Source organism: Kogia breviceps, chromosome 14, assembly GCF_026419965.1.
Source record: "Kogia breviceps isolate mKogBre1 chromosome 14, mKogBre1 haplotype 1, whole genome shotgun sequence".
NCBI lineage: Eukaryota > Metazoa > Chordata > Mammalia > Artiodactyla > Physeteridae > Kogia > Kogia breviceps.
This window is the reverse complement of record NC_081323.1, coordinates 4,351,282-4,420,407: the sequence shown is the minus strand read 5'-3', so window position 1 is coordinate 4,420,407 and position 69,126 is coordinate 4,351,282. Positions and strand designations below refer to the sequence as shown.

General features: G+C 52.3%; 2 protein-coding genes across 7 annotated transcripts; both read left to right on the top strand.

The window, feature by feature from the left end:
• The first annotated feature begins 11,814 nt into the window (after positions 1-11,814).
• STX16 (syntaxin 16) lies at positions 11,815-45,163 on the top strand. Of its 5 annotated transcripts, XR_010836535.1 has the most exons (9): positions 11,815-12,034; positions 26,447-26,554; positions 26,973-27,113; positions 28,084-28,249; positions 29,309-29,400; positions 29,589-29,670; positions 29,957-30,100; positions 31,319-31,399; positions 44,652-45,163. XR_010836535.1 is itself a non-coding variant. In XM_059037162.2 (8 exons), exons 1-8 carry the CDS (start codon positions 11,903-11,905, stop codon positions 44,691-44,693), a joined length of 906 nt encoding a protein of 301 aa, XP_058893145.1. In that variant the 5' UTR covers positions 11,815-11,902; the 3' UTR covers positions 44,694-45,163. The 5 variants fall into 5 exon arrangements, 4 of the variants coding, with proteins under 4 accessions (XP_058893145.1, XP_058893144.1, XP_058893143.1 ...); XM_059037162.2 differs by lacking the exon at positions 29,589-29,670; XM_059037161.2 differs by lacking the exons at positions 29,589-29,670; positions 44,652-45,163 and adding an exon at positions 33,749-34,729 and having other exon boundaries at positions 11,815-11,983.
• Positions 45,164-47,169: 2,006 nt separating this feature from the next.
• On the top strand, positions 47,170-65,416 carry NPEPL1 (aminopeptidase like 1). Of its 2 annotated transcripts, none has more exons than XM_059037731.2 (12): positions 47,170-47,396; positions 48,120-48,305; positions 48,847-49,017; positions 52,988-53,077; positions 53,533-53,614; positions 55,137-55,279; positions 59,976-60,053; positions 62,214-62,314; positions 63,018-63,141; positions 63,460-63,636; positions 64,033-64,143; positions 64,689-65,416. In XM_059037731.2, exons 1-12 carry the CDS (start codon positions 47,247-47,249, stop codon positions 64,845-64,847), a joined length of 1,572 nt encoding a protein of 523 aa, XP_058893714.1. In that variant the 5' UTR covers positions 47,170-47,246; the 3' UTR covers positions 64,848-65,416. The 2 variants fall into 2 exon arrangements, with proteins under 2 accessions (XP_058893714.1, XP_058893715.1); XM_059037732.2 differs by having other exon boundaries at positions 47,181-47,396; positions 64,783-65,416.
• Positions 65,417-69,126: the final 3,710 nt, after the last annotated feature.

Genomic DNA, 69,126 nt, shown 5'->3' with positions numbered 1-69,126 from the left:
GGTGCTGGTCTTTGTCGGGGACCCGGGGAAGGTACCAATGCTTCTCAGAGGGACTCTAGTGTGCTGAAGGCCACGCTGGGAGTCGAGCTGGGTTCAAGGCCGAATCCTGCCTACTGGGCAGCATGTGACCTTGGCCAGATGGCTTCCCTCCTCCGGCCTCCGTGGTCTCTAAGTACCTCTCGAATAAATTCGTTATTTCTAAATGAATTAGATAGAAATGCTGAGGCCAGGAGACTTGGACCAGGAGCCACAGTATGTGTGGCTTGGGACGGTGGCTGCCATCTGTTGCGTTCTGAGAGGTCTTCCCTCTGCTGAATGGGGGCCCAACTCCCCGAGACCATTTCTCCCCTTTCATTTTTCTCCTGTTCCAGGAAGAACAGGGTAGGAAATTCTGTGCAAAAAAGGCATAAGGGCTCTGCGTTGCTAATGGCATTCCGGGGAAATGAAACGTAAAACCGTGTGAGTTATTCAGCTTCACATAATGCTTTTATCAAGGGCCTGGAAAGAACTCCTTAGCAGGAGGAAGTCTGATTTCCTTGGAAAGATGGAATTCTGGGGAGACCAGCAGGGAGCCGGGCCCTCCCAGCACAGACGCAGGGTGGAAAGATCTGCAAGTCAGCCCGAGGCAAAGACCAAGACATGAGATTTCTCTCCCTCCCTCTCTGACACACACGCATGCACACACACACAGCAAGACCATGGTTTATCCCCACTTCTCAAAGGAAAAGCTGTGTGTGGCCTCTCACGTGGCCAACTTTGAAAGATACCTTGACTCCAGGATGCTTCTAGAATGAAATCCAAACACCCAACTTCCAAGGCCAATGAGGCCCTCGGCTCCGACCTCAACCCACACTCTCTCCCTTCCTTCACGACCCACCAGCCTGTCGGCTCCTTCCTGTTCCTCAAAGGCTCTGGCTTGGCCCACCTCGGAGCCCTTGACCTCGACCTTCAGTCTGAGCCTCTACGACTGGCCTTCCCCGCTGTCCTTCAGATCAAGGTCGCTTGTTCTGAGAGGTCTTCCCTGAAACATCCCTGGTCTAAAGCAGGCCACATTTTTTTTTTTTTTTTAGTTTTCTGCTGGCAAATCCTTACTTTCTGAGATTGCATTATTTATTTGTTGTTTATTTCCTGATTCTTCCTCCTGGCAAGGGAACTGTCGGAGGACAGGCGGCACGCTGGTTTGTGCATCCTGTGTCCCAAGTCAGGAACGATGCCTCCAGAAACTTGCAAGAATCTCCTTGTGGCCCATCCTGATCACAAACGTGGAAGAAAGGGGATTCTAGGAAATGTCGTTCAGCCTGGCCAAGTGCTATGGTCTGAATGCTTGTTTTCCCCCACTGCCCCCCGAAACCCCTGTGTTGAAATCCTAACCCCCAAGGTGACGGTATTAGGAGGTGGGGCCTTTGGGAGATGACTGGGTCACGAGGGTGGGGCCCTCATGAATGGGATCAGTGCTCTTATAAAGGAGGACCCGCCGAGCTCCCTCACCCCCTTCCACCGGGCGAGAAGGGAAGAGGGCCCTCACCAGTGGCTGACCCTGCTGGCACCTTGATCTTGGATCTTCCCGGCCTCCCGGACTGTGAGAAGTAAATTTCTGTTGTTTATAAGCCACCCAGTCTGTGGCATTTTGTTCTAGCAGCCTGTCTGGACTGAACCGGGCAACCGAGATAGCAAGTTAGCATGTTGGAGAGCCATCCTGAATCAGTATTGACTGATGGAGTGAGTGAGTGCTTTTGAATTAAGGTGTGAACTAAGTGAACTAAGGTGTGAACTAAGTGAACTAAGGTGTGAACTCCTTAGGCTGGAACATCCTTCTCATTATGGTGCATCTTCTACCTGCTCACCCTCCTCCCAACCACCTTAAGGGTCTAGGAACACCCAGGCTCATCTGAGCGCCCCATTCCCCAGAGAACTGCTCTTCACCCATCCGTTGGCTGGCCCGCAGCACCTTTTAAGACTCACACTTCTAGCGATGGCTCCTTTCGGAGTCATTTCACACCAAGGCTGAGTCACAGCCTTCCTCTGTGCTCCCCTGCTGGCCCTCCTCCCTGGAAGCCCCCATTATTCCATGTTTCTTGTGTCTCTTTCTAGAGATGTCTAGTCATTTGCCAGCAAAACGCATATATAATTTTTCCTCATGTGAAATAGAGCACACAGTATTTTTTTTTCTGGATCTTGCTTTTTTTTTTTCCTCTCTCTTAACACCGTATCTTGGAGACCTTTCCAGATCAATATATACTGAACTGCTTTATCCTTTTTAACTGCTCTACAGGATTCCATATGGATGGACTATAACCTACTGCATCAGTGGCTTTTTGCTGGGAATTCAGATTGTCTGCCCGTTTTCACTGTGATAAACAACACTGCAGTGAACATCTTTGTACCTGACCATACCATGCCTCTGCCCCTTCCCCACCTGGACAACTTCTGATGCTCTGTGAGGTTCCCTCTGAGAAGCCTCCATTAATCTTCATTAAGTGAGGCCAGCTGCCCCTCTCTGGCTTCCAGGCAGCTGGTGGGTATGTCCCCTGTAACACTTACTGGAAGATATTTATTGAAGTGTCTGCCTTTCCTTGTGTCTGGTTCATCTCTGAACCTCCAGCATAATCCACAGTGCCTGACACAGAGGAGGCACGAGATAAGTGCTTATGAATCCAATGAATGTCACATTTAAACCCCGGACCTTCAGGGGACTCCAAATCTCGCTCCTTCTGCATCGTCACCTCCCCAGTCTTGACGGGGCTCAGTGGGGCTCTCTCCTGGCCCCTCGCCCACCTTCTTCTGGGCCCTGCTTCTTCAGCTTCGCCCATGCTGCTTCCCCCTCTCCGGAACGCCCTCCCCTTTCTGAAGCCCTTTCCCATCCTTCAAGGAACGGGTCCTCCTCTGCTTCCTTCATGAGGAAGCTTTCGCTGAAATATCAATCTCTCCCTTTTCTGAACCGCTGCTGCCTTTATAGTCACTTTGGCATATTTTTTCGAGCTCCAATGCTCACTAATTGTTTCCTGTCTGTTGCTTTTCTGTCCCCAGCTAGACTGTGAGTTCTTTGAGAGCAGAGCGTCTTACGTGACTCCAGCGGCTCCATGATGCTGTGTTCATGGTAGCTGTTCAATACTTCTGTATTGTTAAAGCAATTGGTGCCTTCATTGATTGAGTGGAATCTTAACGCCGATGGCTGGAAATGGCGCTCAGCGCACCAGGGAGGTGCTAAACATCTCAGTCCTGGTAACCTTTGAGGCAGGAGACAGGACCCGTGTAGAAAAGTCTGTGGGAGCTTGGTTCCCCCCTAGACCTCTACCCCACCCTGCTTAGACCGGGTCTTCGGCGAGAGTGAGTCCCAGTTACGTCCAGTCATGTCACTCTGTGGTCCCCGTGGGCCTGCACACGATTCTCCACTGAATGTTGCAAGTGGCACATGCCCTGCTTCCCCGGCTCCTTGGGGGAAACAGGGCACCTAGAGAGAATTGAATGAGTTTCACCCAGACTCATGCCCAGTCATATTTCCATAGATAATTTGACTCCAGTCTGACTCACTCGGCCTCTATTTCCACCAAAAAGACATGAAGCACACCGTTGATCCCATCAGGGGAGAATAGTTGAGTCACATCTCATAGAGCCAAAGGAAACACTTAACTAGGTTTGTAACTGAACTTTGGAAGCAAACAAGGAGAAAGAGGGTGGGTACCAGAGACATGGGTTTACCCCCGACAATCCAACCTTGAGGCTCAAATTGGTTTAGACCGTGGCTGAGGATGAGCCGGCCTTTCAAAGGAGATCTGCCAGTTGGAGATGCAGAATTCGGCTGGATTTTTCTGCCTCTGCCCTCAGTTTATACAAACTTCTCATTAGCCCCAATACACCTCGAGCCATTTGGGCTTATGAATGCCTCCTGATCACAGGTAGCTGGCCCTAAAGGCATCTACCTGGACTTCGCTCGGTCCGGCCTGGCTTCACAAACCTCACATCCCAAACCCTGGGCTTTGCTTTGGCTGTAAAACAAGGATCCACCTGCCCACTGTGATGTGCCGTCACGTGCCTCACGCCACATCCCCCATCAGCAGCGCCCGGATGTCATCCATCGAGTCACGCTCAACGAGCAAGTGCTTCCCCTGGCAGTGCCTGCCCTCCCCACGGCCCCTGACGAGCGGAGAAGGCAGATGTGGAAACAGACCAACACAAGACAGCGTGGCGTGTCCTCCAGGCCATGAGTGGACGTGGTGCTTTGTGCTCCAAGAAGGGGAAGCGACTGCTGTTGCCTGCGGGGCTGGGGACAGGCTCACTGGTGACATTGGAACACTGATCTTGAAACGTGAATGAGTCTTCCAGGAGGAGGGGGTGGGAGTGGGGGAAAAAATTCAAGGCAGAAGCTATCAGACGTCAAAAGACACAGAAATGGTAAACACGGAGGGTGGGGAGAATGTTCCACAAGGCACAGAATTCCCCATGGGCGTGGCTCGAGAGACATGGGCACTACAGGCACCTAGAGGCAAAGTTAAGGAGTTCCTTTTTTCTCCATATGCAGTAGGATAACAGAGCAGGCATCTCATCAGGAGAGAAGCACGACCAGATTGATCTTTGGGGGAAGGTGATGGTTTAGAGAACCTCCGGCACCAGGGGCCAGCATCAGAGGCGTGGAGACAAGGCTGAGAGGCCGCTGTTGTGATTTTCCAGGCAAAAGGGACAAGACCAGTGGAGTGGCCGTGGGCACGGAGGGGTGGAAGGAGCGCCCATACGTAGGAGGAGGAATCTTTTGCATTCTGGCTGTGGATGGTATGTTGACTCAGGCAAGGAGGATCTAGGATGGCGGATGGTGCCAAAGGCCCTGCTTAGGGGCTCAGCTGACCGGTGGTGCCACTGATGAAGATCAGGAATCCAGGAGGAGGAGTATACCTAGGTGGGAAGCCAGGGGTTCACTGTGGGACGGGGAGGACATCCAGGAGGCTCTGTGCGGTTGGACACGGTGGCGTCTGTGGAGAGAACCTCTCGCTAGGTGGTCCCTGAAACCACGGGTAGGTAAAGGGTACGATAAGAAAAGCAAGAACCAAATATCTGGGGACTGGGCCACTGACAGACTACAAAGGAGTGAGTTTCAAAGAGAGGCCACAGTTTGGTGTTTAGGGTCCAGGGATGAGGAAGGGACTAAGACAGGCCAGTGAGAGTCAGTTCTAGCGTCATCTCTACCGGGGTTACTATGCCATGAGACACCAGGGCTGGGCTTCCAGATATCAATTTGCCACCTCCTGGGGAGAGCTAGCCCGAGCATGAAACCCATGCAGAGGAAGGAAGAGCTGAGAGATAGACTCTTGTGGATAGCATTTCCCCTCTGGGTCCAGCTCTGCCTAGATTTTTCTTTCCTTTCTTTTTTTTTTTTTTTTTTTTTAAGTTATTTGGGCCAATACATTTGCTTTTAAGCTGAAACCAATTTGATTTGGGTTCTGTCCCTTGCAGCCCAAGGAGTCTTGACTCTTACAAGGCCACGTGGCTAATGAGAGGCTGCTGGTCACCAGAGTGGTATCTGGAGAAGACTGGGTCCAGGTCTGTACTTGACAACACTTAGAATACCGTGGACAGGCCAGTGGTTACCACCATGGGAAAAAAAAAAAAAAAAAGAAATCGATGAGCTGGCTGTGTCTCAGTACCTGTTAACGTGAAAACACAATGATTTCCTTTATATTTTTCAAGAGCTGAGTCATCCAGGCCAGCCCCGGCTTGGCACTTTGACTAATTAATCTTGCCAAGGAAGATGGTTAAGATGCGAAGGTTGATTTATTTGAGGACACGTGTGTCAACATCATCCCACGGAAGAAACCAGAGCACAGAAGAAAAGAGAACGTATGCTTTGCCGGCGTGAGCTGCTACTTAAGAGGTTTCTTTGGGGACCTCAAAGATCAAAAGCCATGAGGTTAGATGTTGTTTCAGTCTCGAAGTTGATCAAACACAGCCACATGGGATGATGGCCCAGGGCCCCGGGAGAGGACGTTCCTTTCCCAACGGCACAGACAAGGTCGGGGGACTATTTTACATGGGGTGACCTGAGACCTGAGTCATGAGAAGGAGCCAGTCGTGTGAACAGACTAAGCAGGCGGGAGCAGCGAGTTCTAAGGCGCTCTGAGAACTGGTAAAAGATGGCCAGTGTAGCCGGCGTGCCGTGAGGAGGAAGTGGGGAAAGAGGACCAGAGGTCTTGACCTTCTGGTATATGCTGGTCCTTAATATATTTCCTCTCATCTTTCCATCTGTCCGTCCAACCATTCATCTATTCCATAAACATTTATGACATGTAGACAATGGGTGGCACTAGAATTGAAGGAAGAGTTCACAAAGCAAAAGGGGAAAGACCCACAATCTAGGCAGAGAAAACCACATGAGCCAAGGCCTGGGAAGGGAAGAGCTCACTATTTGGGGTGGAGGGCTGCTGGGAAGGGTCTTGAATGCCTGGCCTCCCTCCCAGCAGACCCCCACCCCCCACCCTACAGAACACCCATGTGCAGGACGCCAGGAAATGTTGATATGTGAAAAAAATTTGTCAGTGAAATTCATGATCCTGGGATAAATCAGATATAATCTTGCACTAGATTCAGCCAAGGGGTAGCAGTGAACAAAGGCTTAAGAAACAGTGAGGGCAGAAACACTTAAAATGGAGACTATTCCATCAATTAGCTTAATTTTTTTTTCTGCCAACCAAGAAAAGACCATCATTAGTTACTATTAGTGATGGCCCGGCTTGGAGAACACCTGTTTTCTGCTGAGCTTTGCCGGCGTGGGCCAGAGGGAGCTGTTTCAGAGCCTCAATCAGGCAGTGACATGAGAGTCACGCTTTGGAAAGGTCACCACGGCTGCAGGGTAGAGGATGGATGGAGGGAGAGAGAGAGTGTGTGTTAGGCTGTTGGAGAAACACACATGATGAGAAACACACCAGCATTTGGGCAGACTAGTGGAGGCTACATTCCTTGAAGGCCAGAGTTTTGCTCTGGTTCAGCCGTTGTAGCAGTGCCTCGCAAGAGCTAGGCAGAGCCACTGCTAGATTTTTTAGAAATGCTTCCTGAATTGAACTGTCTGCTTTAAAAACCTAATGGAGTCTGGACAAAACAAAACTTGCCTCTCTCTGGCATCTCTCTGCTCACGAGAGGCATCGTGGCTGAAGGCAGACAGAGCTAGGAAGTTTCCAGAGGTTGGAAATACTCAGGGTTTTGGGGAGCTATTTGGGGAGACAGAACACAAAGCTCCTGTTTCCTAAATCTGGTCCGAATCTGCCTGTTATGTCAAATTTGTGCAAATGAGACGTTCCTCAGGCTCAGGGGCTTCTGCTGTTCATCCTGATAAAAGAATGACCATCTGTCTTCCAAAAGGCGCTAGGAAGGCCCAAGGTAAAAGGTGTCCATTTGAGACTGTTTAAACCCCTTTTCCACCGGTTTAGACACATCTGGATTCCTAAGCCACAGAATAAGAATTTTGAAATGTATTCCGGGAGTACCCCGTTCCCACCATCATGACCTACTGTTTGGAGTTTGCTGTGAAACCTTCCAGGGAGAGTCCAGCCTACGTGAGCTTTGTGTCAGCGAGACGGCTCCTGAAATAAAACACGTGGCCACGTTCGGAACACTTAGTACGCGCTGGCCCCAAACGAGGGCTCCGTGAGCCCTATCTCATCTAAACTTCTTCCCTGAAGGGTGTGGGTCTGGCGCTGCTGACCCATTTTGTCTAACCACTGACCTATCTGCACTTGAAAACCTTCTCCTGCCCCTGCCATTGTCTGGCTTCAGCCAGGAAAGTCCATGTTTATGGTTCCCTTCCGCACTGATTAAGATGACAAGAAGACAATGAAACACTTGTCTCCCAAAGTGACTTCTTGGATCCACTGGCAAAATGTTAGAAAGTGGGTACAAAGCCCAAGAAACAGGACACCCAGGATCTTTGAGCTTGGGGAGTATTACAGAATCCTATCCCAGGCCAAGAATGAGTCACAATGAAAGCTTTTAAAATATAAAACCATCAACCTAGATTTCAATTCCAAGGAAACACATACTTGGCCATGAGGGAATGCTTGAAAAAAAAAATCAGTCTTAAGCCACTTGACAGGAAAATAAAACAGCCAAGGAACATTCAAATGTAATGATTTACGTCCTCCCTCTCCCCCCAGCCCACCTCCCTTCCAGTATGGGTCAGGGCGTACACGGGCTGGACACCGGTCTCCACCAGTGTGCATGTCCTGGCCAGGGCTTCCATTTCACTTAACACGATTTCACGCACATGATCTTGTGCCTGGACGCAGCCAGGTTATAACTGCACGCTGCCGCCTTTGGGTTGCTATGCCAGTCTCGTGGATTCTTCATGATTTCCCTGCTCTCGGGCTCTTGGGTTGCTCGAGGTGGCTGTTTGGGGAATACAGGGATTTTTCTTCCATTATTTATGTGGGCAAAGCGCCCGTTCATTTCTCTCAAAGAAATGGAAGCTTGATTGATTTCCTAAATGTAAGAACGAGATTGTCCCGCAATAAATATTTAAGACTGACCAGGAAGGGCGACCACCATCTGCTGAAACACAAGCCCAGGAATTACTTTGTTAAGCTTTCCCAGTGAAGGGAATGAATGAATAACCATCCTATATAATATTTGCTCAGCACCTCATAGTTGACAAAGGTTTTCACTTATCTCATTGATCTTCACGGTAGCCTCGAGAGGTAGACAGGGCACGGATGACATGGATTATTAAAACCCCACATTTTCCCCTTCCTAACCGATAAGGGCTCTAAAGGCTTCAAGTCACTTGAGGGAGGTCAGGGAGTTTGTGGAGGGTATCGCGGGTCTCTCATTCATTCATGCACATCAAAACAAAACAAAACAAAACATGTATCTGGAGCCTAGTCCCAAATAGGTGAAATGGCAGAGGGTACAAAGATGAATAAAACACGGTGCCTGCACGGGAAGACTGCGTTCTAGCCTGGGGAGAAAGCCAGAGATAAACATGTCCCCGCTTTGCAAGGTGATCGGTGCTCGAAAGAAAGGAACTGGGTGCGGACCACGTTTCTAATCTGACGTCTTGCCGAACACCGGCTCGGTTGTTATTTACAATATCTGTCCCCCGAAGGGGGAGGCAGGGGGCTTAGCCGTGCGCCTCGGGTCAGGTCTCACTGCGGGGATGGCACGCGGTGTGGGGACAGTTCTCTCTCCCTCTTTCGGCAAACAGGCACACATCTCCCGGGGTGCCGAGCTTGCCGGGGGTCCGCACACAGGCTCCCCGAATTTCCCTCCACGAGATAACCGGGGTCCCTGCCTTGGGAGCAGCGGCTTTCTCCCGCCGCAGCCTCCCGCTCGGCGAGGCAGGCAGCTCGCTGTCCGCGGAGACACGCGGCGGCGAGACGGCAGCGAGGTTTTGTCTCGCCCGAGCATCGTCCACCGCCCGCGAAAGCCCGCGAACGAGCGCCGCTTCCCCGCGCATCTCCCTCTCCCGCCGCCCGGCTCCGGAAACCACAGCCCCTTCCTCGAAACGAACGCGCCAGCCCTGCTCGCTGGCTCTCCCGGTTCTTTTTCTTTTATGCATTTTGATATATCCCTCCCAAAGATATGTTTCACAACAATTTTTAGTTACACAACCGATGCACAGAAACATTCTCCTTTAGGAAAGAAAAATGATATATTTCTATCTAGCGGGTCGCCAGCTGCCCCGCGGATCCCCGGCGGTATCCCGCCGGGCGCCCCGCGGGTGCAGCTGAGAGCCGCGCGCGGCTCTTCGCGCCGCTCGGGCGGCCGCCCTTTGTGAGTGCCGACACCGGCTTTGTTTCCCGTTTTGCTTTCCTTCTTTTTTGCAAACCCGGAGCTTAGCACGCGGGAAACGCTCGGAAAATACACACGTGTGTGTAAAGTTTGTTTAATGCAACACCAATTGCGGGGATGGGGGCCGTTCCCGAGTGCCGGGGCGATTTTCCTTTGTTAAGACCTCAGTCGCTAGCGCGGTACGGCGGCCCCGGCTCACCCGGGGAGGGGAAGCCCGCACAGCCCCGGCCGCGGCCCCGGGAGAGGCGCAGCCGCCTGGCTCCGAGACCCCGACCCGCTCGGGTCCACGCGCCCGGCCCAGGCCGTTTCTGGCTCGGGCTTCGGCCTCGGGGCGCCCGGGGGGGGGGTGACCTCGTGCCGCCGGTGGGGTGGCCTCGTGAGGCCCGTGGTGTGGCCCCGGGCCGGACACCTCGCGGGGCGACCGCCTAGTCCCTGCTCCGCGCTCGGGCTTGGGCGGCTCGATCCCAACGCGCCCCGGCGGAGCCCCTGCCCGAATCCCGGCCACCCGGGTCCCCAACCTCCAGCCGCGGTCGCGAGGGGCTCCCCGACCCGACTCCAGCGCCGGAAAGCGGGCCAGGGGCGCGGGAGGTGTGGGGCCAGGCTTGGCACGCCGGCGCGCGGGCCCACTAGGCAGGGAAAAGTTGCTGGGGGCGGGGGGGGGGGGACTGTCAAAGTTTCGGGGAACTTTTCCACTTGAGATTCTACAACCCTGCAGTGCCCCCTACAGAAAGCGGCAGCCGGGGAGGGCGGGCACCCCCCCCCACGACCCCCGACCGCAAGCAGCGGCGCGGCCCAGGCGGCCTGGAGCTCTAGCTGCAGCTTTTGCCTTTTTTTTTTTTTTTTTTCCCCTCCTGGTTGTTTTTCTGATACATCTTTTTTTTCAGAATTGGAAAAAAAAAAAAAAAAAAAAGAAGAAAGAAAAAGCGAGCGTGAGCCTCCGCCTGCAGTGGAGCGTGCTCGGCCTCCAGAGGCAGTCGTCTCCAACTTTTCCTCTCCCGCCCCAACTCCGCGCGCCTCAAACTACGGCTCTGCAGGAGCCCAAATTTGCCTGCCGCTCGACTCCACTCTAATAAGCGCGCCAAGGCCCCTGGCGGTTGTTTGCAACGTGGGGGCCACGCTCTCGAGGCTCAGGCCCGCCCGGCGGCCCGCTCCCGGTGCCTGGGCCCAGTTGGGAAGGGGAAACCGAGCGTTGCGGGAGCACCCCGGGAGAGGGCGGAGCGCTCCCGTGCCCCGGGGCAGGGGGGTAGGGATCTCCCGCGCCCGGAACGTTGCGAGCAAGGCTTATGAACGTCGCAGGGGGGCACTCGCGAGAGACGGACAGGAAGAGGGCCAGGGGGGACGCCAGAACCCGGGACCGTAGCACGGAAACGGCCCGGGGCTGAGCAGCAGTCAGATCCCGGGATGGAGGGAGCCGGAGAAGAGGAGTGAGGAGGCCGGGCAGGCAGGGCCTGCTGCCCTCCTGGAGGCCGGCAGCCTGCTGTGGCAGTGGAGGACTAGGCCGCCCACAAAGGGAAGGGGTCAGGAGGTCGGGCCTCGGCCTTAGCAGGCTCAGACCAGGCCCCAGAAGGGAGCAGCGGGAGTTCAGGGCCCAGGCCTGGCTCGGGTTGTCCAAAGGGGACGTCAGGCAGGCCTCCCAGGCCTCTGGTGGGGAAAACTGAGCCGGAGACAGGCCTGAGAGCCCGGCCCAGACGCCTGGGAGCCAAGTTAGGCAGAGCCGGCCAAGGCCCTAGGGGGTGTCAGAGACTAATGTGGTAGGGGGCTTCAGGGCCTCCCAGTCCAGAGCCGGATTGGCGAGTTGGACGCTTGTAGATCCAAGGTTGGATTGGGGAGGGGTCGCTGGGAAGTTGGCTAGCAACGCAAGGATTGGGGGGATTTAAGTGCTTAGAGATCGAAGGCAGGTCTTGGGTAGGGGGAGTCAGACAATCGGAAAGCCTAGGTGGTTATTTGGGGAGGGGTCGTCGCGCTTAGACGAAGTGCAAAGCAGCTCCTGCTCCGCTGAAGGCCTGAGGCCTTATCAAGAGAAGCTCCTGTGAAGGGTGGGCTAGACTAAGCCAGGCCAAGAGAAAGAAAGGGAATAAATCTGGCCTCGAAGTGGGCGGGGGGCCCCTGAGCGGGGGGTCACAAAGGGTGAGACATGGCCACCAGGCGTTTAACGGACGCTTTCTTGTTGTTGCGGAATAATTCCATCCAAAACCGGCAGCTGTTAGCCGAGCAAGTGAGTAGTCACACCACCTGCAGCCCTCTGCATTCACGTAGTATTGCTGCGGTGAGTCTCCCGGCGGCCTCTCCGACACACACACCGTGTGCACTGCGGCTCTGCCTGTTTGTCTGTCTCTGTCTGTCTCTCTGTTTAAAAAAGAAGATAAGACTAGTACGGAAATGCAAGGTCTCTTGGTTGGGGTCCGAGAGCATCGATCACCCTGGCTGGGAAAGAACCAGTGCTAGGCCCCTGCTCCCCCTCTGCCTTGCACTCTCCTCACTTCCGCATCCCTCCCAGTCCCGTCCGCCCCCCCCCCCCCCATCCCCGGTCGTCCCTGCGCGACCCGCAGCCTCCAATTTACATATGTTTTAGCACTAAGGTTTGGAAGCTTTGGGCCTTTCTGAAGCCTTTTCGTTCCGTTTTGTTTTAAGCTCCCCTCCCCCACTCCGCCCCCGCAGACTGAGCCTCACTTCGGTTCTGCTGGTCGGGTTGCAGGCTCGCAGACCCAAATCCTTGCAAATGCACGATGCCCTTCCCCCAAAGAGGAAGGAGTTGTTGTTTTGGGGTTTTTTTGTCCGTTTTCTTTTAATGGCCTCGCAGCCCTGTGTTCCGTGTTCCCTGTGAATAATTGCTTCGCTGTTTGTCCTGGGGGCTCTCGTTTGTGAGGCTGTAAGGTGCTAGCTTCTTCGTTTTCCATTTCCCAGACAGGAAATTAAGCTTTTCCCTCCATTCGAACTTTTTAAAAAGAACATGGTGTGTATGTGAAAATCAACCCCCCAGATAGCCCACGGTTTTTGATTTAATTAAACTGAAACTTTCTTTATCCCAGCAGTAGACTCTTTTACTGGGAGGGCCTGGAAAGATTGCTGTTGCTTTTCTGTTTGTTTAAGGGGCTCCTTTCTCTTCCTGAGCCTCAGTTTCTTGCTCAGTTGAATAAGGGTGTGTGTGTGCCTGATCTAAACAGGAGGATGAAGATGAGCTCTGTGGTAGCCTAAATGGAAAAGTGAAGTTATGAAACTAGTTTGTATTGGTGGTGGTGGTGGGGGGTCCTTGGTGTAGACGGGCTGGGTTTGAATAGAAGCAGCATTGGAGGAGGAGAGAATAAAGTCACCCCAGACCAAGTTCTTGGGGGTTATACTTGACATGTACCGCTTGGGTAAATATCACATTTATTTCACCTGTTAGGGACTGCATTCCCTTTACATTGTTTCTTTATGACTTGATTTAAATGCTTCACAAAAATTAGGCCATCTGTCTTGATTATTGACAGAGAGTCTACAAAGACAGTTTTTCCTTTTTGTGAATCACAGGAGGAAAATGTATTTGGCCAGCTTGCTTATATAGAAAAGATATTGTAAACTGTGTGAGCAGTTTTAGGAATAAAATCACGGTAAACTTAAAAAGCATAGAAAACAGGGACAGAGTGTGTTTAACTTTTCATTTACTTAAGAATTTGAAGGTATTTTACGTTTGTAAACTGAAAGAAGTCGTATTATACTGAAGTAAGTGCAAAATGGGAACGGGCTAATTCCAGCGCTAATTTTGAAAAGAATGTTCTGAAATAAGCCAAGAAATAGAGAGTAGAAGTGAGAGAAAAAAAAAATCCTCCATGGAACTTTAGTTCTGCTAAATAAGATGTAAAAATTGCATGTTCCTTAAATGACTTGATTGGGGAGAAAAAAACAGGACTAAAACTCCCGTTAATGTTTCTAAGGTATCAGTCTTTAACTGATTTTAAAACATAATGTTTGCTTTAAAATTTTTAATCATGTAAGGTTCAGAATACACTGAACCATAGGATAACATGAGACTTTTTTTTTTTAATCATTTGGTTAGACGGTTTAAAAACCTGGTGTCTGAGATAGGCAGCTTTCTAAAAGTGCATCTAAGTCAAATCTATTTTAAAAATGGTTTTCGAAGTTAGGCAATTTTAAATATATATAAACTAAGTCAAATATTTAAAAATATATAGCTAAACTGTACAATTTGGAAAAATAGATATGTCAGAAAATGTACACGTATATTTAGCTAACTCAGACATTTTCTTGAAAATAAATTTCTAAGTCAGACTAAAAATACATGCCTAAGTCAGAGCACTAAAAAGTATTTTTTACTTATTATACTATTTAAAATGTTACATATATATTGGTTTGACTATTTAAAATATTTCTCAGATTATTATGAGCAATCAGATCATTTAAAATATCCTTGTAGTCAATTAAGCCTATCTAAAATATAGATTTTGCAATTAAACAAAGATGGTTTGCCTAAGTTAGAATTAAATAGAAGTCACACGTTTATATATTTTAATTATGTGCATTTAAAAACATATGTCATAAATTTCTGAAGTGTTTAGGGGTGAATTATATTTTCAGCTTGCTTACAGTTGATTCTACAGAAACCATTTCTACACACACACAGACACACAAAATTAAATATGTCAAGATGTTAGCATGACTACATAGAGGGTACAATATTTTCAGTTTTTCTGGAAGTTGGAAAAATGTTATAAACATTTTGGGGAAAACTAACACAATTTTTTAAACTTGATTAAATAACTGATGTAATATTTTTCACTGCATATCTAGCTCATAAAAATTTTTAAACCTCATTTCTGAGTTGTAAATTTCAAAATCATGTAGCAAATCAAACAAAATTAATGCTATAAAATTTGAATATGGACTGGATTTTAGGTGGTATTAAGAAATTATTAGTTAAGTAAACTAATTAAATAAATTTGTTTGCTTTATTGGAGGGGTCTACTGAAATGTTTAGTATTGAAATGTCAAAACATCACCTAGTTTATATACTTAACCCCCCCATAAAAGAAACAAATAAGGCAGTGTTACTAATTGTGGAAACAAATAAGGCAGAGTGTTACTAATTGTTAAGTCTACTGATGAATATGTGGGGGGAGGCTATGCCAGTTTACATCGTTTTCTGTATGTTTGAAAAATCATAAATAAAAACAAATACCTGGCATGTTCAAAACACAAGTAAAACAATTAAAAGGCAATTTGTATATATTTATCTAAAACTCAGGTAATTAAAAAAGAAAGTAACTAAATTCTAGAGTGTAACTTAATTAAAAAATCATAAACTGAAATTTCTACTTCCTAGTTAGAAGAAAAAGCTGTAGACCTTGATTTTTGGGTGTGCAAATTATCTCACAATTAGAAATAAATCACATCTGAATTTTTTTTTTTTTTTTTTTTTTTTTAGTTTTAAATCTGAATTTGCACATCCTTATTTTAGGTGAAAGCTGTGGAAATTGATTGTAAAGTGGTGTTTGTGCGTGCGTGTGTCTATTACACACCTAAAAACAAAGGGCACATAAAGCCATATCATTCAAAAAATTTAAACAGGCATTTTTTCGCATCCTAGTTGGAGGAAAAAAGTAGAAGTTGGTGGTTGGTGGTGGGGGGGTTAGTGTGTGTACCTATACACGCATATAAAACGGGTTTGTGCCCATTCAGGCAAATATGTCACAGCTAAGCAGGAATTTAAGGAGGATGTGCGGTGACAAAACAAACAAACCGTCCCAAGGGCCAGAAGGGACCTAAAGGCCGTTTGACCCAACATCCCCTTTGTGATAACCCCTCTGCCTGCCTGCCTTGCCCGCATTATGTGATGGGGATAGGAAATTCCAGCAGCCCTCACCCCTACCCCTTTCACTGCGGAAAAAGTCCTTGCCTCTATTAACCCCATCTCTGTCTGTGTCTTGCATCCTGTGATCCTAGCTCTGCTTCTGGCCCCCGGGGTCTCTGACACAGGAAGCCTCTTGCTTCTCCTGCAGGATAGATAGCCCTGCAGCTTGCTGGTGCTCCGGAGCTTTCTCTAGCTCCGCAGTCCCGGCCCAGGCAGGGAGGTTAAGTTTTCTTGCCTATGAGTGAAGTCTAGTTTTTCTGTGTGCTTTTTAAAGTTCAGCACCCAGAACTGAACAAAATTCTACTTAATTGTGTTCTCGGTTGTGATGATATTAGTAAAACTAATTGTTAAAAGTAGACCAGGGGTTTGATTTTTAGACTGTCAGCAAAATGCAGCTGTTGGCATTTCCCATTCATTCTGTTTTGGCCTCAGTTTTGGACGCCCCATCACGGTTATGCCTCAGGGCAGCGTGAAAGAAAGGGAAGAGCCTTGGAGTTTAAACCTGGGAATTTAGGGCTAAGTCTCACTCTGTGGCTGACTCAGAATGTAGGTCTTCCTGCAAGCTTTTAATCTCTTCTGACATCTTTTGCCTTAATTGTAAATGGAGGGTTTGAGTTAGGTGATTTCTCCTGGCCCTGTGGATTCGGCAGTGCTTTCTCAGATCCTGTTTTAATACACTGTTTGTCCTGACCAAGGCTTGCAGCCTTAGCTTTAACTTGAAAAGGAGGAAATCACAGTCAACAGCATTGCCCTGCCCAGCAGCCCGATGTTACCTCAAAAATCCTCAAAAGTAGCTCCATACTGTGGAGAAGTAGCTTTAACATTCTGTCTGCCAAGTGCAGGTTTTAAGGCAGCACCTCATTCAGGCACTTACAGGCAGTTTAGCTTTAAGGAGCTGGAATGAATTTACAGCATTAAATAATCATTCAAAAAAACGTGTGAAGTCTTGAATGAATGACAAGTAGATGTTGAGTTGCTGTTCTGATCTGATGAGGTGCTGTGTGACTTGTGTGATTTCCTTTGATCTCCTGAAACAGATCTTATAGAGGGATTTCAGCTACTTTGTTAGTGTTTACTGCTTAATCTATTCTGTTTCAGAATAATGCACAATCTATAAATGGAAGCTAGAGTTAATTGGTCTTAGATTAGTTTGAAAGTAGCACATTATTTTTAATAAAACATGGTGAGCTTTGGGGGAAAAAAACAACTGAGGATTAACTGTGGTTTTAAGAAAACTGAGGTCCTTCTTCAGTCTTGACTATAATATTAGCCAAGATTTATTGAGAGCTTACTATGTGCCTGGCACTGGGCTTAGCCCTCTCCATGTGTAACCCTACTTCATCCTCACAGAGCTCCATCAAATAGGTGGTGTTGTTTTCTCATGATACAGATCTGGAAACTGAGGCTTCGAGGAGTTAGGAAGCTTGCTCAATATTGCCCACCGAGTGAGCCAGGGAACTGGGATGGGAACTCAGGCAGACGTGGCCCAGAGCCCTGTGCTACCTGCTGGGCCACAGGAGTGCTGGCTGCAGGTCCCGGAGAATGGAAGAACCCATTCAAACAAATCTTTTTTTCCTTACGATGGGATTGCATCTTTATCTCATTTTACAACCATGCAAGTCCATTTTGACTTGCATATTGCAAGTTCTATGTTTTAGTCCATGCTGAGTCTGTTGGAAAGTTAGTTCTCTGTCTTTAGAATCCCAGTATGAAATCATTGTATATTTCCCTTTAGATCTATTTGCTTTTCTGCTTCTAAAGATTCCATTTGAGCAGAGAGGCTTACTTGAGAATAAGGGTACTTTGTTGGATAAAAGTGAAGCAAACTTTTACTTTGGTAGTAACGGAAATAAAGTAAATATCGCTGTAGCATAGACCTGTATTTCCAACTCACTTTGCTCAACTTTTCCAGACTTCCTGAGTAAACACAGATGGGTTTCCACTTATTTTTCAGTTTTATGTAGAAAGTTCTTTAGACAATAAATTCCCCATGCTACTTGGAGTTTTCAGTATTTGCTTGATTGTATGCCATTGGCAGGTCAGAAACCTAGATATAGACATTATAAAGATTTAGAAGGTGATGATGTGTAGTACCGTGTTTTCATTTGGCTATATTTTGTTTTTTCCTGATGGTAATTCTAAATGTTTTAATTCAGGTCTTGACAAAATTTTCTGGTAAATTGGTGGCAGGGGGAGTTTTGAAAGGCCTGTTTTTCAGTAGCAAAATGGGAGGGGATGATGCTCTTCAAAAAGATGACCTCCTGAATTTAATTCCCAATGTGGTATGGTAGTAGCTGCCTATCACTAGTAACTCCCTGAATTGTTAATAAAATTAGAGAGACTGGAAGGTGGGGTGGACAGAGGCCTGAACACCTGGGTCTGTCCCCATCTCAGCCCTGTGACATTGGGGAAATGGATTTATATATTCTGAAGCTTGATTTTCCTATTTGTTTAAAAAAAAAAAAAAAAAAAGAGTCATATCTAGCCCATGATTCTGATTTCACCTCTTGTCAACTAATAATTGTAGAAGCCAAAAGATCAGGGTGTGTACTTGGTTGATAATTCAAGAGGCCAGGCTCATGTGCAGCAGAGATCTTAACCAGGGTTTGCAGTACTGCTTTATCCAAAGATTGGACGCCAAGGAGCCGCTGCAGAACAGGCAGATGTGCAGACTGAGATGCTGAATTAGGGGGTTTGCCTTGTGTCTTGTTTTATTAATAAAACCACTTCAGTGCTTTCTTGCTGAAAATGTTAAGCTTTTAAAAAATAACGAGGTTTTCTTTTTAAACTAAAAGGTAATTAAATCAGATTTCCATTTGACACTCCCTTCTCTATTAATGTCTTGTAGTACTACTGTTATGGCAGGGTGTGTATAGAAATATAGTTCTCTTGCTCTCACGGCAAAGTGTAGAAGGAATGAAGAGGACTTCCAGCTTTCTGTAATGTCAGCTGATTGAATTTTTACATGGAGGAATGTTGTGTGGTTACACTGTTATTGCTGTCATTGTTTAATAATATTTTGGCCCTGATAGACCAGTTTCATTTGCACTATTAATTTTTAAAGAAGGAAGTTATGGTTTTTTATTTTCTAAATTGACTGTTCAGCATAAAAAAAAAAAATCAACACAGTTGATTATTGAAATTCACCACTAATTATTTCAGTACTCAATACTGTAAAAAAAAAAAAAAAAAAGACCTAGTTCAGATTATCTGTCATTAGTAAATGTCTGTTCAGAAGATAGAGTTCCACTTTGATCGAAAAAAGAACCTTTGGTTTTAAATTGAAACTTAAATCTTCTGCCTGCCGGTGCTGCTTCCTTTCTACTCCCCCTTTAAAAAACAAAACAACAACAACAACGAAAACCCTCTCCTTACCTTTTGTTTTGTTTTACTTTCCTTTATAATAGCCTAATAAATGTGTGCCTTCTAGACTAATAATAATGCATGCCAAGCAAATGGGAAGAGTTTTTCTTTTCTTTTACCACCTGTGTCTCTCTCCGGGGAAGAGTGGTTTCTCGGCTTGCTTATTACCACGGAGAAAGCCGTGTCTTCGGGATTTAGTTTGTAGAGCCCTTACATATGTGGTCACTCAAATATTATCTGCATTCGGCCATAGACAATTTGGGGGGTTTTTCATTTTCTAATTTTGCTGCATTTGCAGGGCTGATTTAGATGTTAAAATTTACATTTATTTGACATGGTAAAATTACACTTTAGCTTTGCTCTCTTGATTTTATCTTCCTCAGGGAAATTTAGAATCTTGTGTATGATATTTGATATTTATGAAACAATACCATTATATTTTATTGAAACTAAAGCAAGTGTGTTTTATTTGTTTCTATTGTATTTTAATTTTTACAACTATTGTTTGTATCCTATCTCATTTACCAAAACAACAATCATGGTAAATAAAAATAAAAAAACATAATAAGGTAAATATTGATGTAGCTTTTATTTTTTTTTTAAAAAAAGGAAGAATCAGAAGGGGGAGATTTTTAAAAATGCTTTGATTAGTGGATCTTTATTTTTAGTCAACTTTACAGTTGCGTAAAATCTCAGTGTTTTCTCGACTGACCATCCCTTATCTGTCTGTCTGTCCCCATCCTTCTTTTTTTTTTGCTATCCCTAACTGGATGGGCTGATGGGAACAACATATCTCTTCAGGAGCTGGATGAGGTATTGTGTTTTGACTATTTTTGTATGTTAGTTTATAAAATTATTCCTGTTTTTCTGAACTCTTTGGTCATATGTGAAATGCTAAGAGTGTACACATATTTGAGCATTTGTTTTGATTACTTCTAATTGTCCTGTTTTACAATTTAATACTTAGGATTTATTTAATGTATTTTCACACCAGGTGAATTGATGATTTAGAGAAGGGCTTAGGAACATTATTTACTACTGTAGGGAAAGGGTCTCAACTTTGAAAGCAGTAAAATTTCTTGCACTTAAAATAAGCCAGATTGTTTTAGGATTACGCGTGCAGCTCCCTTGATTCCTGACACTGTGCAGTGAGGTTGCTCAGAGGGGTAGAAGGACGTGATGTCTGGCAAAAACCCTGAGGAAGCAGGACCCGGAGCCACCAGACCTGTTGAGATGTCTGCTGAGGTGTCACTGGCCCCAAGCGAGCGACCCTCCCGTTGTGCTGACTGACTAATGGTTACGTGGCCCCCTTCCTAGCAGCACGATGTTGGCCTTTTCCTCACTTATTAGCAATTCTCCCAGAAGATGGAGAGGGTATGTGTTCACAGCACTTTATTCTAGTCATGTGAATAAAAGCGTTGAGGAAAAAGGGGATCGAAATGTGATTGTTGGTTTTGTGTTTCTATTATCTGTTTCAGCCACGAAGGGGTTGAAAATATTTTTCCTAAAGGTAGACCTTTTTAAAAGAGTCCTTTTAAAATTGGGGGTGGGAGGGTGTCATTGGTTTTTGATTTAATTTAGAAGTATGAACAGTGAGGTGGGGTTAGGGCCACTGTCTTCGAAACCAATGGGGTCCCTTACTAGTTGATAATAACAACAGATGGGAAACAACCTAAAGATCCTGCGTGGAGAACTGGTTAAATAAATTATATAGCAACTCTAATTTCCTGTACTGTACCTGTTAAAAAAGAGTGCAGTCTGTCTCTGAGTGCTGCAGGGAATGAGCTCCCAGACACATGGCCAAGTGGGGAGAAGCCTGATGCAAAACACTGGACACCGCGATTCCTACTCTTTACAAAAAAAAAAAAAAATTTATTTTTTTAAGAAAAATAATTAACATTCGGGTTTATGTGTACTTAGATTTCTGAAAAGAGACAGAAGAAACTGTTAACAGTGGATACCTTCCAGGAAAAGTCTGGGATGGAAGGGAAACCGCCTTTCTGTTGCAAACCCTTTCCATAGGTTGGATATACATTTTTAAACCATGTGTATCTATTACTTGAGTCATTAAAAAACAATTAGTATTTAAAACCAAACCCATCCATCTAAGAATGGATGCTACCACTTACTAAACGGTTTGGAAATGTGGGACTTGTGGCCCCACAAAGGAAGTGGGCCGTGGGGAAAAAACAAACAGCAGAAGAGCTTAAGTTTGAACACTTCTCCCACCGGGCCCGTCAGGGGTCCTCTTTCCTGAGGGCTCTGCCGTCTGAACCTATTTCCAGTCTCTCCTACTTCCTCTTCAGGCAGCAAGTTCCAGACACTGGCTCCCCCCCCCTTGCCCCCCGCACAGAAATTCTCTCTGCCACGATCTCTAGCAGAGACCCCGAGTGGAGAGCCCCTTCCCAGCCACACGCACGTCACGTGCCAAGAGGCCCCCGAGCTCCAAGCCTTTCCATTGCGGGGACACGTGGCCCTTCGGCCACCCGAGCCACTCACTTCCCCTTCTTGTTCTTTGTCCAGAACCATTGTATCAGTGAAGTGAATTGTATATGACCTGTCTTTTATTTACTTCATTCATTCATTGCATTTATCGTTGACTCATGCAGCTAATTATAATTGTGTACTTATTACCGCGCAGTGCCAGGCGCTGACCGAGGAGGTGGGGCTGTGTTGGGAACGGTGTGCAGAGCCTCACCTTGCCAAGGCTGCAGTAGGGCTTCGAATCGACCCTGGCGTGGGTCAGATGGAAGCCCACCCCCGGGTAGGTGAGGCCTGAGCACACTGTCCTGACTGCGTCCCGGGTGGCCTCCTGCAGTGCGTCCACGTTGGGCTGTCCTTTCTCCTACTCAAACCCACTCGAAAATCTGCTGCACCCTGGGGATAGCAGGCTGTGTTCTTCTCCAGGAATACTAAGTAAGGTGTGCCCAGGGAGAGAGCCCACCCACCGTTCACCCTTTTGCCCAGTGTACGGCCCTGTCCTCTGCTCTCATCTACTCCCTGCCTAGGACAGAGTCATCTCCCAAGTTGTGGGGTTTTTTAATTCATAGGAGGAACTATTAAAAAATTCTAAGATGTAAAGTCAGGCTCCCAAACCATATAGCCTGGGAAGGGCAGGGTGAAGTAGCAGGGCTGTGGGGGCCGCAGGCTAGCTCACTGGTGCCCCTGCGGAGGGCAGCATTGAGAAGGAAAGTCTGTGAGCCCCTCGGTGTCGGTATTTGTGGAACAGGGAGCAGTCCCTTCTGCACTTTTGTTGTTGGGACTGAAGTGACCAAGTCAGCGGGGGTCCAGCACTAACGGCGCGCAGGTAATTGCTGCTCCCTACTTTTTTTTTTTTAGGACGTATGTGAGAGTTGAGGAAAAAAGGAAAATCAGTGAAACTAGTCACATTGTATCTGGGTGCTGTAATCGTCAGATTTTAAAAATTTCTATATTTTTTGCACATTTAAAGAAGTGTCCATTTTGAACGTTTATTGTTTCATAATCAGAGAAAGTAAACACTTTAAAAACTATCACAGATTTTAAAAACACAAAACTGTAGGGCTGACAGCCCCTGATTCTCTTTTCTACAACATGCTTACTCACTCCCTCAAAGAACCGAGATTTCTTCAGCCTAATTGTCTATTAGCCTTCCAAGCCCAGTGAGTTATGCTTGTGGTCTGACTGCCTCGTACGCACTCCCATACCGTCTCAGGTGGAAACCAGAGCTGCCCAGCTGTAATTGTCAACGTCCCTTCTGGACTTTTTAAATGTTCGTTGCCACAGAACATTTAAAAAGTCCAAAATTGTCAGTACTGGTTCTTATTACCAGGGCATTATGGCTGAACTTGGTGTGTTTTTTTACATGGAGGGGTGGGAGGGGCTGTGTTTCACTTTTCTGGTCCTTGCAGGGGCCCTGCCATTTCCTTAATCTTACTGTACGCCAAATCAGCCTTCTCATAAAGGCAGGGTTCGCTAAGAGGAGGAAGGCTGTATATTTGGGACAGCAAGATTTATAAGACTGTGCTCGTGTGTGTGTGTGTGTGTGTGTGTGTGTGTGTGTGTGTGTGTGTTCTGTCCATAGATCAAGCACTCGTCCATACTGTCTGGTACTCTTTAAAGGGACAGTTGTCAGTGTCTAAAGTGGACCAAGAGCAGAAGATAATTTTGATGGGCTGAACAAGAAGCCTGTGGGTGTGCTATTGTGAGCATCCATTGGAATTTTCCTGGGTTGATGCAGTTGAGCTGGCTGACTCTGGGTTGTGGTCGTGGACCCTGTAGTTCTTGGAGGACAAGAGTTACAAATCAAAGAGACAAGAATTCTTAAATTCTTAGTCCTCATAAATACAATTTTATTAAAAAAATTTTTTCTTATTTAAAAAGTACGAAAGATTTTTTTTTTTTTTTTTTGACTTTAGAAGCACAAGTTCATTAAGAAAAGCTTTAATGACCAACATCATCTATTTGGTAGGGGGACACCGAATGGAGTAGGGACAAGTAAAGAGAATGAAAAATCTGGCAGCTTTTTAAGGTCTGAACTGACTTGGATGGCAACTTGAAAACTGATATATTCTGGATCTTAAAAATGAGAAGATGTGTCGAGATGGGCAGTGAGGTTTCTGAAGTTGAAAGGGTGATTGTTTTGCATTTAAGATGTATTTTTGTAGTGTTCATATTTATTCCCATTTTTAAGTGACATTTATCGTCAATTAGGTTTTCCCCTTCCCAAAACAGTCTTAAAAAAAATAGTACATACTGTGAAATATATTACAAATCCATACTGATAAAATAAATGCCACATTTCTTCTGAGTAACGCTGCATTTCTTTATCATGATGAGCTATTGCTACAGATTATACCATAAAGGGGACAAATTCTTCCCTGTTTAAAGCTTTCAGTCTCAAAGAATCAGCTATTCTGTCTTACTGGCAACACCCTGATACTGCATGTGGGAAAGCTAGGGCCAGCTAGATGGGCTGGCATCTGTCCCCCTCACGTGGGGGTCTCTCGATTAGCAAGCTTCCTTAGGACACTTGAAGAGGGTGTGTTGCACTCTTTTACATGCGTTTTTTTGGGGGAACACATTTATGGTGTAAACTCAAGTACTGCTTAAAAGAGAGTTGAATCCACTTCAACTGACTTTTCATATGTGATTTATAATTTCTTATTTGTTTCAGAGAAGTTGATACTAATTATTGTGCAGATAAATTTAGGTAAATACCACCTCTGTATCCTTTTTAGTTTAATGTTTATTAGTAAACCGTAACAACAGTTCAAAGTTGTGAGTTTAAAAACTCTAAATAAAACAGATTACTATTATCACTTTATTGAGATACGGTGTAATAGTAAAGTGTAGTGGGTTAGACGATAAACCGGCATAGTAGAAACTATGACCCGTACGTAGGTGTTGCTTTGTATGAACAGCTGGAGATTTAAGTTCAAGTTCTACTGTCCGGCAACTCTACAGTGCCTGCTGTACAGCTGGCAGATGCTGGGTGCCGATTGTGTGATTTGTCCCTTCTGTTTTGGTCACCGTGCCCCCCACAAAGTGGCATAGCTCTTGGTGGCTTTGGGGCAGGACTTCTGAGGGACACACAGCTCTGTGTGGAGTGAGGTCTGCACCTCGGGGCTGCATGTGCAGATGGTCCTCGAGAGAGGCTGCTATGTAGATGCCTCTGTGCTCAGCCAGAGCCTGTCTTGTAGTCCCTGGTGTAGTTGGTGGGGAACGGATCCGAGGACTGTGTCTGGTGTTACTGTTTAAGTCTGAGGGCTTGCTGTCCTGGTGCGTTTCGCAAGTCAGTTATATTTCACGTGCCCGCCAGAGTGATTGGCTGCTTGCGGGCGGACGGTGCGGTGCTTCTGGAGTAGCCGCGTCCGCTGTGACCTTGGGCAAGCTAGTTAACTTTCATGAGCTTCAATTTCCTCATTTATAGAGTGGAATAACAGTTCTAGCTCACCTAGCTTTTGTGAGGACTAAAATAATAAAGAGAACGTCAAACTCCTGTTAGTGAGCTCTTAAAAACAAACAAGGTGGCTCAGGTTGAGAATTACCACGTCACAGACGCAGAGCCCCGGCTAGTGCAGGCGGAGTGACGCACCGTTTGTTTAAGACCTGAAATGACACCGGCCCTGCAGGGTCCACGCGGCGGCGGCGTGCGCTGGCCCTGATCACGACTCAGACGCTCTGGGAGCACTTCTGGGGCTGCTGGTCTCCTGAGCCGGTGGGGGCAGCGCCACCCCAGGCATGACGGGTGGCAGACGCCAGACTGTCATTTGCTTTTAGGGATTTTGCTACAATCTCTCTGCTCGAGATTTAGGGCTTATTACTGGAAGAATTCTTTTAATGTAGGCTTTTCCTTATGTGATTTATCTTCCCCCTTCATCTGAGGATGTTAAACATTTTGTCTTGTTCCTATATTGTTAGAAAAGCAAACAAGTATTTGCCGAATGAATGAAAAACAATAAATTTAGATAAATGCAGGGGTGGGGAGAAAAGCAATATAAATTCTTCACCCAATTCTGCAGTGTGATTTAGAAAATTTACAAAGTATTACCTGTAAAGGACTTTCATGTGCTGTTTTCCATTCGTTTTTTTTTTTTTAAACATCTTTATTGGAGTATAATTGCTTTACAATGCTGTGTTAGTTTCTGCTTTACAACAATGATCATCATTTGCATCTTTTGAAACTGGCATTTGTAAGTGCTGGGCTCGGGAGGGTACCTCGGGACCCTTTCAGCATTCACTGCCTCCAAGCCAGAGGGCAGCTTCAGCAAGCCGAACCCATGATTTCCCTCCCATTCTTAAAAGCTTCCTAAGGCACTGTATTATATAGGTAGAGTAAACAAGAACGGTTGAGATCATTTCAAAATAAGTGAAAATGTTGCCCATGGACATTTAACCGAAGAAAGGAAAGGACGCTCTAAGAGTGCCTTGAAATTTTAAGGATTGCTTTTGCCAAATGGTGGGTAATTTGCTGACTGTTTTAGGCAATTCTTTCACACATTTTAACACATGGTTAGTGATCTTGTGACTAAGATAACTAGATCAGCCCTATTTACAAAATAAGCTCGGTGTATGTAAGTAAACCGTGACATTTTTGTGCTAGTTCCATTTACAGCCTAGAATTTTTTTTAACTTGCATCTGTCTGATCAAATTAATTGCTGAGGTTCATGCCATCCCATCATAGTATAGTACTAAGGTTTTTCTTGTAAGGATCTTTTGTTGACTTTTTCATTACATTTCCATAGCCAGAGCAAGTCAAATGCATGTTCACAAGTACGTCCAAGGAAATTTAGAAGTGGTGCATGAAGAGACAGGAAAACCATTCCATACCCTAGCAGTATCAGAAGCAAGTTTGTAACACAGGGACGTGCATTTATTCCTCCATTTCTGAATCTTCTTAGGGAGCAGCAGTAAAAGGGAGTAAGACTGTGCTTATCGAAATTGAATTTGAATACTTTTTTTAATGTCCCTTTATTTCCCTGCAGCTTGCTGATGATCGCATGGCCCTGGTGTCAGGCATTAGCTTAGACCCAGAAGCAGCAATTGGCGTGACAAAGCGGTCACCTCCTAAATGGGTGGATGGAGTGGATGAAGTAAGTTGAATGTTAGTTTCACACGCTCTTATTTATTGAGGTAATTATGACATTAACGTATTTTAAGATACCTGCCATAAAGACTCGAGTGAGTGTCCCTGGAAGTACGTTAGATTTGGGATTATTCTGTTCACATACCACAAGGGGTGTGTGTGTGTGTGTGTGTGCGCGCGCGTGCGTGTGTATGCGTGCGCGCGCACACTTGTGCTTTTGGTTTTAGTACTACCTGAATTATAGAAATGAACTGTGTAACCAGGAGGAGTGCTGTTTGAATGTCTGGTCGTGTGACTTAAAAGTTGCTCAGGCAGCTACAAGTTGGCTGAAGACTGAGCTCCATACGGTGAGTGCAGCCAGTTGTCTCAGAGGCAGACAGATACCTGGCAGGCAACAGTGATGTTCTGTGATCTCCTTTGTTTAGATACAGTACGACGTTGGCCGGGTTAAACAGAAGATGAAGGAGTTAGCCAGCCTCCATGACCAGCACTTAAACAGACCCACCCTGGATGACAGCAGGGAGCAGGAACACGCCATCGAAATAACCACCCAAGAGATCACGCAGGTGAGGGCGGGAGGGGCCCGCAGGCGGGGGCCGCCTTTCCCAGCCTCCTTCCCCCTCCAAAGCCCAACGCGCTCCGGCTCTAAATCAGATTGCGTATTAGTCCCAGAGTGTCACTTCCCGACCGGACGTTCACAGAGGGACTCCAGGAGTCCCTGAGCCACTCCAGGTGTCAGCATCTGTCCATGCCTTGGAGGAGTGGGGGCTGTTTTTCATCTGTTCGTAGATACTACTGTGGATGGATCTGAAAATTAAATTCAGAACATTATTGAGTTCAGTCATTTGGTTTTAACATGTGTAAGTTCTCTTGTACACTAGTGTGCAAAATTTTTTCATGTTAAAAAAAAAATGGTTGTTGTAACTGAAGGGATGGAGAGCTATTGCCCCAGACTGAGATTAGTATCCTAGAGAAACTCGGCATCCTAGAAATGTTTCTTGTAAAATGTTAAATTTGAATAATTTTAAAACGTGACTAGTGTGTAAACTAGCACTTACATTTTTCATTTGTTTAAATCTCCTGGGTTGCTGATGCACAGGGAAGCGGTGTGGTGGGTGGGAAAAGCCCTGGGGTGTTTGGAGTGTTTGGATCCTGGCTTTTAGCGATGTAACAATGGCATGATCCTCATTTAATCCCCTGGACTCCAGCGTTCTCGTCTCTAAAATGGGAGTGATAATAATAATACCTGCCTCCTAAGGTGGCTGCTGGGATTAAATGAGAAGAAGGCGGTAAGGAGTGACGCACTCAGCGCGCGCGTGCGCACGCGCGCACGCACACTCGCACGCACGCACACGCACGCACACGCCCGTTTGTTCAGGTCCGGCTCAGCTTTGCTCTCTTGGCCGTTCTCAGTGCCAGCCGGTCTGGACGGAGCGCTGTGTGTCTCACTCTGGCCGGTGAGCGAAGAGGCCGAGGGGCACGTTGGGCCCCGCCCCCCACCCGCCGCCCTGCTGTGAGCGCCACCTCTTCTCCCAGCTCTTCCACAGGTGCCAGCGTGCAGTGCAGGCACTGCCCAGCCAGGCCCGCAGGGCCTGCTCGGAGCAGGAAGAGCGGCTCCTTCGCAACGTGGTGGGCTCCCTGGCGCAGGCTCTGCAGGAGCTGTCCACCAGCTTCCGGCGCGCGCAGTCGGGCTACCTCAAGCGTGAGTGTCCGGCCCGTGCAGGGCCTTGTGAGTAACGGGAGTTCCGGCGTTAGAGCCTGGAACAGCTTTGTGTTTTTACCCTTGTCTTTTGCTGCTAGTCTCCATTTTGTCCTGTGCCTTTCGTTGTTAGCTTTTGAGCACATTCCCACCTTAGGAACAGAAAGGAGCCTCCCCTCCGCCCCCAGTGGGAAACCATACCCAGGTTGAAGCCACGGCTAAAAAAGAACAAAACGGAAACATAGGCCGTGTCAAATTTAAAGTATTTGAAAATCAGTCTCGCACATTTTAAAAGCTTGTAGCTTTCTAGATGTTAGGGGTGGAGGAGCTGCTGCTAAGTAGGTAAAAAACAGTTGTAATCATGTTAAAGCTTCATATTTGCACAACAACAAGTATTTGAGAGAGTGTCTCAACACCTTTCCTGGGAGTAGTTTAAACAAACGTTTTCTCCCCTGGCACCGTGATTTACTGGGCCTCCCTTCCTTCCTGAATAGTGCCAAGTCAGGCCTCAGCTACATCCTCGTGCTAATTATCCTATAAACTGGTCTTTTCTTTATTGCCAGCGTAATCAGTAATATCCCCACATGCTCCCCCAAACCTAGTTCTCCCTCCTCCTGACAACTGGCATATTTGTGTTTTAATTTTACTATTTCTAAAATTTGACCAGGGCCGTTTGGAATTCGACTAGAGATGGTTTTAGGGAGAGAGATTGATTTTTTTTTTAATGTTTTGTAACAGCAGTTAGATGAAATATTTAGGCTTCTCTTCGAGATTCTCACATGGTTGGGTCATTTTGTCATGCACTTGGCATCCAGTGAATTATACGCGTTTACGGTGTGATTTTTGTCTTAGCTAACCCCAAGTGCTCGCATACTGTTGCATGTTTGCAGTCCTTTCCTGTCCCCCCACCTCTGTTGGAGGTGAGATAGGGTTCTTTTAAAGCTGCTAAGAATGTCTCCATTTTGACTGTTGAGTTTTACTCTAGATTTCCCCTTTTTAATGGTGGGACAGTAACCAGGATGGTTTACGTATTCCAGTAAAGTGAATTCCTATCCATGATAGGCCTGAAGAATCGAGAGGAAAGATCCCAGCATTTTTTTGATACATCAGTACCACTGATGGACGATGGAGACGATAATACTCTTTATGATCGGGTACGTGAGGGGCTGCAGAATTGACTGCCGTGCATTTGCGCTCCGGTCTGTTTCCTTCTCTTCATGGACCTTTAACTTCCATGCGATGCAAATGGATCAGCCCTGCGTGATGTGCACATCCATCAAGTGGCTTTTGCAGCCGGCGGAAGAACGGTCATGGGGGCCATACTGTTTCTTCCTTTCCAAAGGCTGCAGGGAGACCTTGTCATCTGCCTTCCAGAACCTTCCGGAAAGCAGTCTGCCCACCCCACTCCTGGGAAGAACCCAGAGGTGCGCAGGCTTCTCCCCGGTGGTTTTGCTACTTAGCCCTTGGGTAGCTGCAAATGCGGGGTTCTCTGTGTCCCCTGCTTTGGCCGATAGTGCTTTAGAGCCCGCTTGTTTGGGGAATTTGTATCTTTCCTGTTAGGGAAGAATAAGTGCTTATCTGTGGTTTATATGCTTTATGGAACTAGTTTCAGAATTTATTTCCTTTCAGTTATATCTAAACTGGTACACTGTAGTTTTCTTGAGAGGAATGAAGCCTAACGCACGCATGTCATCCTTTTTGTTTTGCTAGGGCTTCCCAGATGACCGGCTAGTGCTGGTGGGGCAGAGCACGCTGGTGGTGGAAGAGCGGGAGCGGGAGATTGGCCGGATCGTGCAGTCTATTTCTGACCTGAACGAGATATTTAGGGACCTAGGGGCCATGATTGTGGAACAGGTATGTGAATTTACCTGCCTCCTCAGTGGGTTTTCCTGCCATAGTATCTAGTCCTTCTCCAGACCTTTTTGGTTCTGCACTTTCGTCCGGAAAACGATTTGAACCTACGCCCCGAACGTATGTATGTGTGTGTACAAATTATATACATATACTGCTATCGTTCCCCATAAAAATACTAATAAACTTTTTTTTAGATTAAAAAACACACGTCCGTGGCAGTTCTCCTGTTCTCTGCCTCTACCCCAAGGGTGCTCATGGGAGCTCCCCACGCTGGGGGCCTGGTTGGTCTGCCCATGTCCAGCAGTGCTTCTGCCAATAGATAAGGTTTCCCTTCTAATTTTGGCAGGTTATTGTGTGATGGCAACTGGAACCACTAGCTCTCAAGTAGAATTAAATTGTTTGTTCGCTGTTGCAATCTGATTAGGGTATTTTATTATCTTGCCAGCAGGGATTTGAGTCCTGATCCCCCTGAAACCAGCCTCAGAATGGAGTGGCGAGGCTGTGGAAGATCTAGTTACATTAATTACTCCAGAGGCTCCCATGGAACAGCTTTTGCTGTCGTCTCTCCTAACATAGCACGTTTCCGTTCACAGCCCTGTCCTTCTGTGTAGCCCAGTGTCCCTTCTTCCTGTTTGAACCAAGAGATTAAACAATTAAAAACAAAATTCTCCCTGAGACGAATGTGTAATTTTACGTGTGGATTGGAGCTTACCGTGTTTGCTCTGACCCATGGAGCCACGTGGTGACTGACGTTTATAGACACGATAGTCAATTTCCAGGCCTCATGGTAACCGGGCCGGGCTTAACCGGCCCCTCTGCTTGCTTGAATCCAAGCATTTAAGCAACAAACGGCCACAGGCGCAGGCCCTTCACCACTCAGAGCCTGTTTCCACTGAACCGCATATTTTTTAAAGCCCCAGTAAGTCTGAATATGGCATATCCTGCAGTGGCTAAATCCAAAAAAGAAACCTCAATTTGTCAGTATCTCTTTCTCCCGAGCTAGACTTTATTGCAAGTAGTGCAGCGGTCTGCCACCGAGTGCCTGATATTGCACGGTGATGGATTCCAGACCTAGCAGTGTGTACCTTTACACATCACAGTTAAGTAAAACAGATAATTCCGTGGATAATGATGTCTGCAATTTGCAGTTCTTATTTTTGAAGTTCAGTTTTCCCAGTTGTGGTTGTGGATCGTCTGTAACTGTCATTTATTACTCAGGGTACCGTCCTTGATAGAATCGACTATAATGTGGAACAGTCCTGTATCAAAACTGAAGACGGCTTGAAACAGCTTCACAAGGTAATGCCATATCTTTCAGTGGTTGAGAATTTGAAGAACTATTATCAGATATCAAGAATTCATGAGAGGCTTTCTCTTCCATTCATAACTGTCTTCGGCATTCTCATCTGCCGTCGGCTCGAGATAGGACTGTAAAAACGCACCGTGTCATTTTATTCAGAGCCGACCACGTGCGCTGTTGCCGTTTTACTGCAGTTAAATGATTCTGGGTGCACCTCACACACAGGTCTGAAATTGCCGAGAATCCCCTTCTGTGACAGTGAATTCTGAAGGAATTGGCGTTTTCTCCCTTTTAGAAAATATTTTATTCCTTGTTTAGTCTTCTTGTTTTAGGAAGTCGATTTGAGTGGGTATTTGTTAAAATAGGTGTTGAGCATCCTGTCTGCTTGTTGCTGCTGACGCAGGGCTCTTTGTTGTGATACTTTTCTGATAAATTGCTGGTGGGGATTCATTCTGGAGGAGATAAAAATCTAATTTTCCCTTTTAATTACCGCAGTATATCTGTGTACTACCTTGAGGAAAGAGTAGTTTGTTGAAGCGAGAGTATTAGCTCTCTTATTCTTTGCTAATGATAAAGTGGCTGTTTCAGGAATGTTTTTCACGATATTTGTTAAAAATAAATGGAAAACATCTTAAAAATCTTGTAATGAGTTATGAGAAACATACACATAACGCTGCTGAGTGGCCCTCATATATAATTGGGTACATGTTTTCTTTAAAAGGAATGTAATACTTCACAAATAAAATAAATTGTGTCCGTTTCGTCATGTCTTTGAGACCTAGCAGTGTTCCTGGCCATATGTAATGGTCGTTTTTCTGACTCCCTAATGTACTTCTCTATCACCTTTCTGAAACCAGCCACTTCCTGTGGCAGAGATGGCCGTATCTGACAGTAGCGTCAGGTTTGCAGAAAGACCTCGCACAGGTCTCACCAGAAGCCCTTCACTGCCTCTTCCACGTGCTTTTGTCACCACGTGCCGGGTGGGGATGGCGCTCCAGCATATGCTGAGAAAGAAGAGGCTTGCCTTGTACACGCAGAGGGCTTTTTAAGCGTTGGGTTCATTCGGTTGCCAAGCTTTGTGTATTAAAAGAGTGAAAACTAACTTTAGTTTGTCACTCTGTAATGCCCGGGCTTTCATATGCTGTTGAATTGTGCATCGGTTTTGAAGTTTCTTAAATAAAAACTAGTGAAACTTGTTTTTTTGATATAACACAGATAAAGGGAAAAAGCTTTCTCTGCGGGAGTGTACAAATCCAGTGGGAACTAAACATTTTGTTTAAGGTTCTACTTTATAAACCATTTTGAGAGGTTTCAAAGTATATCATGCATTTGGTGTCAGCTTCCGTGGTGTTGCAGGTTACTTGTTAGAAAACTGAGCACGCGCCGTCCTCTTCCTCCAGGCACGGCTGGCCGTTGCCCTGGCGGTCAGCTCATCTGAGGCTGATGGAGCCTCGGGAGCTGCTTCACACGGGCCGGGCTCTGCAGTCTGCGCTGAGGTTTCCTCCTGTGGCTGAGTGGCTCCTGGTGGGCGGGCAGGCTCTCTTAGGCAACAGGCGTCCTGGTCAGAAGGCGGGTGGGGACGGGGAAGTAGGGCAGAGGAGGTTGCACGTTCTGAGCGGGTACGGCCTCAGGCTGTCTCCTGGCGTTCACCTTCACGTGAAGCAGCGCTGTCCACGGAAGGGCAGGACGTGCTCTCCCCGACGTGGACAGGGACACGCTCACGACGCCTTCTCCCCTCTCCTCTCTGTGGGTCACGTGCTGCGCCACGGGCGTGTGTGTCACCACGCGCACAGAACTGGACTCGGTGGGTTCTTTCTGCGCTTGACACCACAGGGCCAACTTTCCTGTTTCTACCGCGAAGGTTGAATTTCTTCTTGTTCCCAAACTCAGAGGAGGCAGAAAACAAGCTGCTTTGGGACCCTCGGTTCCATCCCTGCTGGCCGTGGTAACTGTAGCCAGGTGTTCGGTTTCTTAGTGAAGGAGCTGTGCGTTCATCCAGAGAACTGTGTCCGGAAGCCAGAGGCTTCTGTTGAAAGAGTGGGTCCTTGCGGTCAGTGGAAGGGGAGGTAAGGAGAAGCGGCCCACAGGGATCTGAAAGCACAGCCTTCGGCCTCTCCGGCGGCCTCCGTGTGATGGCGGGTCCCCAGCGCGGGCGGTAGCGAAGCCGGGGTCATGGGACTCGTGTGGATTGAACTCGCGGGAGCTGAGGGCAGGGGTCGCCGTGATGGGGCCGGTGGCAGAGGTGTCGGGCGTGTGGGCGCAGCCAGAGGCCTAGGACTGCAAACGAGCGCGGCGTGATTTGGGATCGTGGGGAAAATGACGGCCTTTTCTCCCCCCTCTTTCTGTAGGCAGAGCGGTATCAAAAGAAGAATCGGAAGATGCTTGTGATTTTAATATTATTTGTCCTCGTCGCTGTCCTCATTGTTGTCCTCGTCGGCGTGAAGTCGCACTGAGCAGCGTTGGGTCGGTGTGTGAGGCCCGCGCGGACCCGGCTGCGCGGGCCCGGCGCCCGCGGGTTCCTGCGGAGGTGCGGCCCCGGGCCCGGCGGGGCCGCGAGCATCTCCACGGACTCCTCCGCGCAGCCGTGCTCACGCGCGGGGAAGGGGCTTCTGCTTTTCCTTCACTGTCAGCGCTTGAAGGACCCTGGACGCTGCTGCAGATGAGAGATGGGTTCTCTCTTCAGTTATGATATATTTTGTTTTAGACAGAGAAAACGGGTTGAAGGTTTACAGGCCTCCTCAAGCTGTTCAATATAGTATATATCTGTATATGCTATTTTTTTTAGCAGTCATGTCTGAGCAGCATGTTAAAATAACTTTTGGAAAAATTTTTTTTAAACCGTCTGGTTTTTAAGAAATTTGGTACCAAAAATTTATGAGTAAAGGCAAAAATGCCTCTTCATTTTTCTCTATATATTTTCCAGTTGAAAACAAACTGAGAAGTCCTTTAAGAATTTATCATCCATTCCCCCGTTAACTTAATTTAGCTTTTCCATCGCTGTTAATGATCAGAGTAACAAAGTGTGAAAAATAAGAAACCATCATTGACGTTAATTAACACATTTTTAGATGGGCCAGTTAAAGCAGCTTTATAAGTTTAAATTAATTATAAATGGAGTATTCCTCATCTAAAATTTGTGCATGGCATGTTTTCCTGTAACCAAAAGGGGTTACTAAGCGAAACCACCTAAGTTTAAAAGTTGGTGATTTGAAACACCCTCACGTTGAGAGGAAGCTCGGTGGTGTTGTGAAAGTCACCAGAGCAGCCGGTGTGTCTCTGCGCTGGTCCCCCGCCGGCCTCGCTCGGCCCATTGCTTATGCGCTCGCTACTTAATGACCCGTTCAGACCAGACACCACTTAATGAACTGTGAATTTACACAGAGGCCACTCTAAATGGGTCACCCCATATAGGATTAGTGGGTCTCAAATTATTAACCAAACATCGCTCCATCTCACAGTAAAATATTCCACCGGTGGTTTGATTTATCGGCCCTTCCAGTGCCACTCACCATGCCCAGAAAGTAGGCATATTCTTGCAGTTTGTGAAAACCTCGGCTAGAAGAGCCCCTCGTTTGTGTGAGCGTGAATCAGATCGCCAAAGTAGGACTTTGTTGTTTACTTACTTATTATCACTATGGTGCTTGAATATATCCCTGGACCTGTGGAATAGTGTGGACAGTGATGACAGCTTGGAGGACTGCAGGTGTTCGCGTTTCAGTTGGTCTCGAGACACCAGTATTGCTTTCATGGTCTTTGCCTCCTTTTCAGTGGCTTTCCATTATTTTTACCTTTCTTAAAATGTTGTAAAAGAGCATGATCTCGTTAGATGTGCTGCCGTTTATTTGGACCAGTCACATAAAACGTCTCTCTAGAATTGACTCTGAAGTTATTTCCAGAAATTTAAACTCAAGCCCCGAGATTCAAGTTGTCCAAACAGATCATGGGCTTAAAACCCAGACCCCTGCCCCAGCCTTCCCTTCCCGAGTGATTTACGACGCCAGGCAGTCACTGGTTTTCTTAGTACTGATGTGGCCGTAGGAGGATCTAAAGGTGCCCCTGGCGTTTCAGGAAATAGCACGGCACTCCCTGACGGTTATTTATTGGGAAAGAAGGTCAGGGGATAAGAGTCCAGCCCCTCCTCGATCGCCCCTGAAATGGGGAGCTTCTGCGGTCCTCAAGAGTAGCTGTAGGCGTCTTCCGTCTCAACGGTTTTGACCTCATGGAGTCAAGCTGCTCCCTTGGACCAGCTGCTCCTAGGAGTGGGGCTGTCGAGATGAGGGGCTTCCCTGACCCAGACAGTCTGCGGTGGTACTATGGGTTACTGCTGAAGCTTTTCAAGTGCTGAGTCTTACTGACCTTTGAAGGGATGTGACCCATTAACAAAGGATCACTGTTCATTGGTATTTATTTTCAGTGAATAGGGTGACTAGAGTTGGGTTTTTTACCCAACTCATTTGGGTAAAACAATGAATCTGGCTAGGAATAGTTTGAAGGATCCTGTGTGGGATCCGGGCAGCTGCCCCCCGCTGACTGGATCCCGTGCAGTGCCAGCTAAAGCCCAGCCATCCACTGCCACCACTGTGTCCCAAGGTGGGGAAGTGGCCCTGAGCCCAGGCACCGCAAAACACTGTACTGTTCTGTTGGGCCTTCCCTTGTGGAAAGATCAGCAGCATTGCGGGGGCCAGGGGCAAGTTAGTAATCAGTGTCCTGGCACCTGAGGGTCCTTCTCGCCCTCCTTTTCCTGCCGACAGCTCTGGTGTTGGTGATGGCCTGTCCGGTTCCTCCCCTCGCCTGGAGGCGCCCCAAGAAGGGGACCCACAGGGGGGGGCTCCTCTGGGCCCCGCCTGGACCCCTGCCCCCTGTAACGTGCCCTGGCTGGCTCTGTTGACCAGGGCTGGAGAGGGGAAACGTAGACATTGACTGTCAGGTCCCCAAAGCTCCTGATCTTTCCCGAGAGATCGTAACTGAAAGCTACTGTCTCTTGTTTTATTAATTTGGGGTTGGGGGGGAGGTGCTGGCTCTCTCGCCATGGGTGTGAAGCCGCGTACGAAGCCGTGTACGTCTCTAATTTAACGAATTGACTGTGTTCTCTGCTAACTGAGAGAGCATTATTTATTTGTTTTGACACAAGCGCTTTCAGTGTTTTATCCTGGCTAATGGCTTCTTAAAGGTAATAAAACCCTTCCAACCTAATTGGTCAGATAAGACTTTTTTTCTTGTGTGCTTAAATAAAGCTATTAGTGAAGCGCTTCTATCTAAAATGACTTTTTTTGTCCTTTTTTAAAAACTAATTTACTGTTACTGGAAACTTTTTGTACAATAAAGCAGTCGTGCAGATTAAAGAACATCCTGCTATCCTAGTATTAATTTTAACGATGGGGTGCATGTTTTCTTCAAGCGCGTCTGTGTTTCGGGAGAGCCTGGCCTGTTCTGTGATCGTTTGAGCTGATGACTGTTTGTTTTGTGCCGAGGCCTTTGACTCAGTGTCTGAGAGTCCATCTATCTGTCTAATGGATGCCTTCAAGGGGACCAATCGATTTGCTATCCACTATACAAAAAGGCAGATAATTACTTTCCTTATGAAAATGTAAGCTTTATATACATACCAAGAAACACGGGAGGTCTTCAGATAAAACCGTAGTTCTGTGTGCCTTGTTGAGAAGTAATTCTTACACACGGGCTCCGGGAGACTTGAACTTCTAAATGACTTTGAACGTTTCCCATCCTATCAATCCGAGAATTTCAGGGGTGGTGTCTGCCAGTCGAACTCAAAGCCTGGACCGTGTTTCCCCTCGAACGTCCCGGGCTCCTCCAAGGCCGGGATGGTTCTCTGTTAACTCATCGCTGACCCTCACCCACGTACGCCTGGTGAGAGGTGCCATCGGGGCGTGGCGGGCGTGTGTCTTCCTAGCTCCACCCCAGGGTCCGCACATACACGGAAGCAGGAGCTGACTCTGCGGGCGGTCTCCTTGGGCGCCAGGCGTTCCGTCCTTGGAGGTCGCTGGTGCTCCAGGCAGCACGGCGTCTTCGGCGCCCGCTGATGCACACGGAAGAAGCAGCCGCCTCTTCCCGTGCGCTCACCTTGTCTTTGGACTAGAACCACAGCCCCCCCCAGCTTGCTTACCAGCCATTGGCTCTGTCCACGGTCGAGTCCACTCTCCGAGGATACACACCGAAGAAACGCTCCACCCTGATGGGGCCGCGGGAGAAGCGGCCCCACGCGTGGGCTCTGCCGGACGCGTGTGTTCCTTGAGCTTACGGTAAAGCCCCGTGGGTCGTGTCCCCACCGAGGTTCTGGTGGCCTTCTCTTGAGGTGGTGCTGCAGGAGTGTGCAGGTACAGTGACTGGAGACATTGCTTGCCGGGCAGAGAGCTCCTTGGGTGCTGGCCCTCAGGCGTGGCTGTGTCGTGTGTGCACCGTCGGGTGGTTCCTCCCGGGGACACACGTCGACGGTAGGAGGACAGGCTGCGTGTAGTTGCGCCTGCCAGTGTCCTGAACGTCTTCTCAGATCTGTGATCATAACCAGGAGCTGGAGCAGCCTAGAACTCTTCCTGGTTCGTCTGTCATACTTGTGTAGCCGCAGCCATCACTTGTGTGTACATTTACTGGATAGCGTGTGTCTCCACCTGCTGCCTTAACTCTGGTCGTCAGGATCCCCTGTTCTAGTCCAAGTGTGGGAACCGTGTGGAGCAACTGGCTCGCCGTCTCCACGGGTCGGACATTCATTAGTTGGGCGCGGAGGATGGGATGGTGCTAATTCATTGGCTAGTTATCCTAAGTGTCCTCTCCTCCGAAGACTTAGAGGGGCAGACTCGGTTTGTTTGACGTTAGCTACACTTTGAAACTCAGCACTGCGCACACGTGGACACGTGGGCCCGAGGTGTAGATCCCTGGGTGTGTGAGCCCTTTAAAAACTCCTGGTTTCCTCTCTCCAAGTTCCCTCGACCACCCAGATGCCACCTCTAACCTTGCTGCCTGATGTTTCTGTTTAGTTTTGTTTTTAAATTGGGCGGCAACAACCTCCTTCGAAATGATGGGTGTTCGAACTAATGAGGGTGCCGGTTGCGGGCACGTAGAGCCTCTGCTCGTCTGAAGATGCCTCCGATTCAGGACTTGGAGTTGGACGGTGGGCGTCAGCCGTGCGCACCCCGTCCCCCGAATCCACGCCACCCCCACGGCGGGCTGGGCCTTCCTCCAACACAAAGGGACGTTCCACAGCCTCACATGGCAGGGACTTGTGTACAATTATCTGGTCAGTTGAGGCAAAAGAAAATAACCATTTGTCCCATTGTCCAAATGAGCTCTCTGGCCTGTCCTGAATGTTCAAGATAATCGTGTGGGCCCCCGTTTCAGCTCTGTAATCTGGCTAAAATGGATCATTTAAGTGAGACGCCACTCAACGCAATGCACATTTAAATCGGGCTTAGTTAAGCTAGACCACTGGGTTTAGCGATTTCTGTTTCTCAGCTGTCACGCTAGAATTGCTTTTTAGCTCATTGGCCAAATTCCGCCGTTAGGAATCACTATTTCTCTCATTTTATAGTTGTTGTGATGGAAGCAGAAGGGCTCTGGTTTGCATCGTTTGGTCTCTCCTTCTCAGAGGAAGTGCTGAGGGAATCAAATGGTTGTTTGGGGATTTTTTTTTAAACTTGGTGTTCTGATTCGGCACCGTAATAGACCTCCATTTTCATCAGCTGTTGGGGAAATAGAGCAGCCCCCCTTCTCTCTGCCAAACCTCCCCCTTTTCCGGATGGGGAAACCGAGGGCCGACTGAGGGCTTGCCAAGGCCACAAGACTAGTGGAACCCACGGCGGGAACTAGAATCTTCGACTTCCCAGTTTCCAGACCAGTGTTGTTTCTGCTTATGCCGTTTTCATTGTTCATTTCTTTCCATAAAATTAAATGACCTTCTTCCAGAAAGATTTAATGGTCGAGATGTGATTTGGTAAAAGCTTCCTCAAGGATTTTTTTTTTTTCTTATTACGAAGATTAGAGCAGACTGAGGCTAAGAGAGATTTGCAAACAGCGGTATGTCATTACCCTGAGCTCAGTTTTTCGTGTAATTGGTGTGAAGAGCTGGCTGCTGGTGACGCCGATGACTGAGGCAGCCGCCCGGCAGACGGTAATGCTGCGTTTGTGACATGCGCCTCGGTGTGCGTACGCGTCCACCTGCGGTCGTCGGTGTAAAAGGTGTACGTCTGCATAAAACGCTGACCACGATGGATCGTGTCACGTTGACGTTGTAAATAATAAAAAATAGTCTCGAGCAGAACTGATTTTACAATTGCCTGCGAATGTAGCGCTTCATTTCCACGCTAGGCAGTGGGTAGAAATTGATTTTTTTTTTTAATCCAATTAAGCCTCAAGGTTGGTTATCCATTTAAAAGGTCGGCTGAGTTAAACGATGACAGTACCTTCAGTTCATGCTAATAATTAAATTTACACAGGACTTCAACACTTACGTCGTGCCTCGTGGAGGCACCCGTCGTGTGTTTTTGCACAACAGCGGCAGGCGAAAGTCCCCGGCGAAGGTGCAGACGCACAGCAGATCGTGCACCCTGACTTGCTAAGTCCCAGAGCTGGCTGCCATCCAGCCCTGTCACTCCTTCCCCTCGGACTGCCGCAGCCCCCCGCACCTGACACTGTACCCCGCCCACCTCTCCTCTCCCTGTTCTATGGCCCCCGCAGTACTGGAGGATGGAGAGTAGCCTCTCATTTAAAGGAAAGGAAAAAAAAAAAGAGGGGAACTCTTGGTATATACACTACTTGGTTTCATGTGCTGCTGAATTTATAATGTAACAAATCCATCATGTTTTTAAAATAGTACTTTATAGTGCGTATTTACTACATGTTCCCACCATTTTAAGAAAAAGACTTCAGAATGTCTTTTTATGGTTCTCATAGGTGATCCTTAAGTGTTACTGCATTTATGAAGATGTTAGGAGAACCACAGACCTGACTGGAATGCGTTTTACTGTTTGGGTTATAATGTCACTCAAGTTTCATAAATCACCGAGAAGGGATAAGTGATCGGATTTCAAACCTAGCATTTTAACCTGCATTGGAGTACACGCAAGCCTGCTTCATCTTTGTGCTTCCATGACTAGGAACCGGCCCAAAATATGGAGCCTTCCAGAATCAGTGAGAAAAAAATAACTGACTTTCCTTCTCGTGGGCCTTAAAAAAAAAAAACGCCCAACAATTTCTGGTTAATTTTTCCCTTCCCCAGCCTTACCTCCACACTGCTCAGCGATACCAAAATCATCAGCAACGGATTCGGGATTCGTTTCTACTTTTTAAGAGATCCACATTTAGATACTAAGATAGACGTGTTGCTTTACACAAGAGCGTTTCTGGAAAAAAAAAAAAAAAACTGTGACTCAGGGTTTTGAAGACTGAGTCATTTTCAAGGCACTCGAGAAGCCTACTCCTTCAGAGGATCCTATAAGGGAAGCTTTTCCTAAAGAAACGATTTCTTGATCAAAATAAACACGGACCCCTCATTGCGCTTTCCTATACATCTCCATTTTATATGCTGAGTTTGCTCCAAGGAATGTAGAACCACGTTTGGTCTGTTAATGATTTTTCTGTCTTATTTCCTTCAGCCACCCCATCCCCAGCTCCAGGTCTTCAATATGCCCTTGAAAACTTCTACAACCGCAAAAATAATTTTGCTGGTGTTGAGAAGTAAATAGAAATTTAGATCCTGAGACATGAGGGTCATTACTACCTGACACTCTCCCCTTCCTGGGAGAATAATTCAGGCTGCCAGCACGGCCAGGGAGCTCCGAGAGCAACTCATTCAGCCCTCATTTTAGCGAGAAGCCCTGAAGACTGATGTTAAGAAGGGATGCTTTTTGTTGTTAATAAATGATTCTGCTAGTAACATGTTGATTAACCGATTCTGTCATCCCGCTGATCCTGGAAGGTAAAAACACACACAGGACTTGAGATGAGACTACAAAATGTGCTTTTAAAGCAAAGCGCAAAAGATGACGTGCACTACGCTATCTTTTGTGTAAGATCCATGAATGTACATATAATCTTTCTTTTTTTTTTCAAAAGGAAACGAGAAAGATAAACTAAAAAGCAATAAAAATGGTTACTGTGGGAGAACGTGGAAAGGGGTGGAAGGGACGGGAGATTTCTTTGAGCATTCCTTTTCACAGCTTCATCTCTTGAACCATACAAATGTTTTATGTGTTCAAAAACTGAAAATGTAAAAAAAAAAAAAAAAAAAAAAAAAAAACCAAAAAACCAAAAACTAGAAAACAGCTGTAAAACAAAGAATGTTGCCCACCAGCCAGTTCTACCTACCGTACACCCTGAAAGGAATTCGGGGTGGAGATCAGGAATGAGGCCCTCTGTGTTCTGGGAAAACACGGAGAACAGGCCCTCAGATAGTTAGATATTTTCAGGAGAAAATTTCATGAACCTAGATTCTTGTATCTTCCCATACTTGGACAAGTGCTGAAATCTTGAACTGAGATACCCGTTTCTCGTGACGAATAGTAACCTTCTAGCAAGACGTGTGCCTGATCGCACCTGCTACTTCTCCAGTGTCACACATATACTGACAGCTCCCCCCACCCCACCTCTTTGGAGCAGTTCCTCAGAGCTCCTGGGCTAGAGTCCTCAGTGAGTCCCCAAATAGAACTGAACTCACGGCTCTCACATTGTGCATTTCTACTTCAGTTGACCCAGCAAACCCTTATGTTGAATACAAACAGAAACAGGAATCTAGATGGACATCAGATAGACAGACCACACAAACACGAAGTAAAATTTGAATCTATCAGTGGGATACATTCTAAGAACATGAAGGAAGAAAGGAAGAAGGGAGGGAGGGAGGAAGGGAGGAAGGAAGGAAGGAATCTTGATGTGGTAGTTTTGTTGTCAGGAGTGGAGGCTATTTGGTGAGAGTTGTGGGAAAGAACAACTGAGTATCCCTATAAAACAAATTCTACAGCTGTCCTCTAAAAGGATTGTGAGCAATGACATCCAAGGAGCTGTGAGCTCCCCTGGAATGCAGTTCTGGGTTTCTCAATAGGAAGCTCTTTCTTACCAGCCATTCCCCCAACCAAAAGGAAACAGCGTTCCTTGGAGAAGTGGCTGGCTGTAGATGTGGGGCAAGGAAGGGACACTGTGAGCCCAGGGGTCATCTTATTCCAGAAAGGACAGAAGTACACAAAAACCGATACGGACAAAGGAAAAAGACACGGGAGGCTGCCTGCTGGGCTCTCATCGGCCTAAGTGGAGACGCTTGGAGCAGAGATGCTGAAAGATACCCACTTAACGTACGTCCTCAGTGGGGGAAAGGCCGGCGTCCTGGGCTTGCAGCCACTGCAGTCGCCCAGGCCCTGTCTTGGGTTCAGTGCTCTTCTGTCGCCATCTTGAAAAAGAGGCTCTGCATTTTCATTTTTGCCCTAGACCTCCACAGGTGATGGTCTTCTTTACTCAAGAATACCAGGCAGCAAGTGCAGAAGGGATGAGATAGCTGGAAAATAACCATGCTGCAGCCAGTTCTTGATGCAGGCAGAGATCATTACTGGATTTGAAAGCCGTGGGGGAAAGGTTGTCAGGAAACAGAACGTTCTCATAGTCTCAGAGTGTCACTCCACGCATTATAAAGAGGAAGCTGATTTCCATTCTGTTCGGTATAAAGGGGGAAGTGTACCTTTACCATGAAGAGATCTGGCCGACCCCACTTAAACCAAGTTACCAGCCTTGACCAGTAAGGCGAGACAACCTAGGTTATGTGGTTCCTGATGGGGCACAGTGGGAAACACAATGTGCATTGTTGCCAAAAACATCCAACCCGGATCTAATCATAAGGAAACCATCAGAGGAATCCAGACTGTGGGGACCTTCTGTGAGATGCGTCAATGTCAGGAAAGACAAAGGCAGGGATTGTTCTGGATTAAAGGAGACCAAAGAGCCTTGACAACCAAGCAGAACGCCTGATCCTTACTTGGATTCTGGATTTAAAAAGAAAAGGCCATGAAGGACATTTGGGGGACAATTAAAGAAGTTTCAGTGGGAACTGCGTGTTAGATGATAGCACGGCTTCTATGTTAAATTTCCATGGCTGTTGTCATCATGGGGGCTGCTGTCCCTGTTCCTAAGAGGGACGCACAGAGGCATTTAGGGTTAAGTGTGTGCAGCTAACTTCACATGATGCAAAGAAAAATACCTATATATACACCCATCCACACCCATCCACATATATATGAACCTAGGTGAAGGGTGTACAAGCATTCATTGTACTGGTTTTTCAACTCTTCCATAAGTTCATGCATTTTTCAAAAAAGTGTTTAGGGAAATGTGATTTTTATGGCAATTAGTTAATTTTCAATCCTTGAGGGAATGTACAAATCTTCTAGTTGGCACGTCTGACGCAGTATTTACAAAATGGAACTGGGAGGCTCCCTGAGGTCCAGGCGTGGTGGTGGAGGGCACACGCTGGACACAGGCAGCCTCCAGGGAGGTCATGCACGGGTCACCCACCACCTTTCTTGGATGGGGGCTCACTTCCAGGCCAGCTGCTCCATGGAGGGAGGTGGCTGGAGCCGAGCCTTCCTCTGCGTCCTCTGGGCACACAAAGCAGCAAGTCATTCTCAACCAGGAACGAGCCCTCCCTTGATTTCACGTTGGTCCTGACTGAGGCACGTCCACTGCCTTTCAGTGGCCCGCAAGGTCAAGTCCAAAGGCCGGGGCTCAGCATACATCTCACGCACACTTTATGTGCCGCCGCCACGGGAGCCACGGTGGTTCCAGAATGGCCCGTGCCCGTTAGTTAGTAGTACTTTGGGTCTTCGTGTGAACGGTTCCCTTGTCAGGGATCATACTGCCTGGCACACCTGCCCTCAAGACCCAGCTCAAATATCTCATCCAAACCCAGTCTTCTCCCAGTGGCTGGATTTCTTGGTTTTACTGCTGTGTTTGTTCCCTCACCCCTGTGCGTGCGCGCGCACACACACACACACACACACGCACACACACACACACATACACACACACACACTGCTGCACATCCCCAAAGCCTGAACTGGCCTGAAGTTCTTCAGAACTGGTACTCAGATATTTTGATTTTATATAGGTAAACTCTGGCATGAAATTAACACGTAAATGTACATTTCATACACCGAGAGCCATCTTACATGATATGACTTAAGAATTATGTTCTAGTATGTGACCTGTACCAACAAACTTCCTAATATGTCCTGGGAACTTTATTCTGATTTCTTCCAGAAGTTTTTAGTCTTTTCCTCAACTCCTAACTTAAAAGTCTGAAGACCCAGTTGAGTTTGGAACGAGTTTCAAGTCATCAAAAAACGTGAGTTACTCCTTGGGTTGCATTAAAGAGCCTGGTAAGTTGTTTTAAATTTTCATTTTTTAAGAAAATTAAATTGAGGTGAATTTTTCATTGACAGTGAAATATATACTAAGCTCTGGATTAATACCTTCATAAAAATTTATCTAAACAAAGTGGGGCCTGTCCTATTTATGTTGAAGTCTGCAAAGTCTGCAGTGAAAAGGGGAAAGTACTTCCCTGGAATATAGTTATATCTGTCACAAGCGGCATCTTGAGGAAATTGGCAGGCGTTAGGAGTGGAATAATTCCTTAGTGTTCTGTTTAGTTTGGATTTCTTCGATTCAGGGGTGGCTTAAAACCAGAATCAGGAGTATCTGCTTCTAACAAGCATCTAACGTTTTCTCTTGCTTTGTGTACGTAAGTGTTCAATAAATGTTGGTTGCATTGCATTATCTTGTTCACCCTTTACTGGGGCCATCGAGGTTATCCAGTCTATTCTTAAATATGGAAGAATTCTAAAGGGAAAGATGGTCTACCAGCAGTTTCTCTGCCCCCTTCCCGCCCCCTAACTCCCTGTACACAAACACTGCCAGATCTGGCTTTCTGAAATGCGGCTTGGATCCTCCCTCAGTTTGCAAAAGTCTATGGATTGAATCAAAGACTCCCTGGTCCCCCTGACCCCGCTTCTTCCCTAGTCTCTGGCAACCCAATGCTCTTACACTCTGGTCTCAGAGCCCCGTGGACACGGGGGTCCGTGCCTCCCCCATCCCCGTCCCGTCCCATCCCGTTAGCCTGTGCAAGTCCTATTTCATCCATCAGGGCAGGGCTTAACATCCCTCACCTTCCAGGAGGCCCTCCCCCCCACCCTGCCCCCAAGTGCCCCACACGCCTGTCTACAGCATATGTGCAAACAGAAGAAAGAGTGATAGATCTTCATACATGCTCTTCGTACCCTTTACAAATGTGTGAAAACATTCAGCTGCTGTAAAATCTTTTGAGGAAAATAAGATCCAATTAGCGCCGACTTTTGTGTGTCGGGAAAGCTGAGGGTTTCGAAGGAATTCCTTTCACTCAGTCAGAAACTGAGGGCTGCTCTGTGCCAGGCCCTGAAGAAAAAGGCTCTAGTCCGTGGGATGCTTGGGGCCCTCTGCCCTGTGCCAGGGACAGACGTGGAGGGAGCAGACAGGGAAGATGGGAGTGTGGCTCAGGCGTGGGTGGCACAAGTCAGGGGGTCAGGGACACGCTGGGAGGTCAGCGGCCTGTGGCGCTTGGCTGCCACACCAGAGAGTTGGCTCTGCTGCCTTTTAAGGTTGGTTGTGAAGAGAAAACTCTAAATATAAGAGGACTGGTGCATGGAACTAGCTGAGGTAGCAGAGAAGGTTGCCAACCAAAGGCCCTTGAGCAATCAGGATGTGGATGGGATGGAGTGACAGGTGTTTATTTTTAAATGACTCCCGGTAGAGCTTCCTCAACTGGGTCCCCACCGCCGGACCCTCGTACCTGAGCCACAGCGGGAGCCGGGCACACTCACCATCCACCAGGCGCCCCCCCCCCCGCCCTCTAAGGGCCCCTCCACTAGCCTTCCCTCCTCAGAGAGGGGTGGGCTCAGGGGTCTTGTAAACCACTGGCTGCCCCTCCTCTCTCCCTAAGCGGGGTGGGAGGCTGCAAGGACAGCTTCTTGCAAAGGGGTGGTCTGGCGAGGTGATGCCTGGCTTCCTAACTGGCCATCCCAGCAGCAGCAACCTGAATGGACACCCAGTCCCCGGTGCCCTCGTCACATCCAGGACAGGCCTGGCAAATACTGGGGGTCTGATAAAGGTTCAGGAACCCACTAGGTGAGGGGGAGGGGACTAGCACACTGCCCAGCATGTCAGAGGCCCTCTTGCGGCTGGGAGCTGGCCCGAATCCAAGAATCACCCAGCCAGTCCAAACGCGACAGGGTGTGGCGAGGGGTCCGGGAGGGGTCCAGCTGGACCACCACTGCTGCTCAGAGACCCCTGGGAGGCCTGCCTCTCCTCGGGGCTGGGCTGGCTCAGGGCCCACCCAGAACCTGCTGGAGCTCAGGCCCACTAGGGTCCGCTGGCAGCCTGCTGGGGCTGGGGGGCCCCTTCCCGGAAGGGCCGTCTGGAGAGCTGTGTTTCCTCACTAGCACGGAAGGACCCACCTCGGGACCTGCCCCAAGGTCAGGGCCTGCCGCGGTCTGAGGCCTGCCGGGAATGGGGCCTGGTGGGGCCGGGCCTGGGCCTACTGCCTGCGGTGCGGGGCCTGGCGGAGTTCGGGGCCCGCCCCGGGCCGGGGCCTGCAGGTCCGGGCCGCCCCGGGCCGCCCGACCCGGGCCTGCCCCCCGCCCCGCCGGCCCGGCGCCCCCTCGCGCCCCGGGCGGGCCCTGCACGTCTCGCGAGCGGCCCGGAGCGGCGGGGGAGGCGGGGCCGGCGGCCGGGCAGGGCCGGGGCGGCGCCGAGGCCCGGCCGGAGCGGGAGCCCAAGCGCGGCGGGCGCGGTGGCCGGGGTGGGGGGCTCGGGCCGGCGAAGATGGCGAACGTGGGACTGCAGTTCCTGGCGAGCGCCGGGGACGCGGACCCACAGAGCCGGCCGCTGCTGCTGCTCGGGCAGCTGCACCACCTGCACCGCGTGCCCTGGAGCCACGTCCGCGGGAAGCTGCTGCCCCGGGTCACCGAGGAGGTGAGCGGGCCGCGCCGGCCGCCATGCGCCGCCCTGCCGGCGAGCGGAGGCCGGGCGGGGCCGGGCCGGCGGGGAGGCCGCGGAGGCCCCGCCTCGACCGCCCGGCGCCCCCCAGCCCGCCCGCCCGCCCGCCCGCCGGCCGGGCGGCCGGCCGGCCGGCCTGGGCGCGCCCAGTAGGCCAGGCCGGCCGGCGAGGCCCGGGGCCGCCCGCCTCGCAGAAAGCAGAGGAGCGGGCTCCCGTCCAGCAGCCCCGCCCGGAGGCCGCGCGCGCCCCGCACCCACCCGGGCCGCAGGCTCGTGGGCAGAGCTGGCCTGCCCTTCGACCAGGCGCGAAGGAACTGCCCTCGAGGGGCCGGGCCCCGGCAGCCTGCGCGGCCCTGACACCGCCTTCCAGAAACCTTGTGGTGGTGCCGCCCGCCCCCCTCCAGGGGCACCTGGCTTCGTCCCACCCCAGTGCAGGTTTCCAGCGTGTGTAGCAGAGCAGCCTCCAGCCTGGCCGTTTAAGTCCCCACTGTTTAATCCCACGAGGGTGGACGCGTGCCAGCGGACGCACACAGTGCTTATCTAGTGAGATGTGACACTTGTTAATTAGGGATCCTGGGTGCCGCGGGGAGGCTCCCAAAGTGCCCTTTTAGCAAGTGAGGCAGGCGTCTGCGCTCAAGGCTCCTGGCCGGTGGCCCTGTAAAGGCTGGTGTCTGTCTTGTGTCTCCCCTTCTGTTGCAGCTCTGGCAGGCTGCCCTAAGCACGCTCAACCCCAGCCCCACGGACAGCTGTCCCCTCTACCTGAACTATGCCACCGTGGCCGCCCTGCCCTCCAGGGTGAGCCGGCACAATAGCCCCTCGGCCGCGCATTTCGTCACCCGGCTCGTGCGGACCTGCCTGCCGCCGGGAACCCATCGGTGCATTCTGGTGAGTGCTTCTGAGCTTCGGCTCGCTGCGTGCTGGCCTGCTGGCCGGGGCCTGTGGCTCAACCCTCCGGACCGCAGAGCACTCCGGCCCACGGTATCCCCGATGCGGACGATGCTGCCGTGACCGCACCGTGCAACCCCGGCCTTACCGCCGTCGGGGATACCGAGGGCCCCGAGACGGAACGGTCTAGCCCAGATCAGTTTGGGTGGCAGATCTGAGACTCAGACCCAGGCTTCCTGAGCCTGTGTCCGCTGTGCAGCACTGCACGTCCTGCCTTCCTGTCTCGAGAGGCAGTTGACCCCATCTGGTGGCTGACATTTTCTTTCTCACATCGTGGGACAGTGATTCTGGGGAAGGCCCCTGGGATGATGGCTTTGCTGGGGCACCTCCGTCCAGATTGTTTCCACAGTGGCCTCTGACCCAGCTCTGGGGCCCTAGCACTTCCTGATGGCGGCTCCCATGGGTTGGGCCCTGGGTCCCATCCCCCCCCCCCCAACACCGCTTCGCTCCCCTCACCACCGCTCCACTCTCTGTGCTGCAGATGGTCTGTGAGCGGCCGGACGCCTTCGCCTCGGCCTGTGCCCTGGCCCGCGCTTTCCCACTCTTCACCCAACGCTCCGGGGCGTCACGGCGCCTGGAGAAGAAGACCGTCACAGTGGAGTTTTTCCTGGTGGGACAAGACAACGGGCCAGTGGAAGTGTCCACTTTGCAAGTGGGTGTCTGGAAGTTCAGACCAGGTCCCCGTGCCGCAGTTCCCCCCCCCACCCCCCGGCTTGGGCAGAGCTCTCTTTCCCACTCCCTGGGAGGACAGGACAGGGCTGCTGGAATTCCTGAGAGGGCCCCCGGGGCCTGTCCAAAGCCGGGCAGTGGGCTCCCTCTCCTCAGGGTGGTCTTGTTCTCAGGGTTCAATTCTATTCAGCCCGTGTTTATCAAGCACCTTCCCCGCGCCAGGCGCTGTCATGTTTTGATACTAATAATCCTGCCCTTGTATATATCACATTACGCTTCATGGTGCGCGTTTACAGATGTTATTTCATTTGACCCTCCTTCGTTTGATCCTTTTGAGGCACGGCAAGGCTGAAAGTGATTTCCAACCTAGAAGTCCTCGTGTGGGCCGAATGCCAGGTTTCCCCGCCGCGGTGACCCTCCCGGCCCAGTCGTGTTGTGGGCTCATCCTCCCCACCTGCAGCCCCCGCTCCAACCGCCAGACTCAGGCGGTCCTTTCCCCTCCCCTCCCTCACCCGTCACTCTGTCTCAGGCCTCTTGAGCACCCCCTCACCCGCTATGTGCCCCCAGGTCTGTAACTGCTCCCGCCACCTGGATTCTTTCCCCTAGGAGGAGATAATGTTCCTTCTCTCTGCCCTCCTGAGACAGCTCCTCTTTTTTCTTCCCATGGTCCGATTGCTTTGCCCTGTGTCTTAACTCCCTTTCCCTCCTCAGCCCGCCAGCGTGGAGTTTGCTCACCCCCTCCTGACGTTGTTTTCCAAGGGCCACATCTGCCTGACTTGAGCACTGGTCATCCCTCCTTGAAGGGCACCCGCCCAGCCAGGAGCCTGAGCCTTCTCCCCACCCCGTACCCCTCCCGCCTGCCCCACCCTCTCCGCGTTCCCTTTGTGGGCCCCCCCCCACCGTGGGGGCGTTCTGGCCTCACTCCCTCCTCTCTGGGTGGTTTCAGTGCCCGCCCCTGGGCTCCAGCCTGCAGCTGGACACCAGTGATCCCTCCTTTCCTCCAGCTCCAGGGAGTTCCTTCTGAGTTCTGGGCTGGGGCTGGAGGCCTGAGCATCCTCTAGCCCCTCCAAGCCCCTCTCCTCCCGCCCTCAGCCACAGGGACTGGCTTCCTGCTGTTCTTTGGCCTCGCCAAGCTCCGTCCTGCTCAGGGCCCCTCTCCAGGGCCCCTCCGGCTCTGGTTCTGCCTGGTCTCCGTCCGGCTTCTGCCCACATCCCTTTCTCGGGGAGGCCTGGCCATCCTGGCTAGCCCGGCCTCTCCCACACTGCCAGGCCCTCCGCCAGCCGAGAGCCATCTGAGTTTAGCCTCTGTGCCCTGCGCCGGAATCGGAGTCCCCCAGCCCCCGGAGGGCAGGGTCCTGGTCCTGTGCCTAATAATCCCCTCACCGGCCTTGTGTGTGATGAAGGGTCTCCCCGGCCCCTACATCCCACCCATCCTACTTTGCCCACCTGCACCCCACTGTTCTCTGGGACCGTGGCGGCAGCCTTCTGACTGGGCTCGCTGCCTCCGGACTCCCCGCTCCGGCTCCGGCTCCGCCTCCGCTGCCTCACAACCAGGCAGGGGCCAGCACTCGGCGAGTGCTTGTCAGGCGTCAGGCTCTGCTCCGAGCACACGTGTGCGCACACACTTAATTCTCACAACTGCCCAGTGAAATGGGTTGTTAACTCTCCCCACTTTAGAGTTGAGCCAGCTGAGCCTCAGACATACTAAGTGACTTACCGGGGCTGCGCCAGCATGGGGTAGAGCCAGGCTTAAACCGCCGCCACCGTCCGTCAGCCCTCTCTCTCTTCTGTCTCGGATCGTGAGCACATGAGTCTCTGACGCCCCGGCTGGCCTTTCCCTCACCACGGGGACCACCTGGACCCCATGTCTGTGGCCTCTCCTACCCTCCTCCTCTGTGGCATCTAATGGAATGATGTGTTGTGATTCTCTGCTGGACTTGAGTCCCTTGGGCATCTTTGAATTCAGAGTCTAGTGTGGAGCCTGGCGCACAGTAGGTGCTCGTGTAAACGTGGATGGAACGAATGAATGAGTGAATGGATGGTCCTGCTTTTGTGATGAGGAAACTGAGGCACAGTGAGGTGCAGGCTCCTCCCCCAAAGGTGCGCCCTCTCACCTGAGCCTCCGCTGCACCACGAGGCCCATGAGGCCGGCACTGATGCGCTTCCCGGACAGCGGCCACAGGTCTGTGCGACCCCCCCCCCACAGACAGAGAGACCCGCACCGTCCCGGGGGAGAGCCTGCTGACAGGCCGCAGGGGCCACACGGCACATCTCGCATCTGAGCTGTCAAGTCTCTGCCTCTGAGGCTCCAGGGTTTAACTGCCTCGGGACAGCCCGAGAGGTGGCTGGGCTGCCGCCGTGGGCCCGGAGCCTGCCCTCCCCGTCCCCACGGCGCTGGAAGAGGCGCCGAGGAACGGGGTGCTGTCCTCACCCCCGCCAGACCCACGCCGCGCCGGTCTCTTGATGTTGCCTCTTCAGTGCACCGGGAAAGGCAGCTAGGCCCTGGAGGTGGGCGCTGGAGGGCCAGGCGGGGCAGGAGGCAAAGCCGAGCGTCAGGGCTGCCACGGGCGGACAGGGGTTCTTGGCAGAAGCTGCGAGGGGGAGGGGACAGCCGGTTTGGGGATGAGCCTGACCCCCGCGTGTGCACGCGCCCCGTCCGCCGCGCCTCCCGTGCTGGACGGTGTCCGGCCCCTGCTCCCCGTGGGGCGCTGGGTCGGTGCACAAGGCCGGTCTGTCTGTGTCCTTCCCTCCTGGCCCTGTGGCCAGAGCAGTGTCACATCAGACGACCAGGAAAAAGGGTGGGGGTCTGTGACACTCACACGGGGCCCACGTGAGGAAAACGCCCCCCAGCGGGCCCAGGGGCCTTCTCTCCATTGGGAGGACCCAGGGAAGCTCCTGGAGGGCATGGCCTTTGGGAAGTGCCTCAAAGCGTGGCCGGGATCTTGGCAACAGAAGGGGAGTCGTTTGGTCAGCTCAGGCCACCGTGACAACAGCGCACAGGCAGGGGGCTTGGACAGCACATGTTTAGGACGTCCAGGATCACGGTGGGTCCCGTGAGCGCCCTCTTCCCGGCTCTCAGACCGCCACCTTCTTGCTGTGTCCTCTTGGTTTTTTCTGTTTTATAAATTTATTTATTTTATTTATTTACTTTTGGCTGTGTTGGGTCTTCGTTGCTGCGCGCGGGCTTTCTCTAGTCGCGGCGAGCGGGGGCCGCTCTTCGTGGCGGTGCGCGGGCTTCTCGTTGCGGTGGCTTCTCTTGTTGCGGAGCACGGGCTCTAGGTCCGCGGGCTCAGTAGTTGTGGCTCGTGGGCTTAGTTGCTCCGCGGCACGTGGGACCTTCCCGGACCAGGGCTTGAACCCATGTCCACTGCATTGGCAGGTGGATTCTTGGCCACTGTGCCACCAGGGAAGCCCGCTGTGTCCTCTTCTTAGGGGCAGTCATCCCATCATGGCGCCCCACCCGCCTGACCTCAGTGAAACCTGATCACCTCCTAAAGCCCTCCTAATACCATCCTGTTGAGGGTCAGGGCTTCAGGATATTTAGTCCATAACAGAGGGCAACACCTCCTCCTGAGAAGGGGATAGGGGCTTGGCAGAGGCCAGACATACTGTGTGTTCAGAGCCAGACAGGAGGGCCACCTGCCACCCGGATGAGGGGCAGGCGTACGTAGCAGGAGATGAGGTTTAGAAAGCAAGGTGGGCCCCATGTAGGCCGGGCAGGATGCCAGACTTGAAGGGTTCCTCTGTGATTCTGGAGCTGCGTGTAGACGGCTGGAGGGTCGCGGGCAAACTTTTGCTTCTTTTCCACCTGCCCTCGCTCCCCCGGCAGCAGCCCTGCAACCTCTCCCGGGTGACGTGTGCCTCTGACACCTCTGGGCCCCTGGCCATTGGATGAGGAGGGATGCCTTCCACCTGGTCCCAGGGCCCCAGTGACGGCCTTTTGTTTCTCCCAGTGTTTAACAAGCGCCACAGAAGGCGTGCGGCTGGCAGCCCGCATCGTGGACACGCCCTGCAATGAGATGAACACAGACACCTTCCTCGAGGTTCGTAGCCCTTGGGGCCCTGCCGGGACTGGGATGGTGTCGGTAGACCCCAAGGAGAGTCAGGAAACCCAGGGCTGCAGGGGGATGGTCCGCAGTCTCTGCACCTCGTCCGGGGAAGCCGCGGGCTGCTGCGGACAGAGCCCTGCCCTCCAGCCAGAGCCGAGGGGCCCCCAGGCCTCAGCTGAGGGTGGAGGGAGGACAGAGCTTCCTCCCCGAGGCCCCTCAGCAGGACTCCAGCCACATGAGCTGCAGGAAATCGCAGACTTTGGAGGGCGAGCCGCCTCTCCTGGGTTTAATCATATGCTCAGAGCCAAGAGTCAGAGCCACGGCATCGCAGCCCATCCCTCTCCCACCGTAGGGCATCTGCTCACCGCTGGCCCGGGCCCTGGCCTCGCCCTGATTTAAGTCGTCTGCACGTGTTTATGTGTTGTTGTTTTTTCCATGAACACATCCAGGAGATTAAGAAAGTTGGAAAAGAACTGGGGATTGTCCCAACCGTTATCCGGGACGAGGAGCTGAAGACGAGAGGATTTGGAGGTGGGTAGCGGCTGGTCCTCGCAGATCCTGGCCTCAGGGGCGGCCCGGGGTACCTGGGTGGCAGGGGAGCACCAGGCTGCATGGTGTGTCGTCCCAAGCTTCGCCCTGAAGGAACCCAGCCCGTGTCCAGCCCTGAGGCCAGACCCTGGGAAGCAGACCATCTGTGGGGGAGAGAGGAGGCAGCGATTCAGATTCTGATTCAGATCCTGGAAGCCTCAGGATCCAAGGCCTTCCCCGCCCACTCCCTCTGCAGCCTCCCACGTGCTGCCGTCCTGGCTCCCTGGCTAACCCAGCAGGGCCTTTCTGTTCCTCGAATACACAAGTTCACGTCCACATCAAGGCCTGCACTTGCGGCCCTTTCTGTCTGGGATGCTTTCCCCCGAGATAGTCTCACGATGAGGCCGTCTTACCCTGCACGTCTTGGCCACCTCCTCAGAGAGCCTTTCCTGATTGCCGGGCCCGTCCTCCCCCAACTCCCAGGCACTGAGATGCGGTGATGACTAGGACAGGAGTTTTCTGTCTGGCTGGGAAGGTCACTGTTGTTACCTGAGCCTGCAAAGCCAATTACCCCAGCAGGTAGCAGCTGAAAGCAACACGTGTCCGTTGTCTTGCAGTCCTGTGGGTGGGGAATCGGGCGTGGCTTAGCTGGGTCCGGCCCAGCATCTCTAGAGGCTGCAGTCATCTGAAGGCCCCACTGGGGCTGGCCACGTGCTCCCAGCAGGGCTCACTCATGGCCCTGCCAGCAGGCCTCCAGGCCCCACTGGCTATTCCTTGTCTTGTGGGCCTGTCCTTGAGCAGCTCACAATGTGGCAACTACTTCTCTCAGAGCAAGGTCTCTGAGCAAGAGATGAGAAAGAGCAAGCAAGATAGAGACAAGGTCTTCTTTTGTCACCTAATCTTGGAAGTGGTCTTGTCATCTCTGCTACACCCAGCAGCGGGTCTTGCAGGATGAGTAGGAGTTTGTCAGGCAGCTATTACTGCCTCTTGTCCTGGTTGCTACGATTGTTCAGTTTGATTACTGGGGGACCTTGAGGCATGGGCTATGCCCACAACAAGCCACAGTTTTCTGGAGAAGATGGGGCATAGAAACCAACCGTGAGGCAGCGCTGGGAGCGAGGTCAGAAAGGGAGGTACATCCTGAGAGCACAGAGAGGTCAGGGAGGGGAGGGTGAGCAGGGGCTGGAGCGGCCTTGAAGAATTATCCAAAAATCATTTCATTCTGCAATCCTGTTCACATCTTTCTGGGAATGAAACAATATTTTTTTTCTCAGCGGGTTTTCTTGCCTCACAATACTTCGTGTAGAATTCATTTGCAGTCCCAGGGCAGTGAACTCATTTGCCTTCCCCGATCCCACACCGGCCAGGGGGTGGGAGGGGGCGGGAGGGGGCAGGGAACCCTCCGGGAGGAACGTCCAGAGGCCAGTGGCTACTTTGGGGGGAGAGCAGTGTTGCTGGGAGGCTTCCGGGAGGCCTCTGCTGGGTCCAGCCTGCGCCTCACTGACGTGTCCTGTGCTTTCCCTAGGGATCTATGGTGTGGGCAAGGCTGCCCTCCACCCCCCAGCCCTAGCCGTCCTCAGCCACACCCCAGACGGAGCCACCCAGACCATCGCGTGGGTGGGCAAGGGCATCGTCTACGACACCGGGGGACTCAGCATGAAGGGGAAGGTGAGGTGCGGGGCTGGGGCTCGGGCGGGGCCGGGCGGGAGGGCCCCTTCTTAGGCGTCGGAGGAAGGAGCAAGGTTCCTGGGCCTCGGAGTCGGGGTGTCCAGGGCAGGGGCCGTGGGGCCCAGTCCCCCGAGAGGCAGACGATTTCACGCCCACACTTCAGACAGGAGGCAGGAGACAGAAAATCTGGAGAAGGAGAAGGAAGGGGCCTGGGGAGACGCCCAGCGTCTCTACGACCGTCTGAGGTCCCCCAGGACGATGCTTAGTGGTGGTCCTCACGAGACCTTCAGAAAACAGACGCCCTGGTTAAAGGGAGGGGAGTTTGGGCCCAGAAGCCAGGCACCTGGGAGCGTTGCTGGGAGGCTGCAAGTCCCAGAGTCTCTCTTAAGGGCGGCCCCTCCTCACGCCCAGGGGCCTGCCCTGCACCAGGGGGAGGAGAGGTGACTTCATCTCATCCCACACGCAGGTGCTCCGGGCCTGGGCTGGGCTCTGGGGGGAAACTGGGAAGGAGGCCTGGAAGGAGAGTCAGCCATCCCAGAGAGGGAGCTTTAGAGGGCTGAGCGCAAGCTATGCTCGCGCAGGGAAGACTTGACGACCGGCAGCCCTCGTGGCTCTTCAGACGCGTCCTCTTGGCCCAGATGGTGTCTTAAAATCCGAATTAGTTGCCAGCATTTAAAAACAGGAAGCATTCTCACGGGACTGGGTCTCCTACCTTTTGTACACTCAGAGGGCCTGGCAGCGCGGGTCCTGCGTTGGCACCTGGGGGCGCACCCCGCTGGGGCTCGGCGGCAGCTGCCCCGTGGCCGCGCCTCCTTCCCTCTGCGTGGCCGCCGGTCCCGCCACTGCCGGCCGCTCCTCTGACATCACACCCCAGGGTCAGCTGCTACTTAGGGTAGGGCTTGTGCTGCTACTTCTTACGCTTCTGTGTTTGGTACCTAGAGTGGATGATCTCTTTTTTTAACATCCCTCCTCTTCTAAACAACAAAATTATTTTCAGGACTAACCAGGAAATGAAACAAATAATAAGTGTTTTCAAAAACCAAACACCAGTAGTGAGTTCCCCGATAGTAAATTCCATCTTATTGAATTCCATATATATGATCATGCCAATAAAAAATTAAAAATGCATGTTATAGTGCAAGTAAAGGAAACAGTCATTCATTAACACTTTTAAACAGCATTCATGTGGGCTTCCCTGGTGGTCCAGTGGTTAAGACTCCACCTTCCACTTCAGGGTACGTGGGTTTGATCCCTCTTCAGGGAAGTTCTGCATGGTGTGAGGTGCGGCCAAAAAAATTTTTAAAAAAAGAAAATAGCATTACTGTCATGTTTGATAGAAAAAAACTGATGCCTCCATGTTGTTCTCTCGTGGTGAAGTATGCCCGCATCAGACTCTGCCCTCAGGCCTTAGCTTCTGCAGATTTGTCAATGACTTTATCAAAATTGGTTATCTTCACATCTTTATGTTCACCAGACAGAGGTACCAGATTGGTCAGTCTATGTTCACTCATAGATGATCCAAAACAACACAATTAATTTTAATTTTGAAGAGTTTCTACCACATGAAGCAACTGATACACAAATACTCAGGGAAAGTCTCCAACAGTAGGGTGCCTTGGCAGAGACTGCTAAGAATCCCATTTCTCAAGAAACTCCCCAAATTGGTATAGCATCCATGTCTCCGGTCCTTTGAGATCAACTCCAGCAGCTTTCAGACGTCTGTGGAGTAAAAACGTTTTAAACACCACGACTCCAGTGGTTCCCCGAGACTGTGGGCGGCAAAGAGGCTCGCCGCTCCCTGGGGTTCACTCCGAGTGCACCATCCGAAGGCAGGAACTCTCGCCATCACGGGCGCCGTGGACGCTGACCGCTTGCCTGCGGAGCCCACCCGACTCAGGACCAGGGCACCTCGTGGAGTCTGCGCCTCTGGCAGCGCTTAGCATCCATGTAGGATATAGTGTTGCTGGAGTTGATGTTGTAGGAGTTAACGTAGGTGGATTTGAAGCTTTTACGTATGTGATTAGGACTCGCTTCAGCCAACCACAGGAGGAATGGCTTTCCCCCGATGACAAGAGGCAGGGTGACTTTTAGTCGGTTTATTACCGTTGTGAGTTCTCTGCAGACGACGAGCCCCTCTAGCTGTGCCTGGTGCTGGCCCCCCGCCCACACCCTTGATAGGGGCTCTTGCCCTGAGCTCTGGGGGGCAGAACTTCAGGCTCATTTGGATGTTGGCTTGTTGGAGGGTGGGAGTGAGAAGCAGGGCTTCCTGGGAATTAGTCCTTTTGCTGGTGGCACCCTCTCCCAGTTTTGCAGGAACAATCCCGGTTTTCAAAGATTTTCAAGGCAAATCAGGATCAGTATGAATTCACAGGTCTCAAGTGTGTTAGACTCAGGGCCCCTTCCAGTCTGAACAAGTTGTTGGTTCCAAAGAGACTGTGTTTATAAGGGTGACGTCTGCTGGGATTTACCCTACTAGAAATTAAAACTGGGAAATTTTAAAGATATTCATTAATTCATTAAAAAATAGCAATATGACCCCATTGCATACCATTGTAAATAATACAGTTTTATGGAAAGAACTGTATTTTCCAAAATGAAAAAATATTACCGAGAGCAGTGGCAGTGTTTTACATTTTTGCAGCTCTTTAATATGTGCCTTAATAGAAGACAGCTGTGATCACGTAGCTTCTTCTGCATTTAAGTCTGTTGTGATCTATCGTAGTTGAAGTAGAAAACGAAAATCTGGCCTCAGTCCTTTTGTAGTTAGAAAAGGGAGAAGCACGTTAGTACCCTCTTCAGGTAACTCAGGACATTGTTCTTTGCTATTACACCAAAACTCGACAGGTGGGAGGTTAGTTATGACGTGGAATCTGAAACCATGTCTGTGAGCTTTGGTGTTCTGCTACGTTGAAATCTACTGGTCTGTCCTGAACTTTGAATGTATGATTTTATAATATCACACATGATATGTGTGGGTCATTTGGAAAATATTGTTCACAGAGTTATGCGGAACCTCCAGATTTTGACACATTTTATTATATAATATTTTTAAAAACCACATTCATTAATATCACCATCTATCTCATGTAAAAAGGTGAGTGTTAGGAAGCCATCATGGAGGCAGATACAAGTTTTCCAAAATTCTGATTTTTTTGCTTGACAGCTCAAATTTTACCACTGGCACCAAGCAATGCCGGGTACCCTCCTGGAGGTGAGAGGCTCACTTTGATAGTTTTTGAAAAATGTCTGCAGATACCTGAGTCTGGATTCCCCCAGCATCTGTCTGGTTCCTCCAAGAACAGTGGTGTTTGCAAGAACAGAGGCTTGCTGAGCTCAGGAAAGACTCAGTGCCCGCTCCCACTTGGGCTCCAGCCGACCCACCGTGACTGACTGCTGGGCGTCAGGGAGAGAGAGCAGGGCCTTCCCGGCACCTTCCATCTCATCACAGACAGCGTTGGGAACAACTGTACTCAACGGCTGAGATTTCGAAAAGTTAATCATTTACTGCTTCAGCAAGAAGACTCGAGTGAAATGGGCAGTGCCTTATTTCCCAGAAGGCCTGGAAATGAATCCAGTGACCGCCAGTTCCCGTGGGGCCCCGGGCCGCGGCTCCAGCCATCACTGCCCCTGCCCCACTGGTGCAGGTGTCAGCCTACCGGTGACCAAGGCGTTACCATGGAAATCGTTTCTCTTATAAAAGCAGGAACGACAGGTGGGGTCCGAGAAGCTGACACAGTCGATTGAGCTGCGTTTTTGGTGGGACATTTGTTCCGCCCGTGACAGGGGATCACGGGGTTTCAGTGACCATCTCGAGCTATTTTCTGTGTGGCCATTTTGCAAGGGGTTTGATTCTAGGTCTGAGGCCCTGTTTTTCCATTTAAACAATCCTGTGGTTTCTTGCAGATTAGGTCAAAGTAGATGGCTTATTTTCAATAGTGCTAGCTGAGTCATTTTCACTCAACTTAATTATAAAAGCAGCTCTGTTTATGTCTAAAAATACTTTCCATTAAAACTCGAGGCTCATGTAATCCAATAAGGGTTCAGAAAGATCACTCGGTACCTTTCAATCCCAAATCCTTACATCCGATGACCTGTTGTTAATTTAAAATACGAACCTGTCAGTTAGTGCGGGGAACCTATGGAATGTAAAAACGCGTAGCTGCTCTCAGCTAGCTTATAGAGAATCGTGTTACCTCTGTGTCCGGAGGGCGCCTCTGTCTCCAGTGAACCTCCCGTGAGACCCGTCACCCCGGAGACGCGAACTGGGGCGGGTGGCAGGTATCCTCAGGGTGGGGGTGGGATTGGTGGTGTCACAGTGACCGGTGACATTTGGGAAGAGCTCCCATTAACCCGGACGGGGCAGTCAAGGTACGGGGACTTGGTCGTGGCCTAGCCAGGAGCCAGGCCACGGCGAATCCGGCAGCTCTGGACGTCTCCCCCTCCCCCGCCCCCCTCGCACAGTTCCCTTCAGTAACTCCCAAAGCTCTGCTCGAGCCAGAGGCACCCCGGCATCTTTGGCCCTTGCTTCCCGTTGCTTCTAGGGGACCCCAGGCGACCAGTGGCGTTTCCTGGGTTCTCTGGGCGCCAGGTCCTGCACCTCCGGGGCCCTGGTGTACGGGCTGCGGCGGGGGCCCTGGCGCTGGGGGGGGGGTCAGCATCCGCTCACCTCTCTCTCGCCCCCCTGTGCCACCCGCAGACCACCATGCCGGGGATGAAGAGAGACTGCGGAGGCGCCGCGGCCGTGCTGGGGGCCTTCAGAGCCGCCGTCAAGCAGGTGGGTGAGGCCCCGTCCCCCCCTCGCGGCCCTTCTCCCCAGAGTGGCCCCCCGTCCTTCCTGAGCCTCTGCAGGCCCCTGGCCCCTTTTCCTCTGCACCCCAGCCCTGGGCCCCTCGGGCTCCTCCACCCGAGCGTGTCACCTTCGCCTGCGCGCGCGTCTGGCTGCACGGGTCCCCGCTGAGTTCTGAGAGCCTCGCCCGTCTGGACCGAGACGGGAAGGGGGCCGTGGAGCAGGCTGCCCGCCCGGCCTGCCCACTCTCGCTCGGGGTCCGGGGCTCAGGGTCGGGGTCTGGGGAGGGCCCGGCTGCTGTTTGGCGGCAGGGGCCCAGTGTCGGCCCTGGAGTAGCCTGGGTGGCCGCTTTGAGCACAGACGTCCAGGGCAGCTGGAGGGCCCCGCACTCCCCACCCAGGGCACGCCGGGCCTCGTGGAGCCCAACGACCGGAAGCAGGTTCCTGAGCCAGGGGAGCCCTGCTGAGGGGCCAGCAGCAGTGGCTGCTCCCCAGCATTTGGAGTCGTAGAGGGTGTTTACCCAGCAAAGCGGGGTGGGCGCACACCGGCCGTCCAGGGCCGCTTCCCTCTCAGCCTGGCTCCTTCGGGCGCTCCCGAGAAGCCCGGCCCTCCGTGTCACCAGGTGCAAGCCCTCCTTCCCCACAGACAGGGGCCACCTGAGCAGCGGGGCTCCAGGGGTGAACGTCCAGTGAAAAGATGTTGGCAAATAGTTTCTGCCCAGGCACCCCCGCCAGGGGAGCAGCAAGTCCGGGAGGAAGGAGGGCTCGGCCTGCGTCCCGACGGTGCCGGGGGGCCTCCCTAGGGTCACCGCGGCAGAGCTGCAGGCCACGGCACTGGCCCCCAGGAGCAGCGCGTGGCCCCCGCTCTGCGGAGCCAGGGGTGGGGTGGGGAGGGGGTGTCGGCCCTCGTCCCCTGGCCCTGCTCGGTGCACGCAGGCCCAGCCTGGGGGCCGCACCCAGCTCACCTGCCCGCCTGGGGCCCTGCGGGCTGAGCCGGGCCGAGCCCTCGGTGGAAGAGCTCCGCGGGGCGGGGGGGAGGCCCAGCCGCAGGCGGCCGCTGCTTGTTGTCAGCTCGTGGGGGAGTGTCTGGAGAGCTCACGTGGCCGCGCTGCCCGGCGTCTTTGCTGAGGGGCCCGGGTGACTGCCCGCGGAGGGCCTGTCCTGGCATGTGGACAGGCCGGCCGGGAGGCACCCCAGCAGGTAGACCCGTCCCGTGTGCAGGGAGCTGCTTGGCAATTAACGCCGATTCATCAGCTGGCGGCCGTGAGCGGTCTCGGGGCTCCTCTGGACCCTCCACCGCCAGGGGTGCTGCCGTGGGGTGCTGAGGGTCCCCACCCCACAGGGGCCAAAGCCTGGAGGCTCCGCTTGTAACTGGTTTTTTAAGAAAAGGAGCGTGCCTCAATATGAGCCTCAAAACGCGTAACGGTGGCGACGGATCGTAACCCACAGAATAGAATGAGTACCCACACGTCCTGCTGGTAGAGGCGTAAGTCATTTATTCACAGCAGAACCCCAGTTGCTTCCTGTAGAAGTGATAGAAATAGAAAACCCCCATTTGGCAAACGGCAGCCTAGTAATTGTCTCAGGTGAGAATGATCAGCAGGTGCTCAGACCAGAGGTGAGAGTCGTGAGGATGGGAGCGAGGGGGTGAGTCCCCGCAGGGGCTTCCGGGTGGGACACGGGGGCGGGGTCGCTGTGCCCCGTGGACTCCACCGGGCCGGGACAGCACACGCAGCCCGAGGGTAGGCACGGGGAAACACCAGAGACAAAAGGCCGACCTCGGAAGCCCGCAGATCGGCGGCTCTGTGTGGTGAGGGACCTCGATCGCTGGCCACCCTGTGTGGGCGGGAGACAAGGGCTGAGTGAGGCCCCTGCGGAGCGGCCGGGCTGGGACTCAAACCCGGCGGCGTGGCGCCGCTTCCGGGCTCAACGCCGCGTCGCACGGACTTCGGTGGTGGACCCCCGGCCTAGAGCCCGCCGCCAAGGCCACAGGGAGCGCCGGAGGCTGTGCTCGCTGCTCCCTGGGCTCCTGTCTGTCTGTCTGTCTGTCTGTCTGTCGCTGTCCTGGTGGGTCAGAGGAGAGTTCCGGCCCATCCTTCCTGCCGGCACCCCCAGCCTATACCTGCAGCCTCCGCCCTCGTCCCTGCAGGGTTTCAAAGACACCCTCCATGCCGTGTTCTGCTTGGCTGAGAACTCAGTGGGACCCAGCGCCACGAGGCCGGACGACATCCACCTGCTGTACTCAGGAAAGTAAGGCTGACCCTGCCCTCCCACCTCACAGCGCCTGCCCCCCTCACGCTGTCTCTGTTGTGGGAACTCGTGGCCCTTCCCAGGGCCCTGCTGGCAGCCCTGGCCACACCCAGCTCACCCCGGCCAAGGCCACACGCTGTGGGGAGGACGCCCTGTGTCAGGAGCCCCTGGGCAGCAGCCGCTTGGTCCCAGGGTGGCCGCGAGCAGGGCCGTGTCACTGTGCGAGGTGTCGGGCGCGCTGCAGGGGCTGGGGACCCACCCTGCCTTGGGGGGACAAGCCCTTTCCGACATTTAGGCATACTGTCCTTCGGGTGTCTGAAGCCAGACCCCCAGCTGGGGGGCCTCCCTGCATCTCCTCCCCGAGATCAGCCCTCGGGCTGCTCCTTCTTAGCTGCAGGAGGAGACACTCGAAAGTCACAGCAGGCAGCAGCTACAGGAGCAGGTGGCCCAGGATTCAGAAGAGCGGAGCCTGCTCGCCCCACCAGCCCTCCCACAGGCGCCTGTCCCCAGGGAGACCCCGAGAGGCGCCGCCTCCCCTCATTTACCCAGGCAGCCCTGTTTTCCCATCTGACAGATGAGGCAGCTGAGGCACGGGAGTGGGGGGGCGGTGTCACTCCGGAGCCCCTTGCTCGTGACCCTGGCGCTGCATTTCTGTCGGGGACAGGGAGGAGGGGCTCTGAGTGGGGTCTCGGCTGCACCCTAGGACTGTGGAAATCAACAACACGGATGCCGAGGGCAGGCTGGTGCTGGCAGATGGCGTGTCCTACGCGTGCAAGGACCTGGGCGCCGACATCATCCTGGACATCGCCACGCTGACCGGAGCTCAGGTGGGGCCCTCGGCAGCGGCCCCCGAGGAGCCGGAGGCCACCTTGACTCTGGTGGGGGGGGGCTGCTGTCCCTTCATCTTTGTAAGGGTTCGGAGCTGGCCCATGGGGCTCCACGGGGGTGCAGGCGCGCAGGGTCCGAGGACCACAGCGGGAGCGTTGGGGCAGGACAGGGGCCGTCCCCCGGGGGGCCGCGCTCAGGCTTCTCTCGCTGTCTTGCTGCCTCGCTTCCTGTGCCCCTCTTCTGTCCTGGGTGTTCCCCGCCACCCCGGCCGGGACACCCTCCCCGCCGGCTCTCTCCATCTCCCCCCTCGCCCCCAGGGCATCGCCACGGGCAGGTACCACGCGGCCGTGCTCACCAACAGCGCCGAGTGGGAGGCGGCCTGCGTGAAGGCGGGGAGGCAGTGCGGGGACCTGGTGCACCCGCTGGTCTACTGCCCGGAGCTGCACTTCAGCGAGTTCACCTCGGCCGTGGCCGACATGAAGAACTCAGTGGCGGTAGGTGTGGAGCAGGGTCCCCCCACGAGGCCCCAGATCCGGGCTCTGGTCGGGGCAGGGGAGAGATCGTCCAAAGTGGGGGCGCGCAGCTCGCTGGTCTCGCCGCCGGCACGTCCGCTCGGCGGGCGCCAGGGCGTCCTCCCCACTCCGGGCCGTGCCTCCGTCGCCCCCATCAGCTCTGTCGCTGGCACCCCCCGCCCCCGCCCGGCGTGAAGGCAGAGACCCCGGAGCCCACGGGCGCGGCCCTCGAGGTCACTCTCCGCCGCTCCCCGCCCGGCCGCTGAGGATGGTGGGGTGGAGCGGGTGCGGGGCGGCCCCGAGGGCGCCCTGGGCGAGCCCCTCCTCGGCATCCCCGCCGCCGGGTGCCAAAGGGTCGCGGCCGTTCTCCTCCCCCAGGACCGGGACAACGGCCCCAGCTCCTGCGCCGGCCTTTTCATCGCCTCGCACATCGGCTTCGACTGGCCCGGGGTCTGGGTCCACCTGGACATCGCCGCGCCCGTGCACGCCGTGAGTCCAGGCCCCGGGGCTGCCCCTGCCTCCCCCCCGTTAGGACTCGCTTGGCGGGCCGGCCGCTCTGCTCCCCTCCCCGGCCCCTCCCCGCCAGGCTGGCTGCTCCCACCCTCTCTTGCGTCCAGAGCCCCTCTCTGGCTCCAAAGCTGCAGACTGAGCTCATCGGAAACATTGTGTGTGAGGGTCACACAGCCAGCTGTGGTCCCCCTGACCTCTGGCCTCCTCATCGCTGGGAACAGCGCGGCTGCTGCGTGCAGTCCTTCCCAGCCGACCCGTCCTCGGCGGGAGGCCCAGGGCCCTCGGTCTTGCCCTTTCCCGCCCCAGGGAGATGGGCTGGGGGCAGGGAGCCCAGGGCCCTGTCCACCAGCCCGTCGCCCACCGCCCGGAGTGCAGCGGGTCAGGGAAGGGGGGGGGCCATGGGGCATGTGGTGGGGGGCAGACGCCGTGGCCCGGGAGCCGGGAGTCCCCACCCACAGCCCGGCGGCGGGTTTGCCGAGCGGCTCTGGCTCGGCCGTACGCGTTTCCACTGCCCTCGCCCACAGGGTGAGCGGGCCACGGGCTTCGGCGTGGCCCTCCTGCTGGCACTCTTCGGCCGGGCCTCTGAGGACCCTCTGCTGAACCTGGTGTCCCCGCTAGGCTGTGAGATGGACGCCCAGGAGGGGGACGCGGAGAGGGACTCCAAGAAGCGCAGGCTCGTGTGACGCGGCTGCCCCGCCCGGCGACGCTGGGCTTTTTACCTCACTTTGCACTGATTAATTGTAAGCGATTGGAAGATTATACCTTCAGATGAGCTTCGGTTTGTTTTGTTTTTAGTTGTCGTGGTGACGGAGAGGGCTCCTCCTTGTAAGTCTCAGGAGACGGCTCAGGGTTTGGTGGGGCCCTGGGGAGGGATGTGCGGGCAGCACTGGGCTTGTTTCTGTTTGATTCGCCTCCAGCTTCTGGGGCTGCCGCACGACCCCGGGCCCCAGGAGGGCCTGCGCGGCCCTGACGCTCTGGGCTGCGTGGCCCTTGGGCCGCCTGCCCCTGCTCGGCGTCCACGGTGGGTGCCGCGGGCCAGTCTCCCGCCCGGGGCCCTGCGCGTGGCACCCACATCACGGAGAGCCCGGGCCCGGGCTCCAGCCTGGGCTGCCGCTGCCTCCAGGCAGTCCTCCCCTTTGAAAGGATGGAGGCGACTTACTTTGGGGACCCAATTTTATGGAGCAAGAGGAAGCTCTACTCTGGCCCCTTAGAATTCACTGGGGGTGGAATTAAATATGGCTGAACCACATGACATCTTTGCCTCCGTCTCACTCTTTCTCCAGCCCGTTGTAGAAAGCAACCCTGATGCCTGCCCATGGGCCCGAGGCTCCGGGATGCCACCACCTTCTCCCAAACCAGCATCTGGCTTTGAGATGTAGCTTGTCAACCTCGTTTTCACAGATAAGCACCCTGGGGCCCTTGGGTCCAGGCCTGCACAGCCTGGGCCACCTCGGACCGGAGGGTTCAGAGTGCAGACTCCTCGGACTCTGAGGGCTTTCCCACGACCTGCAGTCTGCAGGGAAGGCCGTCCCGAACCCCCGAGCGCATCACGAGGCGCGCGGTGTGCGGGTTCAAGTGAAGGTCCCCCCCCCCCGGGCGTGTTCCTAGGTGATGAAGGGCCCGGTCTGGCCAGCTTTCAGGGAGACCCCCGACCTGGGCCCAGCGGAGGAGACCGGGGACTCGGGCCCCACCGGCGTGGAGGCGGCTGCCCACGCCTCCTCTGGGGACAGGAGGGCGAGAGCGTGGCTGAGGACACTCGTCCCCAGGCTGTGCCCTGACAGTCAAGGTGACTCTTTCTGGGTTTGGTCCCAGGCATGTATTTAATAACCACCTGCCGTGGGCACAGCCCCGCCTGGGCCCGGGAGAGGCGAGTGGCGGCTCCGAGGCCCCAGCCCCGTCTGGGAAAACTGTGGCCCACGTGTTAAGTCGCAGTAGCGGTGGTCACAAGGCGCTCGGTGGGCCACGCTGTGAGCTCAGGGAGGCGCAGGGGCCGGAGGGGCCGGAGGGGCCGGGAGCCTTCACGGGTCATTAGCGTGCTTAATGGCCTTGAAGTAGGCAGCCCGCTCCAGCTTCCCCCTGAGAAGCCCTGGAGGAGCCAGAGATCACCGAGGTGATCCAGCTCCTTCTCCGGGCAGCTGGCACTGTCCCCCCCCACCCCCACCGCAGAGGCTGCAGGCTGCAGGGTCAGGGAGCAGGGGAGGAACTGAGTGTCCCTTGTGTGGGCACAGAGGCGGCGGCAGGCCCGGGGACTCAGCTGGGGAACAGCTGCAAGGGCTTGGCATCGGGGACCCAGGGCTGAGGCAAAGACCCTGCTTCTCCGAGGCCAAAGGGCCTGAGGACGTGACGGCTGCTTCCCGTGTGGCCCCTCCAGAGCCCCGGCAACAGGGTGGTCGGGGGCCGGCGGGCACCGGTGCGTCCACTCGGTCATGGCCTCGGGGGAGTGGTACAGGAAGACGAGCCTGGCCAGCGGCTCCAGCTGCAGCTTGCGCAGCCCGCGGACCGGGGGGACGGCCGTGCAGAGCCCGAGCGCGCGGTCCACGCCGGGCAGCTGGTCGTACGCGGCGGACCGGGCAATGCCGAGGAAGTGCTCGTGGATGAACTTGGCCGCAACCATCACCACCAACACATAGAGCCCGACGAGGCCGGGTGGGGGGTGGCCGTCAACACCACTGTCCCGGGAGAGGGGTCACGGCCCCCAACTCAGCCCGGCTGGATAGGGGTGCGAGTGCTAGCCGCTCACGGCCCCCAAGGCCTCCTGTGGGTGGGTCTGGGGTTCCAGCCCCCGCCTGGGGTTGGAGGGCGGGGTGACGGGCACCCGTGGAGCAGACACACGTTACCCTGCAGACAGGAATGAGGGACAGGACGGTGAGAATGTCCCTTTCTGCTAGTGGCTTGCGTGACAGACAGGAAACCACCGTCTTGGTATGTTTCTGAGGCCAAGGGAACAGGGACTTGTGCCCCCCCCTTCCTGGGGAAGTTCTGGGGAGCAGGGGTGAGAAGGGACTGGAAGGTTCTGAAGAGCCCAGGGTACGAGGCAGGTTCTTAGAGCCGGGGGAGCCTTACCTGTATCCCGCCAGGAAGTCCAGGCTCCGGGGGCTGACTTTGTCGTTAAAGATGACCAGCTCCACGTCCTGGCCGCAGCCCCGGCTCTGGTCACAGCCTGGCCGCCACTCCCGGACACCCCACCACTCGGCCGCCGGGCTGGCCGTGAGGGCCTCCACCAGCCTCAGCTGCTGCGGCCGGACGGTGGCATCGCGGAAGAAGGCCAGGCGGTCCACGTCCCAGGACCCGTGGGAGTGGGCTGTGGAGAGACAGCATCAGACCCTGGGGACGTCTGCAGGCTCGGGAAAGACCCAGTGTCCCCCCAGGTGACCGGGTCAGGGAACTTGCCTCGGACAGGCCCGAGATGGACGTTCGGGGAAGCGAAGCCCCTACCGCGCTCCGGCTCTCCCCATGGGCAACGCAGCCTCCACTCAGGCGCAGCCTGGCCCTGCGCCCCAGATGCACCCCTTTTCCCTGCCTTGTTCAGGGGCGCCCCACCTGGAGGCCCCTTCCCCAGCCGGCCCCTGGCAGTACCTCCCGATGGGCCGGTAGTTGTGGTCTCCCTGGAAGCCTCAGCCTTGTCCCCTGGTGCACACTGATGCACCCCCTGAGAGCTTTCGGGGCCCCCAGGAGCACTTCGGCGACCCCACCAGCCCCCTCCCCCAACCCACGTTGGTTGAGTTGGAATTTGCTGCCTGATGCTCTGCCCGGAACCTCTGTTCAAACTGTTCCCTGGCAAATTGAGGTTCAGCACTTTTGTTTATTTGTTTGTTCTCTAACAAAAGGTTGTTTTGGTTTGAGATTCAGCAAAAACCCACGCCGACGTCTACTTCCTCTCCATTCGGGATTCAGTAAATTAGCTGTTCTCCAGTTGGCTTTGAGGCCTCGCCTCAAATGAGCCTCCAGCAAGATAATGCGTTTACAAGCCCTTGGAAAAGTACCAGGCACCATGCGTGTGAGACAGTGTCAACCGGCGAGCGGCTGGCTCAGCCCTGCACCCGAGCCCGGCGGCGGGGGGCTGCCTCGCGCCCTCCTGCCCGACCGACCCCCCGTCTGCCCCAGCACGGCCACCTGAGGCCGGGGGCAGGGGTGTGAGGGCGGGACGGGTCCTTGTCGACTTCCAGCCGGTGGGCCATTTTCGCTTCGGTCCTCTCTGTGGTCCCGAGAGCTTTGGGGATAAGTCCAGGGAGCGTTCTTCAGTCAGGAAAACAAAGTCGGAAACAAAAATCCAGAGGCCCGCCTTACAGTCACCTGCATTTAGCAGAGTTCAAACACGAGGGGCCTCCATCTGAAACCATGAGTTCCTATTGGCTGCGAGAGAAGCTCCGCGGGGCTCAGACCCCCCGCCACCTCCCCGAGTCAGCTTAGAAAGTCTCCCCAACTCCGTGACCGTGGCCTCCCTTGCAATGCCTGACCGTCCCTTTCTTCTAATGGGTCGGCTGCGTTTGTGTGGCGTCCACAAGCGTGTTTGGTCCAGCATGGGGGTGGCCTGAAGGTGGCTTCCTCAGCCAGCAATCTTTATCAAGTGCCGCCTGTGTGCACCCGTGAGACACGCACTCCTCTCGTGGGGTCCTTCCCAGCCTGCAGCCCTGGGGGGCCAGCTTCTGGCTGAGGAGCCAGAGCTGGCCTGTTGGACACTGGAGTTGGGCTGCCCCCGGCACCCCGGGGGCCCGAGCTGTAGGCGGCCCTCGAGCCCACCTCCAACCCTCGCTTTCTTGTACCAACCATGGAGATGTCATTAGCAACTAATAAAATAGCATTTCGTAAGCAGTTTGCCTCGTGCAGGGCAAATTATGTTATTCCCACCCTGGGGCATGAAAGCGTGTGTGTGTGTGTGTGTGTGTGTGTGTGCGTGTGTGTGTGTGTCAGGCGGTCGGGAGATTCAAGCCCGGGGAGGCCGGGCTCTCTCTGCATGATTTC

Coding starts and splice junctions, on each gene's coding strand:
- STX16 (XM_059037160.2), top strand. CDS start 11,903: ATGGCCACCAGGCGTTTAACGGACGCTTTCTTGTTGTTGCGGAATAAT. Junction 26,555..26,972: donor GGGTGGATGGAGTGGATGAA/GTAAGTTGAATG, acceptor TCCTTTGTTTAG/ATACAGTACGACGTTGGCCG. Junction 31,400..33,748: donor GCTTGAAACAGCTTCACAAG/GTAATGCCATAT, acceptor CTCTTTCTGTAG/GCAGAGCGGTATCAAAAGAA.
- NPEPL1 (XM_059037731.2), top strand. CDS start 47,247: ATGGCGAACGTGGGACTGCAGTTCCTGGCGAGCGCCGGGGACGCGGAC. Junction 48,306..48,846: donor GAACCCATCGGTGCATTCTG/GTGAGTGCTTCT, acceptor TCTGTGCTGCAG/ATGGTCTGTGAGCGGCCGGA. Junction 55,280..59,975: donor GACTCAGCATGAAGGGGAAG/GTGAGGTGCGGG, acceptor TGCCACCCGCAG/ACCACCATGCCGGGGATGAA.